Source organism: Haemaphysalis longicornis, unplaced genomic scaffold, assembly GCF_048455015.1.
Source record: "Haemaphysalis longicornis isolate Haplotype H1 unplaced genomic scaffold, Haemaphysalis longicornis Haplotype H1 scaffold_13, whole genome shotgun sequence".
NCBI lineage: Eukaryota > Metazoa > Arthropoda > Arachnida > Ixodida > Ixodidae > Haemaphysalis > Haemaphysalis longicornis.
Window position 1 is genome coordinate 59,754,930 of NW_027526233.1, and position 72,089 is coordinate 59,827,018.

The window sequence follows — 72,089 nt, forward strand, 5'->3', positions numbered from 1 at the left end:
CGGAACCGGAAACGATATCCTGCGCTGCTGTTGTCGGTAGTATTTGTTTGGGCAGGAGACGTGGGGGTAGCTGTGTGAGCAATGCTTGTAAACGTTGCGTGTTCGAAGTCTTTGCTCTTCTGTTCGTGGCCGGCGCATGGTATTCCCTTGCACTGGTGCCGAAAACTGCGCGATGTCGACGGGCTTGGCGGAGACGCGGCGGTGCGCGTCGCCCAGCTCGTCCTGGTTGTGGTATGGCAAGCTCGCGGTATGCGAAGTGCTGCTCGTGGAAGCCTATCCGAGCAAATGGACCACGACCCCAAGATGCATTACTTTCCACGCGACGACATGCAGGGCTAAACGTGGACTGAGTTCGTGCGCCGCGGCGGACGCTAGAACAGTCGCCCAAGCCAGCGGGCTCGCGGTTGCACGCGTCACCTTGGTTGTTGGGAACTTTAGGCTTGGTATCGTTGGTATCGTGGCGACTATTTGATCGCTGGTATCTGTACAACTGCAAATGACAATCATTTACACAACTTTTCACCACACTATCATCCCCTTTTTCGCATATGGAGCTTTATTTTGGCAATAATATCCGTTTCGGCGATCGGTGACCAAAACATCTGCCGCGGCCTGTTTTGATTCTAACGCGTAGGTGGCGCCATCTTTCGGCCGCTCGCCGCACCGCTGTGCCGGCAGTGCTGGGTCGGAGCGCCGAACCTCCGCTGCCGGTCAGCGTAGGCTTACCATCGGGGCAAATATCTGAACGCCACTTTTAAATTCAGCGCTGATAACAACCCCTAGCACAATTTTTTAACACACTAACATCTACTTTCTCGCATGTGGAACTTCTTTTTCGCGATCAGATTGATTAGAAGAGTGGCGACAAGCTGTTGCTATCACGGTCTGCGCCGGTTCGAGCCGCTGTGATATTAAAAATGGACGACGGCGAAGACATCGCCAGCCTAATCGCCTGGCTAAATAAAGTTGTTCTGTCTGTCGGGTGGCAGCGACTCATCTGAGTCTGACGATTCAGACGACATGTCGACTGCGCGGGCGAGGGCGGACCATGTGCAATTGTAGCAGACGATGCGGCGAACGCATGGAGGAAAGAAAAACGTCCCTGACGTCACGGATGAGACCGTGACGTAAGGCTGGCCCGTTTGCAGGCTCGCCTTCGAACGGCCATTTTCCCGCGTGGCGACTAAATTTGAAATTAGTTGCAATAAACGTGCTATAATTAATTCTGTGTTGGCGGCTGACGGCTTTCGGTTGGATTTTCGTAATTACTGTGCCAAAAGGTATTCTTTACAGCATAAATACTGAAAGCGAGAAATTTCTTGAAAGTACTCCTTTAACCATATTTCTAACTGGTGCACACAAATGGCTCATGAAATTGAATTTTGCAAAATGCGAGATAATGTCCTTCAGCCGTAAACACGTAAACTCTGAATTTTCCTACTACTTGAACAACACGATGCTTTCCCACACTTCTTCCTACAAATACCTTGGTGTTCTTCTCACAGAAAATCTTTTATGGGCCTCACACATCGCGTATTCCCGTGCCAAAGATTCACGTTCACTGGGCTACCTACGCCGCAACATGCGAAATTCCCCTACTAACATTCGAAAACTAGCCTTCCTCACCTTTACTCTGCCAATACTGGAATTAGCCTCAGCAATTTGGTCCCCCCATCAAAAATACTTAATCATAGTGCAGAAAAGATTCAAAATAGAGCTGCCCGCTTCATACCACGTAACTACGACATCGGGTCAAGCATACCACAAATTAAATTAAACCTTGAACCGCCGCCATTAGATAACCGCCGCAATATTGCTCTTCTCTGTCATTTCCAGAAATATATTACCTCTTATAAACGAACGCGGCTTCAGCTTCAAACACCTCACTCTTTTTCGCGCAGATTGCATAATCAGTTCAGCTTCATGCGCATATACGGTACAACTAATGCATTTAACTCATCACAACTTCCTCGAGCCGTTCGTCTTTGGAATAACCTCCCTGATTGCATAGCCTCCATATATTATCCCGATACATTTCGCCGTCAGCTACTTACTCTCTCCACCTTGTGACTACGTTCCTGAATTCCTCGTGCATTGCGTCTAACGGCGATTTATATTTCCCTTGTCTTTTATTTGTTGAAAATGTATCCCTCTTTCGCCATGTTCAAGTGAGCAAGTGGTGTATCTTCAAATTTACCTCACCCTGTACCGGGACATATGTGCTTTCATTTATATTTATTGTTGTTGCACTGACCCGGCCTGTAAACTGTACGTTATCTGTTCTGTACCTTCCCAATTTCCCCCTTACCCAATGCCCTGTCCTCGAGGTCTGTAAGGTTTTTTTAATAAAGAATAAAGGTGATCAACACCCCCATAACAGAAGCGAAAAACGAGCGCACCATCAAGAATCTCCCACGAAAAAAATTTCCGGAGCCGGATGGCATCATTTCAGAGTTTTCTGTGGCCTTTAGGAAGAAACTGAGTCTCATCCTCGCCAAGGTTTTTGAATAGATAAGAAAACAAGAACGCCTACCGCTCTCCATGCGCACGAGCCACTTAGCCTTAATCCCCCCAAAAAGTATCCACCAATTCCGTACCCGATTTCGCTGATTATAGGCCAGTCAGCCTCCTCACAACAGATTATACGATCCTCGCCCGAATTCTAGCCGGACGACTGTAGAGCGCAGTGGCAGGTCCACACTAGCTTATTTAGTGGTTATAGTCCGCACCAAACGTGCGGTTTCAAAGGGCGGTCCATCAACTCAAACCTACATCGCATGAGGGTAGCCTGTGAGGCGGCAGGATCAGGCTTTCTACCTCTGGCCATTGTTCAGGTTGACCTAAGGAATACGTTTGATTTTGGTGGACCACCGATTTTTACTTGATCTCCTCCAACACTGGGGCATAAGGGAAACAATGATTGAGTGGATCAAAATATGCTACGAGGACATTACTACCAGTAATAAATGAGACGGTGAGCACGCCCATAGACATCCTTAGGTCTATACGCCAACGCCGCCCCATGTAACCCATCTTATTTACACTTTACCTTGAGCCACTTTGCCGTATGACCCTCGAAGATGAGGTCATAGATGGCCTCATGCTGGGAGGTGAGAAGCTCCGTGTTCTCGCCTACACCGACGATGTGGCCTTCGTTTACATACACAGATCACAAGTGGGCGAAGTAATCAGGCTAGCGAATCAGTTTTGACGCTTTTCAGGAGCAGAGCTAAGCCTACTTAAGTCGAGGGAAGCCTGCTTGGGTGAATGGGCCTCCATACCAAGTTGCCTATTTGGAGTGGCCTGGGAAGAGGAGAGGACCAGTTACTTGGGCGTCGACCTCAACCAAAGCGCCGCAGTCACAAAACGATGAAAACCCAAGCTATCAGCGGCGGAAAGAAAGGTCCAACCATAGAGAAACAGACACATCACTCTATTTACGAGGGCCCATGTATGCAACCCAATAGCATACCCCACGGTGCTGTATATATGGAGCCCGCATAACAAACATTGACGCAGGCTCCCTGACCAAGCAACACCGGTCGTGGGCGGTGTTCCTCTGGTGTTCCACGTACGAACCCATGCGCCGCTAAAACCTCTTGTGGCGCCTGGAAAGGGGTGGGTTGGGTCTCATCAACGTGGAGCTCAAAGTGACAGTCCAGTGACTGCTCTACTTTCTGGAGCGAATGGACTGGTTCCTCGTGGCCGACGCGAACAGCCTGGGTGCCAGACGTTTGGCACCGTGGACCGCCATCACGGCACCTCCCTGCTTTGGCACAAGCGCCACCGGATTCTATAAAGAAGTTGCGCTAGCGCTGGCCCTGCTCGAGCAACATTTTTCTTGGGAGTACCTACTCAAAGCAAAGCCCAGGAAGCTATACTAGGGCTTCGTGGAGAAGGTCCTGCCGCCCCCTGTCTATCTACAACCCCCACCTACTGACGACGTATTGAAACGGGTAAGAAGACTCCCTGTGCCCACCGGTTCAAAGGACTTTTTCTTACGCCTCCACATGGGAGCGCTGCCGGTGAAGGCACGTTTGGAAGATGAAAGGTTTTTTTCCACCATAGCGGCGCGGGCTGCTTTCTCTGCGGGAAACGGGAAACGCCGGAGCACGTCCTCATTGTTTACTACACCGCGGCCGGCTTCTGAAACGAGCTGCTGACTGCGTTCACTGAGCGATGGGACCTGTCGTGGTCAGACCTTCGGCGCCTGAGCGCACCAAAAAGGAACAGGGCGCTTCGAGACTTCGCGCTGGTCATCGGGCTCCACTCTCTGCAGTGTGGATCAAAGGCCAGAGTAGACGCAATGGAGGGCGCTCGGAGCCCCAAGCCTGCCTGGTTGCACTTTACAGCACAGCCTGTATGGGCGGTGAGGCCGATGGGGGAACCAGATACCGACACAGACGTTTGCGACTCACTGCAAAAGGGATGCCAAGCTCTGGAGAAGTTCAAAGCGAAAGAAAGGCAACGCTGGCAACGGCTGTGACTCGCTCGTGGCCCTACCACTGCGGTCTCTCAACGCTGTGCTCCACTTATCATGCGTTCTGCACATCAACCAAGAGTATACATCCGCCTGTGCACTCGCTTCTGTTCCAGCGTTCTCTGTTCAGTCCGTTTGATTTTAACGGTGTTCAGCAACGTCATGGTTTCGTGCTTGTAATTATTTTGCAGTCGCAGTCATGTGTTTGGTATTTTGTGACTCAGCGAAGACTCACTTGAAGATGGCCGAAGGTTATGTCGCGACAGTATGTACAGTGCTCACGGATTGAAACGCATCACTGTTAGCGCGTGGCCGTCGGTACATGCAGCGCCGCCGGTGGACGCCCGTGGAAGCTGGGTGTTTCATTGTGGTACACCGCGAGGATGAGAGCGTGTTGACCGTCGACTTACTGCTTCCCGTTGCCAATGAGCGGGACTGTGGTTCCCCGCAGCGACAGCGGGGCGCTGCGAGCCTGGAGCGCTGGAGCGCGTTTGTGCGCCGGCGGTAGTCGCCCGGCTGTACGCGCATCCGATTTCGCGACATCGCGTGCGCGCGCTGTTGTTACGCGTGCCCTTTCAATGCGGCACAGTAATATCCATGTATTGCACCGTCACGCTCATCTGAATAAAACAAACTTCTGTATGAAGGAAGAGCAATCTTTATTCCAGGATCAAACTAAAATAAGAAAAGATGCCTTTGCAGGCATGTTCGCGTGTGGTGTAGTGCATTAGTATGTCGTCGGTTCTCCTATTTTTTAGTTTAAATCATTAAATAAAGTTGGCTGTTCCGTTGTGCAGACGCTCGTTTTATTCAGATAAGCGTGACCGTGTGTTACATGCACATTATCTGCGTCGCATCAGAAGGGCACGTGTAAGAGGAGCGCCCGAGCCGACTATGTCGCTAAATTGGCTGCGCGAACTGCCGTGCGGCTACCAGCGGCGCACAAACGCGCTCCAGGCTCGCAGCGCACCACTTTCGCTGCGGGGAACCACAGCCCCGCTTGTTGGCAACCGGAAGCAGCAAGCCTACGGTTAAAACACAATCGCCCTCGTGGTATACCACAATCCAACACCTAGCTTCCACGGCCGTCCACGGGCGGTGCTGCATGTACCGCAGGCCACGCGCTCGCAGTGTCGCGTTTCAATCCGTGAGCACTTACAGTCAGAATCAGTTTGAAGGTGATCGCTCGGTGGCGAGTAAACAAGCAGCAGCGCCATGTTACGACCTGCATCAGGGTTGCATCATGCAAGAACCAATGAGGGGAAGAGGGAACTGCTACCATTATAGCCAAAGTCCTGAAAACAGCCACTGTGTAAGTTGAAAGGCCCGCTAATCGATGCTGCCATGATCACCTTCAAATTGATCTCGACTACGCGCACACTCGTCATTGCCTTGTTCCTGTCTGTGTATCATGTATATATGTAAATCTGTGTAAATAAATGTTCTGCATCAAAAAAGCCCCTTTAGCGCTGTAGTACAGTACTTGGTTTTAAACGAGAAGTCTCAGGCTTGAGTCCCACATGGCTACTTTTTTTTTTAGCTTTTAGAATTTTTCGGTCATCGTGATTTTGTTAACATTTTTTTACTCTGGCATTTACTATATCAAGAGATCCACGCACAGGAATATTGAATTACGTTTAATATATGTTGTGTTCTGCGTCGTTGGGCTGGGTTAGATCAAGTTTGTTGCAGTTGTACTGAATTTGGGTAGGTTATGACGCGTTAGGTTAGGTTACGCTAGGATCTGTGAGGTTACGTTGGGGCGTACTATGATTCAGCAAATTTTAGGCAGGCCAGCTTTTATGGAAACTGCCGTGAGAATTTCTCGGAGGTGATTCTCACGGCTGAAGTGAGATTACACGCAGCCTTTCCGTCGTAACATCCCACGGCGAGAGTGCTCTTGCCTGTCGAAGGCAATGCGCGCCGAGCGGACCCAGATGAAGGCGTCGTCCCGCAGTTCCTTGGCCATCGGCAGGTTGGTGTTCTCGAGATGGCGGTACTACTCCTCGAAGCAGCGCACCGACTCGGCGTACGCGGCCGCCGTCTGGTCGGTCCACCAGAGCGCCTCGATCTTGTTCGCCCTGTGGGCCGCCCCTGCGGGTCCGATGGCCTCGCTAAGCGCTTTGGCCACCAGTGCGCCGAGGGTGCCGTAGTTGAAGGGCTCGCCCACGCCTTTCAGGTAGAAGACCGGCTCGTGCATCATGATCGCCGGCATGAACAGCTCGCCCCGCTCCTCCAGGTACATCACGTCGCCGGCCAGCTGCAGCCTGCACTCATTTCAACAGAGTGATGCTGCTACCAAACTCCATAGAGGTTCACACTAATACCGTATTTACTCGCGTAATGATCGCACCTTTTTTTCCAAAAATATGATGCAACTTTAGGGGTGGGATCATTACGCGAGGTAAATTTTTCGCGAAAAGACGTTTGAGCGCAAAAAAACGCAAGTTGCAGGTCAGAATGTTTACGATAAGTCTCATGAACATAATAATAATAAACTTAACAAATAAAACTATAATAAAAACTCCACCGACCTCCGAATGACCACCGAGTGGCGCAAAATGCCGTGTTTTCATTACGCAAAGTGCCGGAATTACTGAATTACGGAACGCGCCGGAACGAGTTTGCTGCGAGGTGAGAACGAGTCGACCAATAAGTGGCTGCTGCTGTCACAGTGTGGGACATCAACACACGGCGGCTACCGGAGCAGAGCCGAACGCGTTTTTTATATGTCTCGTGAGCACATCATGTGTATTTAGTGAGAGTTTCTTCCGCACCAATTATGAACTCGTGCTTGCCGATATCTGCAATATCATCAAGTCCGCGGCAATAACGTAGCCATGTCTGCTTTGATTGAGGATGACACTAAGGTAAACACGACCATTGTCATCAAACTTGGCACACATACGACATATGGCTGCGGCAAGTTTAGGGTGCGATCATTGCGCGGCCAATAAAAAAAGTCGTATTTTGACCACGAACTTCAGGGGTGCGATCATTACGCGAGTGCGATCATTAAGCGAGTAAATACGGTATATAATAAAGGGAAATCTGGCGCTGCAGTCGCGGGCTGTCGAGGGCGTCACCATTGCAGCTAGCGTCATTAAATAAGCCACTTTGTTCACCCGGAAGCGTCTGGGGGCCATTTTGTTTCTGGCTTGCAGTGTTGCAATCTCTCCCAAAGAAACCGCCACCGGTCGTGACGGGCTGAGTGTGACCCGTCGCTCTAGAGTCCGCGCGGCAGAGAGATAGACAGAGAGAGGAGATACACCCAGAAACAAACTGGCTGCACCCATATGTAAACCAATATTACCTGGTGCCGACCGACCAACGTCCCTCCCCTACTTGGATTTATTTATTTATTTATTTATTTATTCATACTGCAATCCCCATTACCGAGATTTTAGCAGGGCGGTTACAGACATAATTTTTACAATGTTGGCACTCTAGAATGCATAAAACAAAACAAAAAATAGAACATCAAGATGTGAATAATCAGGTCAAATGTGCTGCAAACAACAATAAGGACGGCTCCATGATTTGGTTATTAGTTAGTTCATTCCACTGAGTTACGGTACGCGGGAAAAAGGAATATTTGAAGCAGTTATTTCGGGACCGGAAAGGGGTTAGTGACAGTTGATGCCTTTGGCGGGTGATGTACCCAGATGAAAAAGAAAGGATATTGGAAACATCAAGCTTGTAATGCCCTTTAATTTATTGGTAAAGAAATCGTAGTCGTATTAAAAGATTTCTTTCGGTAGGTGAACGCTTATTGGCACGATGTAAGAGTTCAGTTATAGAGGGGCGTCCAAAGGTATTATAGATAAAGCGGACTGCCTTTTTCTGCACGTTTTCCAATTTAGTAATGTTAGCTTTAGTGAAGGGGTCCCAAACAATCACCCCATATTCTAAGATTGGGCGAATGGTGGTCTTGTACGCTAGAGTACGCACCGAGGAATTAGAATATTTTAAAGCTCTTCGAAGGAAAAATAGCTTTCGGTTAGCATTTGCAATTACGGAGTCAATATGTTTAGTCCAGGTAAGGTCATTGATAATCCAAAGGCCGAGATACTTAATGTTAGTTACCTCAGAAAGGGTGAAGCTTGCGGTGGAATAATTAAATAGTAAGGGTTTTTTCCTGTGGGTTATTCGCATAAATACTGTTTTTTTGAAGTTAATTCACATCTGCCATAAATCACACACTTAACAATTTTATGAAAGGCACTATTTAGAATGTTTGGATCAGTTACATTGGATATTTCAGAATATATGACACAGTCAGCAGCATACAACTTGATTTTTACAGGAACTTCATTCACAATATTATTGATAAAAATTATAAACAAAAGTGGTCCAAGAACAGTACCCTGTGGAACGCCAGAGTCAACGGTTGCCTCTTCTGAACAGAATTAGTTAAAAACAACAAATTGTTTACGGTTTAAAAGGTAGTCTGCTATCCATTTAATTAGGCGCGGATTTTTAAGCGTTTTCTCTAATTTAAAAAGTAATTTCTTGTGCGAGACTTTGTCAAACGCTTTCGCAAAGTCCACAAAGATGGCATCAGTTTGTGTCCCATTGTTAATTGAAGTTGCGAAATCGTGTATTGTCTCGACAAGTTGAGTAGAGGTTGAATAGCCTTTTCTGAATCCGTGCTGGTGTTTTGTTAGGATGTTATGCTTACTAAGGAACTCAGAGATATGCGGATGAATGATGTGTTCTAGAAGTTTATGGGTAGTTGACGTTAATGAAATAGGACGATAATTCGAGATGAGTTCTTTTTTACCCGACTTATAAAGAGGATTGACTCTGGCGGCCCTCCAATCATCTGGTACTCGCCCTTCGTGTAGCGATTTTGAAAATAAAACATACAGATATTTAGCGATCCACTCGGCATATCGCTTTAAAAATGCATTTGGAATGGTATCCGGTCCGGGTGTCTTTTTAACATTGATTTTAAGTAGCATGTTTAAAATGCCTTGCTCACTGATAACAACGTCAGGTATAGGTGGATAATCTGCATCAAACGTGGGAAGAACATTGTTGTCAATGGTGAAAACCGATTTGAATTGTTGATTAAAGGTATTCGAAATAATCTTGCCATCGTGCACATCAACTCCATCAACTACAAAAACATTACATTCAGTAGATGTAGGCTTAATGCTTCGCCAAAATCTCTCAGGACACGTTTTAATGAAGTTTGGTAATGATTCACTATAATACAGCTCTTTCTCACTATGGGTTTGGTGTTTTAGCTTAGTTGCAATCTCCAAAATCTCTTCCTTTACACCAGTGATATTCCCAAGCCTACGACGCTTTTTTAATCGTTTTAACTTCCTTTTAAAACGCAACGTGTCCCGAGAAATCCAGGGGTTCCTCTCTTTCTTCTTTTTAACAACACATGGAACGAAGCGATCAATGCATTCATTTACCAAATCTTTAAATGAGTCACAAAGGCTTTGTACATCATCAGTACTGTTTAAAAACGAGTCGAAGTTAAAGGAGAGGAAATCTATAATTGATGTATCGTCAGCTCGCAAAAAATTTCGAAAACATGACGTTTTTTGTTTCCGTTCCACAGAGCCATTTGCCAGGGTCAACAGTACAGCACTGTGGTCAGAAATACCAGGAACCACTTCACAGCTGGCCGAAGCCTTAATACACCCACTAACAAAAAAGACATCATGTACTGACTTCGACTTTCCCTGCACTCTAGTAAAATCGTCAACAACTTGCAACAAATCAAAAGTAAAGGAAACGTCGAGCATTGCTTCTCCTACGATATCGTTATGCTTAGTGGTTGAAAGAGAGGTCCAATCTATATCTGGTAGGTTGAAATCTCCTGATAAAATGATCCGAGCTCCTGACTTTGCATGAGTGCACAGATATTTTTTTAATTCATTGATGACTTCAATGGACGAGGTCGGGGGTCTGTATATGGAAGCTACAATATACTGAATATTATTGTGGTACATTTTGCAAAATAAGCCTTCCACTTGAGGGATATCTGGCATTCTAATTACCGTTAGGCCTTTCTTAAATACAACTGCAACGCCTCCTCCCTTACTTCCGCGATCTTTTCTTAACACATTATAACCAGGTGGAATTATTTCACTGTCGAATACTGTACTATTCAGCCATGTTTCTGTAAGTGTTTTTAAATCTGGATCATGAGTAAGAAGCAATGTTCTAATTCAGTTGCTTTGTTCACCACACTTCGGCAATTTACATTCAGGATTCTCAACGGTTCAGACGCAGGATCACGGCGTCAGTTTCCCTTCTTCTTCTGAAGTTTAAAACGCGATTTTTCGGTTTTATTCCAACCATACAGGGTGTCATCAATGCTCAATTTGTCGTATAATAGCTTAACCTTTGCGCCATTTTCTTTTTCTTCAGCCGCGCTCTTCCACAAATTTCTTCGTACCTCCCGTACCCTGCTTGAAAAGTCCTCAGAGATAGACATCGTAGTCCCCTTTAGCTTAAACGCGTTCTTTAATACGGAAGTCTTTTCCCGATAATCTAGAAATTTTATGATTACTGGACGCGACTTATTTACAACCTTACGGCCAAGCCTATGGCATCTTTCAATGCCGGATGTAGTTACCTCAAGCTTTTCCTGAAAAAATTCGGTTACTTCATTCATTAGTTCCTCGTTAGATTCCTTAGCAGGTTCGTCTACTCCAAATATAATTAGGTTATTTCTGCGGCCTCTGTTTTCGAGATCGTCAACTTTTGATACTAGCATAGAAATCTGTTCATCTCGTTTTGACATAGCAATCTCGATGCTTTGTACTTTGCTTGTCAGGGTAGCTAAAGCAGATAACTGTGCTTCAACCCCTTCTATGCGCTGAGTTAAAGCAGAAATTTTTTCCTCGATTCCATGTTGAGAGCTCTTTATGGATTCAAGTGAGGCAGTAATTTGTGCCTGACCGTCTAACAGTGTGACAACATCTGCTCTGTAGGACCTGGGTTTGCCTCTACGTCCCCGCATTTCAACAGATCTAGCGGCACAGAACAAACAGCAGAAAGTAGACCTCTTAAGCGTAGTGGGCAGGGCAGCAGCACCAGAAATCGGTCATCACTACGAAAACACTGAACGCATGAATAATTACCAACCTGCAGCACGAAGCGAAAAGGGTTGAGCATCATGCCAGGAATGCTGCTGCCAAGCCCACTGGTGAAATCCTGTTCCTCTGGCGCTCTTATAGCCGGCGATTCTCCCACGTGAGGTGACGTCCCCGACGATAGCAACCATGTTGAGTCATTGAAGTGAAGCAGACACGATCCATCCAGGGCGAAGTTATCACCTTGCGAAGATGACATGCAGCCGAAGCCCACGAGTCTGTGCGCATGCGTCGTCTGCGAAGCGTAGTAGTGCGGCCACGAAGAGGCTCCCAGCAGAACGGTGACAGCCTGCAGCACGAAGCGAAAAGGGTTGAGCATCATGCCAGGAATGCTGCTGCCAAGCCCACTGGTGAAATCCTGTTCCTCTGGCGCCCTTATAGCCGGCGATTCTCCCACGTGAGGTGACGTCACCGACGATAGCAACCATTTTGAGTCATTGAAGTGCAGCAGACACGATCCATCCAGGGCGAAGTTATCACCTTGCGAAGATGACATGCAGCCGAAGCCCACGAGTCTGTGCGCATGCGTCGTCTGCGAAGCGTAGTAGTGCGGCCACGAAGAGGCTCCCAGCAGAATGGTGACAGCCTGCAGCACGAAGCGAAAAGGGTTGAGCATCATGCCAGGAATGCTGCTGCCAAGCCCATTGGCTAGCCACACGGCTCCTTTTTTGTCTCGAAGCCAAACTCAACAAAAAAAGGGTAACATCGTCTTCCTATTCATCTTGCGTGAAGCTTCTAAATAAGCCCTCACAAATAAATCTTTCTGGAGCTTCCATTACCAGCGACTGAAATCCCTGGTTATGACCACAGGCGCGACAAGACAGACAACCGATCTTTGCTGGGTACATGTTCTCTGTCTGAAATGAAAGGGCGTCACTTCAAAGACCTTCAAGGAGCAATGCAGACAAAATACAAGTTTGTTTTATTCGAAAGATTTTGTGTGTCATAGTGCCCCCCCCGCTTTTCCAGAAGCAAACGATGTTCTATTCACTGAGAAATTCATTAATTTATATTAAAATTTGGATTTTCCCGCTAAATCATGTGTTTTCATGCTGTGCAATGACTTCACAGGAACCAACCGCTCTGCAGCCGGTTACGAAGCCTTGTTTAGCGTTAGTGAACCTAGATGCCGTCACCATAGCGCGGCAAGCCCTTTACTGCGTTTGGTTTGTTTTTGACCGTATTTAAATCTGGCTTGTTTTTGTTCAGGGAGAAAATAATTATTTCGTTAAACATAGTGCTCGCTCGACAAATATGGTGACGTAAGACAGCGTTGCTTGCGTCAATCGGCCAGTATCGTCTGAGACAACGCCAAAGCCCCGAAGTGCTGTGCAGCTAAACCAGGCATAGAGCGCCCAGGTACCAATAGCAGTAAAGCATCGGTACTTCTGTTTACGTGTGCTTTCGTAACTTCCACTGTTTGTCCCACCATTCTTACTGCTTTAAAAAGAGTGTGCCCTTAATTTAAGCGCAACTAGCTCGTTCGGCAAGCTTACAAGCTCTGCCTAATTTGCGTTTGTTTATGCCGGCCTCCACCAATCGTAAAGCTGGCTGGTATGACATCATAGTTTCTGTTGCGCGAAATGAGCTAGTGGGTCGCATGGCCATTTTTTTCCTAGTTATATAGCTTATTTGAGCGACGTTTACGTTAAAAAAACAGTCAGTATGATTGTAACGAGGTAATGTTTTGAATGAACGAAACTTGTGTTTTGTTTGCATTGCCCCTTCAAACCGAAGCGGTTTTGCTGATAGCGCCCTAGAACTTGTGACATTGGAATTTTAAGATCTACCAGCCGTACATGACCCGTCAAAAGAAATACTGGCACCCATGACAGTGATCCGTGCGGAAACATACTTTTAACTGCACGGGAGGTTATAAGAGGTGCTTAACAAAACCTGTTCCCGCCTAAAACAACAATAAGGTGCATCGTTTCTTATTCCTTTATGCGGTTGTTGAATCACGCATTGAAACCGACAGAGTTATTTGGACAGGTACGGTAGTGCCACGTTTAGACACTACATGGCACCACCTTCCCGAGTTCAGAAATTTTAGGGCAAAATTAAAATAATTTCCACCTGTGTAAGAAACTTCTTGTGGTTACCCAGTACATAGAACACTAGCTTTCATATGAGCTAGAGGGCGTGTACTCCACAAAAATTGGTTGTCTGCCCCTTTAAAGTCCCAAACCCATTGCTTGTATTCACTGACGAGGCGCGTGTGCAGGCAACCGTGTGAGTGCGCCGTCACTCGTTACGTCGGGCTCAGCGGGATGGAGGTACTTGTCTGGGCTAAGCACATGACTGCGTTGCACGTTACAAACTGTACCTCACCAAACGCAAAGTATTGCCTCGAGTCCACTGTGAGTGCGATTAATAACATCTCTGTTTACACCACCATTGAGAATGGGGTTGAAAATGAGCAGACGACGGACGCCGGTGCTTTTTTTTCTTCGGCGTGCGGTCGCAGTGGCCCAAGCCGCGCCATGTCCGACTCCGTGGCGAATCGGCCATGTCTGTGGCCGTTTCCATTGTTGCCAAGCGAAGAAACTCACTGCTAAACTTTTCATGGGCCCCACTCACTTGCCGTATTCGCCCTGGGGGTATTGATCGACCAAATCCCGGCAAAGCGTGGCGGCGACCTGGGCCGCCTCCATGTAGGTGGCCACGAAGTCGTGCTTAGTGTTCGCCACGTAAGTGTAGTTCACGCTGCTTTTCATGGTCACCGGGAGGACCGTCTTGGGTTGCACGAGCTTGATGCCTCTCACCTGCGACCGCGTGACTCCTTGTGACGCAACCCTGACCAGAAGGACACTCGTCGAAACGATCGCTTTTTCGCGCTTAATTGTCAGAATGGCTATCAGGCGAGCATAGTATACAGCCTCCAAATTTTTTAGTAATATAGCGGGAGCGACGACCGATCGGCACGTCAGCGCCTTATCACGGTGTTCAGCAGCGCAATAGGCGAGAGTACGCGCACGCGCATAGTGCTATCTCGTGTATGAGTGTCGTCTGCTACACTGTTTCCTTCAGAGTGATACATCCGCTGCCACTGCATTTGAATGACTGTTTCCCACTCTGCTTAGCTACCTTTGGCGGTAGCGAAACGGCCTTGCAAGTGTTGAAGATCATCATCAGCGGATCTCCCGAGCAAGGCACAACAGAAGGGAGGAAGAAGCCTTGCCTCGTGCAGCGTGCAAACATCATCATCTAGCCTTTCCTGCTGTTCCTTTATCATTAGACTTACGCTGTGGAAACGTCCTGTGGTCTCTCGTTACTAAATATCTTCGTAGCAACTCCTTGCCGCTTTATCGCCGAAGACAGCAAGATAAGAAAAACAGGGGGTGTGTTGCCCTGAGAAGAACAGCGGAGCAGACGACGCTCCCACAACAGATAGTTCTGTGCACGTGCGCGTACCCTCGCGTATTTTGCCCGTGAACACCGTGATAAGGCGCTGACATGCCCATCGGTCGCCGCTCCCGCTGTATTAATAAAAATTTGGGAGGCTGTACCTTTCGCGGTAATTTTTTTCACATAACGGGCGCTAACCCCGTTGTAACGGAAGCGCCTTGTTCAAGGTGTTTCGTGGTCGTAAATGCAGTACGCAGAGAGCAAGTTATCCTCTGGTTTAACAAAGCATGGCTTATAACGAAGTCTCTCTTCGGTCTCTAATACTTCTTCGTAATAATAAATCGATCGATCAACCAATCAATCAATCAATCAATGGATCCGTCAATCGATTCATCAATCGATCGATCGATCAATCGATTGATCAATCATTCAATAAATCGTTCAGTAGCGTGTCCAGGAACAGCATTTGTGCTGGTGCGCAAGAGCACGAAAAACAAGCAAAAGGTGCGATGACACGACTCACAAGTAATATATTTAAGCGATAGTGCTCGTAAAGCAGATAAAATATTACACACCTTGCCGTACACTCTAATATACAAGCACTCCCTCCACAGACACACGTACGCAAGTATAATTCCCAGCGGTGAAGCGTGTTACACCACACCTGTGATCGTCGTACACAGATACTCGTTACAAAAATATACGTAAATGGCAACAATGTAATGTTGTGCGAAAACGGAATGACCTAAGGTGCCTCCATTCTTAGCAGCCAAGTTACTTCGTAGTCTGGGGGAGCTTATGTTCTAAAGGTTGAAGCCCAAAGGTGGTTCGGCGGGTTCAAACATTCCACCAATCCTCGTTTTCAGTTGTGTATATTAGAGCGAAAGGTCTACAATGCTACAGCTTTTAAGGTCATTCATCGCGTCGCAAGTGGCCTTCAGCAGCCGGCGCGCAAAGTGCGCCATTCTGATCGTTGCGCACGCTCGGAGCCTCGCTTCTGCTGTATCACGTGACTAGGCGAGAGTGAAACCGCTGCTTTGCCTGCGCTTGGTGTTTCCGTCTGGCTATCGATGGCGCCCCACCTGGTTTCTCTGTGTGTACCCTCGGCGCAAGTGAAAGGATGAATCCAACAACCCAGTACAGATAACCAGACGGCAGGCTGCGAAACCCCAAGAAAAGGCTAACTTTCATGAAACACTCTGAGTACAGTCTTTGCTTTCGCTTTAGGGTGACGTTGGGTTACAGTAACGCAGTGTCTAGAGTGCCGTCCGATGGCTCTCCAGCTCATAGCCACAGCAACGGCTAAAGTGCCGTCCGGCCACAAATTTTTAAGACTGGGCTGATACAAGAAAGTCTGCCGTTGTGGTGCAGAGGTTCCGTCTCAGCTTCGTGTTACTGAGTACGGTGGTTTTAGTCTGGCTCTTAATTCCTTTATTTATTTTTTTATATTTTTACGTACAATCATAATTTTTATGGCTTGGGTTAGTTTTCAAAGTTTTAAAAGATTGGTTTTCTGTTCGTTATGTTAGTTTGTGCTACGTTACGATAATGAAGGGCGAAGTAGTGCCAGACGCGGCATTTTCTCATCGAAACGCCGGTGGACGCCGTTTTAGTTGAGTGCTAATAGTTTCATCGGACGGCACACTAGACCGGAGTTTCATACTAGCATATACAAGAGGGAAATCTGGCGCCACTGTCTAGGGAAGCTGTGCTTCAGCGAGCGTTCCGTCATGTACCGGGCAGGCACGTTCCACTTGTCCTTGGCATGGCTCATGAACAGGCTCAGAAGTTAGCTTTGGCTGAAAAAAACCAACAATACTACTGTGGAAAGTTCATCAAATTAATTTTGGTATTATAAAATTGAACCTCCAAAAAGATTAGTTAGTCAGTTATTATGTAGAAGCTTCATGCACAATGAACAAGAAAACGACATGTTCCTTTTTTCTTGATTTTGGCTTCGAAACAAACAAAGAAGCCATATGGCTAGCTAATTGTAGGCGAGGAACGCCGCTAGCGGCAATGGCGCCACCCACGGCGGCCCGCGACTGCAGCGACACATTTCGCTCTAGTGTATATTAGTGTGAAACTCTATGCTCCAGACACATCCCTGCAGTAACGGGAAGACAGAGCGATGGGCAACAGTGCGAGCACCTTCCTGACGGCTTCCAGGCGCGAGGGCACCTCCATCCACTCTGTTAGATTCATGTGCTCGGCGACGCCGTGGAGAATGTCGTCGTACAGTGTGAGGCTGTTGTCCAAGGCCGTCACGTTCACGGTCAGGTTCGCCACGAGGTAGGCCCACGAGTAGTAGAGGAAGCGGCGCGTGGTGTTCAGGCACAGCGCGACCACGTCCCGGGCGTGCTGCTGCTCGTAGCGGCGGAAGTAGTCGTACCGGAGGAGGTCGATGGCCACGTGCACCGCCAGGTAGGTCGCCATGTGCACGGCGGTCTCCTTGTCCCCGGTCAGCAGGTCGATCACCTTCCTGCACGGCGCGCGGGAAACACGCGGGCAGCGCTCGAAGACTCACCCAGAAGCGCGTGGAGGCTAAGGGGGGGCCGTGAAGACAAAACACAAGTTTGGTTCATTAGAAATACCGCTGTGTCCCGACTGCAACGATATCAGTATTACAGCTAACTTCGAAGACGAAAAATTGGTGCAGCTTGCACTGGTGGTGCAAGCCTGGAGAAACAGCAGAGCTGGTGTCCCCTCTCCCTTCGTCGGAGACACGGCTGTTACAGCTCGCATGGATTGCCGAACTTGCCGCTGGAAGTTTTCCATCACTGGCAGCTAGCCCGGAACGTTTTGTCCGCAGGCTTTCACATCTCTCCCGAAGTGGACCGCGTTAGCACGCGCTAGAACCGCCTTCGTGAACTCGGCGTCTGTAGCTCGAGGTGAATTCTGTGTTCCCCACCTCAGGCGCAAGCGCACGTGAACTGGCGATGAGAAGAGCACGCCACGAACGCTGCAGGGGCAGAGTGTTCTCGAAGGCCGCGGACGCTCCTCGCGAGGCGCTCACTTACGTGCGCTGGGTAATTTTTGTGGGTATTTTTGTGAGCTCCTGAAGTGGCGCAAACCCACGCACAACCCTGCACGACGCCGGGAGCTGCTCACGAGGCGCATGCTCACGTGCTCTCGGTCTTTTTTATTGGTACTTTTTTTTTCAGGTAACACGAACTGAAATCTTTAACAGCTCTGCCGTTAAAACGAGACATTGGAGAGGACATATGATGCAGTGGCGACTAACCAACCACTTTCCGACGATTTTTTTTTTGTGATGTCACAGCACCTTCTTTGTGTGGTTAGCGACGGTCGACCAAAGCCACCGCCAAGCAACGATGGTAGTGCGATGGTAGTGCTTCCTTTAGTTTCGTGTAATCGTATCACATGAATGCTAGTGTGCGGGTAACAGACTGATGACTGTGTTTTAGTGTTTCAGTGTAATGCGTCCCTACCCACAACGTGAAGCGCTACATTTGAAAGTTTTTCAATTTCTTGCGTTGTTAAAGCGAAGCTTTCTATAGCTCTACCAATCAACGGTTCTTTAGTGGCGTGCAAGAGAACGAACTCTCAACGCTGCAGAGGAGGCGGCGGCGGGGGGAGGGTTTACGTCACGAAGAACACTGTAGATGGCGCGGCGTTCCCGGAGTATCCAGCATTCCCCGCGCGCCGGAGCCTGCTCAGCCCGGAGGGCGCGACAGCGTAACGAATTCCGTCGGCTTTGTCGTCTGCTTCAGAGGCGGCAATTGTGGGCCTGTTTTGGAGCAGCTTCGCGTCCATTGCGCGCTTCCTTCGCACGGCTGGAATAACTTGTTCGACAGCTAGTCTTGCGTAACGCGGACCCGACGGATTTAGGATGAACGTACGGCAAAGATCTGTTAAGGATTGGTTTTCAGGGTGGGAAAACAAAATGTAGGCACCATATACAGACCTTTCACCGCTAGAGAAAGGCTACCATTTGAGCACTGCTTGCCACGAATGGGACTACGTTTTCTAAATCGGTGAATACCGATTCGGTTGTGTTTTAAGATGTATTACAAAAGGCGAAATGAGAACCGGTTCTGCTAAATAGCGATTATAAAAAGTTCCCTCAGCTTTCTCGCGAATCTCAAACTTACTAATCTAACTAGTTTAAATCGGCATAAATGGGAATCACTAAGCTGACATACAGAATAGTTTCGTTGTCTGCGCTTGTTTCGCGCGGTGGTGTAGCCCCAAGCTAGCACGTCAGGGCGGCTAGGTTCCTCTGTCTCACCCTTCGAAAGACGCTCCTCTCCGTTTTCTTTCACTTCCAACTCACCGCCGGGCTACAGCGGCGGCGGCGTCCGCCGCTCTAGCCCGGTCAATGCCGACGCTGCTGCAGCGTTCGGGACGCCGCAGTAGCAGGTAACGGCTGCAGAATCTCTAATTTCGCTCTTTGCAGAGCCACATGTATGAATTCAAGTGAGGTCGCATGGGCAATTGTTGTGAGTGTCGTTTAAAGCTCTACTTTCCAACCACCTTCACAGCGTGGACTGAAGCCAACCTTTTTTTTGGTTAAAAACCATCTTTCGTGGCCAGAATGAAGCTGAGTGAGTTGCCTTCAAATCAGGCAAAGTTGTGTTTGGCCTTCATTAGCCTTTTAAAAGAAACCTAAGAAGTTCGTATTTGTGCTGAATGCAAAAACATGAATGTGTAATTGAACGCCCCACACGAATGGCTTCGGTCTGTCTCCTACGCGTTGCGCCGCTGCTCCTTCCTGCCGCAGTGTAGTGGAGAGATTACGACGATGGTGAATTTATCTGCTTGTCTATTCGCTCGTTCGGCTGCGTTCTTCCGATCCTCCCATTACCGTTGCACTGATGTGGACGACCACCTCTCGCTACTGCCGAGTTCAAGCTCCCGGTGTCGAGCGCCTCACGCGAAGTGACACTTCGGAAGGACCCACCTGTCGCCACTGCCGAGTTTAAAGGAACCCTGCAATACTTCCGATAAGCCCTTTCACTCGTTCCTTCGCGTTTGAAAGCACTGGGAAAGCTATAGTTATCGCCAGCACGGAGCGGCACTAGGCGATCCGCGCTTTGCAGTAGATGCGCCTTGCGTTTCTGCACTGATTTTGTGACTGTCTTTTTAAACTGGCTATCGAACGCGTTCATTGCTGCAACTGAAAGGAGGCCAGCCAATAGCCGCTACACCACTCTAATGACGTAATTCCAGCGGTCAAAGAAAGCCAAGAACGAGCAAGAGAGAAAAATCTGTTGAGCAAGTTTCTAAGTTATCTGATAGGCATGGAGCACTAGTTTTTAGCTGAAGTAGTTTGCGGTTCTCTACTCTAAGTACTGAATGGGTTTATTGGTTACGGCTTGAAAGCACTTAATATTTGTAAAAAAAAATTTTTTTTAAATGTCGCAGGGTCCCTTTAAGCTCGCGCTACAAAACGGCTCGTGGTGTGGAGCGCCTCGTGAAATTGAGCGCTTCCGAATGCACGGTCTCTGTCGCGGACGTAAAATGGCTTAGCTATCCCCTCAACGGTGAAAAATGACAGTAGTCGTCGTCGGCCTTTCAACAAGAGCGGTACCAAAATGGTCTGAAAAACTGTGTTATTGCGTCCTTGTTCGTACATACTTAGTTTGATAACAGCGCTAGGACAGGACACAGAGAAGGCAACTAGGCAGCGCCCAGTCTCGTGTCGCCTTCTCTGTGTCCTGTCCTAGCGCTGTTATCAAACCAAATGGTCGCCGCTGTAAAAGAGAACAAAATTCACGCATCTGATGAGTGGGCGAAGCATGATGAGTGGGCGAAGCACTGGGGATCATTCTTACCGTAAATCACCCGTGACATTGCCCACTAGCGCATGTAAATGAGTGACAACACGTGTGTACAGTATATACTATTCCAATCCAATCAAATCCGATACAATTCAATTTAATCTAATCCAATCTAATGCATAACAGAGTGGATCCCTAGAGAAGGCAAGCGTTGCAGGGGGCGGCAGAAAGTTAGATGGGCAGATGAGATCAAGAAGTTTGCGGGGATAAATTGGTCACAGTTGGCACAGGACCGAGGTATTTGGAGAATAATGGGAGAGGCCTTTGCCCTGCAGTGGGAGTAGATAGGCTGGTGATGATGATGATGAATCTAATGCATTGCTCCTCACGCATGCGCAACACTCTATACGGACGCCAAGCACCGGACAAAGCGAGGACGTAAGGTGCTTCGCCCCTAATAAATGGGGTTCGTGTGGGATTTGAGCGCGAGTCGCCAGAGCAGCAGGCAGGTGCTCTAACCACAGCGTCAACCCGGCACCCTGGTAGAATGGAACAAGAATCAGCCTGATGCGTGCGCCATGACAGGTACACGTGGCTGCACATGCACGGCAGTTCGCGTCAAATTTTCGCAAAATATTTCGGGGGTAATTCGCGTCCAACTACGAAGAAACGAAAGCGACGAGAGGGACGCAAACGCGATGCAGCAGTGGAGAATCTCTGAGAGTCGCTAGCCTTCGAAAAAACGGGAGCAAGTGCTCGATGAATTCTCTAATTTCTTGTTTCCTATAACCCAATTTCCACATCTTCAAATACGGGTTCTCCTTTTCCAAAATTACTGTATCTCTTCTACTTTGGTTTCTCAGAGCAATTTTCCAAGGCGGCGAGCATCTCGTTCTAGCAGCTGAGCTCTTCTAAGTCGGGCCTTGTCGCCTGTCCGCTGGTTTAACATCACAGCCTCCGTGATGGGCTGGCGGCAGCGCACTGCGCCGCCGGCAGCCGATCGCTGGGCGTCGTTTGAAGTTCGAGAAGCGCAGAGTAAAACATGCTTTTAGAGAAGGCTGAGAGCAATGAATAAACATAGGTGGACAGCTAAGGTTTTTAGGTACCTATACTTGAAAAGCGTGGACAGGCAGTGGCTAAGGAAGACTAGAAGGCTAGTGATGAAATACAGAAAGAACACTGGAGAAGCCAAAACAGCCAAAGAAACCAAAAGAGAAGCAAGGTTGATAGAAACGAATAAATGTAGAGAAAAAAATGCAAGCTAAAACGCCGACAGAGATGTACAGTGCTGAGAAATTTGACATCAAAAAGGAAACTTTGTATGATAATTCACAGGCCAGTGCTTTGCTTTTTTTAGGCTAGAGCAGGTCGCTTGCGAACAGGGGGTGAGCGTGGTTTGCGGAGAAGAAACAAAATATGCGGCACATAGTATTGGAATGCGGGGGTATCCATCCAAATCTACATGAGGTAAATATTCGACTTTCAGATGCCCTGGGATTTAAGGGTAGTACGGAGGAACTTAAGTTCAAGGCTTTCGAGACGACGAAAATAAATTTCGAATGCTTGTGGACGAAAAGCAGGGAGGGGAATATTGCCTAAGACCGCTACCACCTGTAACAGAAAAAAAAGTATTTTGTGCCTAATAAGTCTTTTGTGCCTGCCCTATGCAGCGCCAGTATTAAACAATAAGTATAAAACATAGGTTGAACTTAAGGTTCAACTTAAATTGAGAACTACTCAGTGGGCAATGGAGCGGAAAATGATAGGTGTAACATTAAGGGACAAGAAGAGAGCGGAGTGGGTCAGGGAGCAAACTGGTGTTAAAGATATATTAGTAGAAATTAAGAAGAAGAAATGGACGTGGGCAGGGCATGTAATGCGAAGGCAAGATAACCGCTGGTCATTAAGGGTAACGGAGTGGACCCCTAGAGAAGGCAAGCCTTGCAGGGGGCGGCAGAAAGTTAGATGGGCAGATGAGATCAAGAAGTTTGCGGGGATAAATTGGTCACAGTTGGCACAGGACCGAGGTAAATGGAGAATTATGGGAGAGGCCTTTGCCCTGCAGTGGGCGTAGATAGGCTGGTGATGATGATGATGATGATCATGATGATGATAAAACATAGGTATATTAGTCCATTTAGATGCGAAGCATCTCATGCTCGGGGCTGCGTCCCTCCCTCCCTCATCGTTGTCCGCCGTCCGAACCCCCACTGCGCGTGCCTGGCCAGGCACCGGTGATGATGATTGTGGCAGGATGCGCCTAGTTATTGGCCAACCAAAGAATTCATCACGAGATAGCTTCGCGTTCAACCACCGTCGTCATCTTCCCGCATGGGGACCCTGAGTAGTATGCGAGGCATTCCTCTTTTCCTCTCCGACGCTCCTCTTCTCACCGGCATTCATCCTCTCCTCACCGAAGCTCCTCTCCTCTCCGGGATCGCGCAACGAATGGCAACACCTGCGGCTGTGTGTGCGATAATGCGAAGCAGCTTAGGGTTAGAGACGTGACGGTAGCTGCTGCATACTCCGCTGTGGGCGCCGCTGTAGCTCCGCGGTATAAATGACGCGCGCGCTCGCTCCGCTACCCTCATTCTCCTCCCGCAACGCCGCGATCGAACTGAAAACTAATGGGAACTTGAGTCGACCCCATGGCTGCTTCGCATACTAGTCAGGGCTCCCCTGCGGGAAGATGGTGAAATTTTTTATTAAGATAACACATCATCACCTCGCTACAAAGGGAAACTCAATAGCAATCGCCATCATCATCGATGGGAGTGGATAACCAGAAAAAGCTCTAAAGGAGGAGAGGGTAGATTGCCGGCGGGCGACCTTTCACCCAATGCCCTCCGAATGGCGCGAGCGGCAGCGGGAGCGCGCAACAGAACGGCAGAGCTGACGACGCAGAACACCCGAATTTCGAGAGCGGAAATCCGAAGCGAAGCGTCAAAATTGATACGCGTCAATAAAACTCAACCTCGCGGCAAAGCCAGCTTTCTGATAAACGTTGTGTACATCTCAATCTAATGTAGACATCTCGAAAACCACCCACTAGGACGACTCTATCATCACACCGAATTTCCTCTACGTGCTCGCTTCGTGCACTTCTTTGTATGCGCCGAGCTCCGCTGGTCATCTTTCTTCTAAGATTGCAAGGGACCTGAATTTCGTAGCGTAAGCTACACTGGCCGAGGTTGAGCAGTTTCGCGTGGACCTTGAAGGGCCGTGCTGGGCAAGCGCGAGGAGCATTGGATTGGGTTGGATTGGATTTGGATTGGATTAAAATGGATTGTATGTATTGGAAATCCAATCCAAGTGGAGTACGGGTGTGTGGAGAATGGGGTCTTCACATTCGCTGGTCTGCGCATTCCAGAGGAGTGACGTCATTGCCACGGCAGACGCACTGGCGCCGGCGCGTGCCTAGCTGTGCGCCTCGGTTGCGCAGTAAACAAGTCTGACGCTGCGCGGGAGCCGCATGGTAGCCGTTTCGCGTGGCTCCTGGAGAGCCGTGCTGCGCATGGGCGAGGAGCAGTGACTGTACTGGACTGTATTGGACTGAACTGGACTGGACCGGATTAAATTGGATTGGAAATCGTTTTAGCAGTAATACGCATGGCAATCAGCTAATCCTAGACAACCAGGAAACCTAAGAATGACCAGCTGAACCTTAGCTCACGCTACGTGTACCCTGGCACAGCCGAGCTAAGCCACTGCTAATTTTTTCCGTCTGGTTTTTCCAGCCGCATTGGTAGTAAAAAATAGAGAGTTTTTCTTTTTTTTTGCCTGCACAGATTGCAGGATCCCGTACTTCTAATCTAATCTAATCTAGATATCTTGAAAATTACCCGCTAGGACGACTCTATCATCACAGCGAATTTCCTCTACGTGCTCGCTTCGTGCACTTCTTTGTCGGCGGCGAGCTCCGCGTGTCATCTCTCTTCTTAGAGTGCAAGGGAACTCAATTTTTCGATTTGGTTTTTCCAGCCGCATTGGCAGTAATAGAATGGAGAGGTTTTTTTTGGCTGCATATATTGCAGGCTCCCGTACTTGATCTCTTCGAGGCCGGTAACGAATATCTCCTTGTCGACCGTCTGCTTGTAGGAGACCAGGTTCTTGTTGATGGAGTCCATCCACACGTTCTCGGGGGTCGAGTCGTGCAGGCTACCCAGAATGTAGAACGGCCCCGTCTCCGTGCGGGATTGGCGAGAGAAGATGCCCTCGATCTCCTTGTCCTTTTTGAGGATGTAGTCAAGGGCGTCTTTTCCCGCGGACCGAGATCCAACATTCAGGACCTGCGTCGCAGGTTGCCAGAAAGCAGCCTTCGTGAGCACTTACACGCAAAATACAGGTAGTGGGAATCCTGGAGAATCGCGGCGCGCGATCCCGAGCCGGCGCGCGGTTCGGGATAGACGCGTTGCGCTGAAACCGGTCCCGCGCTCCACTGGTTCGTCGCCTTCACCCCCACCCTACCCCCCGAAAGATGACACCACCGTTCTGTGCGGGGCATAGAGTTAATACTACGTGCACGGCATAGGTATGGTGGCTAGGTATGGTGGCATAGGTATGGTGGCATAGGAGGTGTCAGCATCGGCGCGCGACAGAGGCCACCAGTATTAATCCCAATAAGGCGGCGCTCCTGTCGGCTCCGAGATGCCCGCGGGAGCCCCCGAACGTAGCAGACGACTTTCGCCGCCGCTGTTTAACGGTAATGCGGTTTTGGCGCGTCTTATAATAAAGGCTAGTTGGCATACTTTCCTGACTGCTTGCTGCAAAACGTGTATTGGCGCTGAAAACTAACGTGGTGAACTTCTTCCTTGTATGTTAGCTGCCTGCGACACTCGCATCGCGAAGTGCTGGAGGATAGCGAATCAAGTGACTTGCCGTGAGCTTGTCACCAAAACAACATCCGTGCCGTTTTCGCTTTGGTGCCAAAGTGTTCAAGCAATGTCTTAGTTGAGAATAACACGCAGCACGAACCGTACAAAAACAAGTTTGTTTTTTAAAGAATTGTAGGTCAAAAAATTGCGATCACCTCCCCTCGCGGGAAGCATGTCTAGATTCGACGCATCATGGGTTTCCCTCGGCGTTTCCGTTGGGTTGATCCTGCCATCGCGTGAAACGTGCCGTGAACGCGTATGATGCATTTCCGTCTACTGCGGGGTACCCGCGAGGGGAGGTTGGCGTAATTTGTTGTCGTTAGACTCCATTCAAAGCAGCGTTGATCATCGGAGCACCGGCGCTGGAACGACGGAGCGGAGCGGCGCAGGTACCGCGTTTTATACCGCCGCATAACGGTGAGGGGAATGAGAGAGAGCAGCGCATGCGCGTGCGTTAACTGGGCGCAGCGCGCGGCGACGCACGCTGGCATTGCGAGGAGCGAGCGCTAACCCGCAGCTCGCATTGCGAATAGCAAGCGCTAACCCCCAGATGGCGCTGCGGTGAGAGCGACGGAGAGCACAGCTGGCGTGGCGAGGAGAATGGGGGAGGGCGCGGACATCAGCGCCGGATGGACGCATGCATGCATGGACAAGGCGGGTGAATGAGATGCGTCGCATCCAAAAAGGAAGTTCTCTTTCGTGCATATTTTCTCTTTCGTGCATTTCTTTTATGTATATTTGACACAGACTCCGAAGTCTGAATTGGCTAAAAACACCCTCAGGAGGAAAGGTAGGTATAAAATGTGCATCAACATTGCAAACTAGGCTATAGCAAGTGAAGACACAGTCAGTATTTGATTAGCAAACACAGATAAAGTCATAACATTTCGTGTCCCGAAACTATACCAATTTCGAACATCACCAGATTGGGATATCAAATACGCGATTGAAACTGTTATAATATATTGTTAAGGAGGGATCAGGACATAAGCCACAGAGCAGGAAACGTGTAGTCGGTAAAACGTTTTGTCTAATTTGATATTTCAACTGAAACTAGGTACATCTAAGAACTTCCGAGATACTCTCTTTACAAACAGATTGAAGACAAGAGGGGTGGGCTTAGACGCGAGAGAACACCGCAGTAGTTCCCGCTCAAATCCCAGTAGTAGTTGAAATCCCGCTCGGGCGAGGCAGGATAAGGCTGAAAGTACGAAAGCAGTGTTATAGGCAAGCGCTTTACCGACTGTATAAGGACACAAGAAATTGCGAGCAAATATTTTCCTCCGTGAAGGTGGATGCGTGACTAGAAAGCTGTATGCAATGCACATCTCAAACATGGTTGGAAAATGTGTACATATCAACAGGGGCTCCGGGGGGGGGGGGGGGGTGGAGTGCCGCGGAGGCTCAAGTCCCCGCACACGCTTTTTGAAATGAAGGGGCTTAGTTTCCCCCTCCTGATTCTCGCACGATTAGAAAAATGGTGAAAAACAAGACAAAACAAAAAACTGGCTGAAGTGGTACAATGTGCAAGGTTCTGTTGAGTCCGGGTGCCATTCCAGTAATTTAGCCAGAATCCGACTCACCTGCAAGGCTAATCGTTACTTAATTCCCGATTCGCCTTATTTGAGTTCTTTTTGGAACTTGTTACTGACGCATTCCTATCAGAGTATTGTAGTTAGTTTAGTAACGAAGAGAAAATTGTTTCCTTACAGTAATTTAATTAATATTCCCTATGTCAATGTCGACTGTATCACGCGTGATGGCATACAGTGCAGTTCATGTTACACGCAGAGGGTACGATTGGCAGCTTCCCTAAGCAAACATATACATAATAAATTTACTTGTTGCAATAGGACGCTTGAAGTAGATGCTGCTACTTAAAATAATTTTCTTCAACTAACAAATTAAGTAAAGAAAATAGAACTCGCCGTATTGATATGGTCCTCTCAGCGGCTAATTGTCTTATACATTTTTGCTAGATATTTTCACAAATCACCGGTTACAGCCGCTTTCTGTACCGCTCGTACGTTTACAGCTTCGGCTAAGTATTTATCGCCAGTAACTGAAATTCGGCATACTGTAATAGTCATCATAGCAGCCAGTTCTTATATAACTTTTCATGCGACTTTCTATTCAACAAGTGTTGAGGCTGTTTTTATAACCATACAGCCTCTGTGGCCATGTATCGAAAGCAGACGGGAAATATTCTGTAACGTTTAGAACTTCACTGTGAACTAATTTGTCGCAACTAAAACTCGAAGTAATTATGAAGTTGTCCTTGCGTCCAATCGTCATAATATTGCTTTTGGTAAAGTTTCGTTAAACAAGAGCTACAGGCGCTCAAAAGTTGACAGTACGCGATAAAGTTGACTTCGCCGCAATGCATTTTTTGGCTCCGCGGTGCCCCAATACACGGAACCCAAGACCTAAACAGCTTTTTGAAATTTGCGGACCATATCCACAAACAGCTTCGATGTAAAAAAATTACACCAGCACGCTGCAGACGTGAAAACACGAACAATCTTTGCCGTCGAGGCAGGGGTGGCAACGGCGGTCTGCTGCTCGAGGCATCTCGGTAACGACGCGCGCGCCGACGCGCGGCGGCCGAAATACCAGCACGCCGCCGAACACGGCGCGGCCCAGCCGATGCTGACACCTATGTTGACCGATGCTGGCACCGATGCAGCCGGTGCTGACACCTATATTCGCTGGACAGTGCGAATGTCGCACTTTCTAGCGAATATAGGTGGCGCGACGGGGTATCCAAAATGGAGGATGGGACGATGATCGGGACGTCGCGTAAGCACGCACGTCTGGGGGAAAAAGCCGATCCGGGCCCATTAGTGTCTCTTCAGGCCACGTTTTCCCTTTTTGATGAGACACGAAGGTGCTCTGTCGAAGGCGAAGCAGTTTAAAACGCCAGTCGCAAAGTGTTTTGCGGCATCAGGGAGGCCACCGATGACAGGCTGGGCATTGACGGATTGTGCCTGCAAACGAATGGCGTCTCCAGCCAACCGCACAGCGTGAACGTTTGTTGGCGCAGGTTCTATAGAGGATGCTACACTTCCATCCATGCTCGTAAAATTGTTCAAGCATACTTTACGAATATTTATTAGGCACCAAGCAGAGCTCGGTAGATGCAACCGAGCACAGCGTTTTTTTATCGCCACTTGGGCAATTTTGGCGGGTTAAGTGCGAATAATGAGAGTAAATTATAATTTTGTGAGCTGTTTTTACAAGCAAAGCTCAAACGGCGTTTATGCAGGTTAGAAGTAATAATAAAAATAGCGAAACTAAATATCAAACGCTGATGCCTCTACGGCAGGGCCTGTAGTCAGCTGTGCTGTGCTTTCAGCGCGCTGTCGGAAACGACGATGCCCCAGTAACACGTTTATTTATTTATTACAAATACCTACATCGCCCATTCTTGTGGGGGGTTCGAGAAAGAAAAAAAAGAAGCAAGTTCAAAACAGTAATCACACATAATGCTAAAAAGAGAACGAAGCACAAACAACCCAACAAAGCACAAAATGGAAAGCGGCAACATATTTTAAACGGAACCAGCGAGTTAATGAAAGAACAATGACGTTCTCTTGTTGATTCTTGGCTTCACTTTCTTCTCGTGCGTGCGCATAGGAATGTTAAGTGGTGGCACGGCGCCTTTCTTCAACCGCGGTTTCAGTCGCTGCAGACCATCTATTAATAAACGACACACTCAACTTGCACGAAAAACACAGCATCAATAACGAGAGAGCGAACTAAACTTACGGATTTTGCTCCAGAAGAAGTCAGCTCTCGTGAAGTGACTACTGCAAACCCCATTGTGTAGCTGACACCTTTTCCTATGCGGAGCATAGTTATCCAAACCTTTCGGGCTTTTTTATCTCAAGAAAGGTATGAACGCTGTCTTTTTCCGGCACTGAGCGATAACTATACTGCGGTACACAGCACATTCGATTGCTTTTTGTTTTTTTATTTATTTATTTATTTATTTATTCAAAAATACCCCTAAAGGCCCTCACTAGGAGGGTATTACATAGGGGGCAGGATACACTGAGAACGAAAAAAAAAAGAATACTAGAAGCACGTTAATAGGCAAACAAATAAATGCAAGTGGGTGTTAGGCAAAAAAGAAAAAAAAAGAAACCAAGAAAGAAGGAAAACAAACAAAAAATCTTGAAGGAGCTCTAGAACCTATAAAAGCACTTTTTAGTAAAGTTAACATACGAAGTAAGTGTGTAAAAGTTCTTGGAATTTGGTCGGATCTGTAAAATTTACAATGTGAGATGGTAGGGCATTCCAATCCGCAATTGTGCGAGGTATGAAGGATTGTGAATATTTGGAAGTGTGGCATTTCACACGCGTCACTTTTAAGGCATGGTCCCGTCGGGGAAAGATGGCCGGTGTCGATGAAAATAAATCAGGATGAAGAGAATAGTGATGGTACAGTTTATGAAACAATGATAAACGTGACAGTTTACGTCGATCTGATAGGATAGGTAAAGATGCGCGATTTTTTAGAGCCGTGACGCTGGTATGACGTGAATAATCAGAAAAGATGAAACGAACGGCACGATTTTGAAGTGATTCAATTTTGTCAACTAAGTATGCTTTGTCAGGGTCCCAAATGGCAGATGCGTACTCAATTTTAGGTCTGATGAGAGTTGTGTATGCAAGTTTGCGGAGGTTAGATGGAGCATGTTTAGTCTGTGCTTTAAAAAACCCAATGAGCGGTTGGCGGATGCAAGAATGATGTCGATATGATGATTCCATGTCAGGTCACAGTGCAGGTTAAGTCCCAGGTACTTGTAGGTGTCTGCTAGCTCAACAGTTGTGTTATTTAAGGAATAGGAAGTTTGAATGCGCGATGCGTGGTTTGTAAATGACATAAGTTTAGTTTTAGAATTATTCAACGACGTTAACCAAGTGGAACACCAAGTAGATTTAGAGTCAAGGTCAGTTTGGAGGGCCAGTTGGTCAGTAGAGCAGGTTATTGTACGGTAAATAACACAGTTATCAGCAAACAGCCTGATCCTTGAAGAAACGCAATTAGGTAAGTCATTGATATAAATTAGAAAAAGCAAAGGGCCCAGGACACTGCCTTGAGGAACACCAGAGTGTACTTGACCGAAAGAAGAATTAACGTTATTAGCAAATGTGATTGAACCCTTGATGACAGAAAATCTTTAACCCATGCAATTACAAGAGGGTGGATATTAAGTTGTGTAAGTTTGATTAGCAATCTGTGGTGAGGTACCCGGTCGAAAGCCTTGGAAAAATCTAGAAATATTGAGTCGATTTGAAGCCCAGCGTCAACGGAAGAGGGAATATCGTTAATAAAACCAGCGAGCTGAGTGTCACACGAATGCCCTTTCCTAAACCCGTGTTGGTATTTAATGATGATATTATGTTCTTCTAAGTAGCTAATCACCTGTGAGTGGATGATGTGTTCGAGAAGTTTACAAATAGGGCTTGTTATTGATATCGGTCTGTAGTTGAGTGCTCAATTCCCCCGTTTTCAATGCGTGCTCAATTCCCACGTTTCCGAACGCTCCGTCTGCCTTCGCCCGGTAGGCCGATCATCTACAAACAGCTTCGGCAAAAAGGCGCGCGGCGGCGCCACCGTTGCTGGAAAGTGCGAATATGCGCGTGCGGAAGGGAGAGTCGGTCCGGAGGTCCGGACTGGTGAACATCGGCGGAACAGCGCGTTGGTGGCGGATACCATGCATCTCAGGTGGGAACTGTTTGTCGCGCGCCGCGAATGGCTGCTTCCTGTTCGCGATCACGACCCTTGTGCTCGCATGCTTTGGAAGTTCCCAAATAAAGGGCTGTGCTTCGGCACTACTGTCTACTGTGTTCTCGTATCGGCGAACCGCGATGGGCTGGCGTAGGCTCGGGAGCCCGCGTGGTGGTCTACGCCGGAGTACTCACTAGGTCACCCTGAGGAACCACACTATTCCACAAGGTTTGGTTCATTAAGAGGACTACTTTGTACCGATAACGATGACCCCGATCTTATCGCACATTTCAAACAAATTACCCACATATTGAAGAGAACAGATGAGGCAATCGTGAGTCCGCAGCCACTCTCCCGCCACGTATAGAGGAAGCTTTTCTTTTCTCTTTGGGCCTCCTCAATTTGCCAGCCCTGGACGGTCCGCGGGCATGCAGTCCGAGGCCTGCCATCGTAACAGAAGTCCCATAGAAATATACGGGAAATTCAAGCGCTGGATGTACCGAGCAGTCCGCGGGTAATCGAGGAGGCCCAATGTGGCGACATTTCCTTGAAGTCACATAATTTTGTTTGTGCGACCGGCAGGCTCCGACCTACGAGGCACCACCAAGAAACAAATGAGTGCAGATGTACATAATCTATACGACACTCCGTACTGCCGCGGCGCCTTTGTAGATCCTTTTGATCGAGTAACTTGAATGCTAATGTGCAGTAATACGCTGTGCTTGTAGTACACTCGGCTCTTCTGTGTCGCTGCTGGCGCTATTGCGTCACCGCTGACGTCGTGTAGCGCGAAATTTGAAAGTTTTTTGATATTCTCGCGTTTTATTCGGTTTTAAGGAAACGTCTCTCGTAGCCGCAATAGAGGTGAGTGAGTTACCAAAGGCTAGTTGTTTCAAACTTAACGAGATTGTAGTATTTTGTCTTCATGACGCCTTTTTAGGTGAGCATTTCTGCGGAGGTTCTGCACCATAGGAGGCAAGGGCCTTCTCACCTGAATCACTTCTCCCAGGTAGTCGTCGTAGGTGCGGTGATTGGACACTGGACTTGCCTTCAACCTCAGCGATGTGCCTTTGAGGACGTGCAAGAATATGTCTTTGTCCTGTCAGAGAACCAGTAAGACTTGTAAGGCGTGTAGCTGGGGACTCAGAAATTTTAGTGTACGAAGTGAACAGACTCATGCTGAATGAATATCTCTTAAAGGAACACCAACGTGAAAAAGCCGGTTGCCCCTAATCAGTAGATTAGAGCAGTGTGGATACAAATAGAGCAAACATTCGTTACAACGAAATCACCTTATTCGAAATGTAGCTTTCTTCGAGGCGCGTCATAGTCCCCACTGCAGTGCAGGCAGGTAAAATCAATTCCGCTTTTATCAAAATTTCCTTTATAACGAAGCGAGTTTCCTGACTCGAGGACTTCGTTATAGCGAGTCTTTACTGCATATACGACTCGAAGTAGCAGTAAAGTTGTTTATTACCGTAAAAAACGCCAGAGGCATGAGAACAGGTATCGCCACCTCATACACCTATATATTTAGCGAGAATGGTTTACTCACGATTAAAAACACAAACACTGCTTTGCTCACGTTTCGACAGGAAGATCAGTCCTCATCGGAGTAACCAACGGAGTTACTCCGATGAAGACACCTATATAGTGTATTGTGCGGGGAACAGAAATATATGGGACGAGGTATTCCGTAAGAACACACATCAAACTTGCAGTCCTTATCCTTATTGCAGTGCGGTTCGACACCTTGAAGGTGCTTTATAGCACCGAATGAGGCAATTCTCATTTTTGTTCTCGACTTTGGTTTCCTTATTCCCGTATCTTACAAAAATGACATTCGCCGCTACAAAGCATCTTCAAGTTGCCAAACAGCACTGGCAATAAGGGCTGCATCTTGTATAAGAAGTTTCTAACTCCGAAACTGTTGGCAACCAAAAACGGGAAACGTGTCAGTGGACTTCTTTCACTATTTTTATACTGGCCCATCGAACCTCATGATCTCTCTCTCTCTTTATATATATATACATATATATATATATATACTTTACAGAAAAGGTTCCTGGCTATAAGGTTAACTGTACGATAGAGAAGTCACATTGAACAACATAACAATTATTCTAACGTTTCGACCGGGGTCCAGACTTTTTCAAAGATACCTTTGAAAGGTATCTTTGAAAAAGACCGGACCCCGGTCGAAACGTTAGAATAAGTATTGTTATGTTTTTCAATTTGACTTCTCTATCGTATATATGTATATATATATATATATATATATATATATATTTATATATATATATATATATATATATATATATATATATATATATATATATATATATATATATATATATATATATATATATATATATAGGGTCAGATACACTTCTAGTAAATATAAATAGCCCAGAAAGTGAAGGAGAACACAGTCGCCCAGATAGCCGAATTGGTAAGGCATTAGACATGTAATCGAAAGGCGTGGGTTCGGTCCCCACTCTGGGCGCGTGTTTTTCTTTCTTTCTTTCTTCTGTATAATTAAAAAAAATGTTTACTTAATTAACCGTAGTGATAAGGAAAAGAGCCTAACCACACCCCTATGCCTCCTTTGGCATTGTAGACTGCTGACCTATCTTTCTGTATTTCCTCAACGAGCCCCTCATTTCCTTACTATATATAGATATATATATATATATATATATATATATATATATATATATATATATATATATATATATATATATATATATATATATATATATAGGAAATGAGGGGCTCGTATAAATAACACAGAAATAAGGGTTGGCAGTTAAGAAAAACTCGGAAAGCAAAGGGGCGGTTGTTGTAGGTCATTGAAACAGATAAAGAATTTGAAAAGAAAGAAAGAAAGCGGAGAAAAAATGCCCGCCAGGTGGGATCCGAACCCACGACCTCCAGAATACCGGTCTGGTGCGATAACAACTACGCTACCGGCGGGGCGATTTTCTCCCCCGCTTTCTGGGGTATTTATATCAATGTAATTTTTTCCTGTGCTTGGGGGTGGTAGCCAGCGCCACTCTGACTTCTCGGGTGAAGGGGACCTTCTTTTTAATCCCCGCGCCGTGACTCCAGTGTCTAAGACATGTCGAGAATGGTGAACCAGCGTTGAACCCTCTTAAGCTCCCTATGGCACCAAGATTGCCAGTACAGAGGCCCTCGCTATACATGTAGCGAATCAGAATAGGAAATGAGGGGCTCGTAGAAATAACACAGAAATAAGGGTTGGCAGTCAAGAAAACCTTGGAAAGCAAAGGGGAGGTTGTGGTAGGTAATTGAAACAGATAAAGAATTTGGAAAGAAAGAAAGAAGAAAGAAAGGTCGTGGGTTCGGATACCACCTGGCGGGCATTTTTTCTCCGCTGTCTTTCTTTTCAAATTCTTTATCTGTTGCAATGACCTACCACAACCTCCTCTTTGCTTTCCGAGGTTTTCTTGACTGCCAACCCTTATCTCTGTGTTATTTCTACGAGGCCCTCATTTCCTATTCTGATTCGCTACATGTATAGCGAGGGCCTCTGCACTGGCAGTCTTGGTGCCATGGGGGACTTAAGAGGGTTCAACACTGGTTCACCACTCTCGACATGTCGTAGACACTCGAGTCACGGCGCGGGGATTAAAAAGAAGGTCCCCTTCTCCCCGAGGAGTCAGAGTGGCGCTGGCTATCACCCCGAAGCACAGGAAAAAAAATTACATTGATATAAATACCCCAGAAAGCGGGGGAGAAAATCGCCCCGCAGGTAGCGTAGTGGTTATCGCACCAGACCGGTATTCTGGAGGTGGTGGGTTCGGATCCCACCTGGCGGGCATTTTTTCTCCGCTTTCTTTCTTTTAGTCCAAATTCTTTATCTGTTTCAATGACCTACCACAACCTCCCCTTTGCTTTCCGATGTTTTCTTGACTGCCAACCCTTATTTCTGTGTTATATATCTATATACATATATATATATATATAAAATCCGGGGAGTAGTAGAACTTTGAAGATGGTAGAGTACACAAGAGAAGAAAAACTTCGAACAAGGTAAAAGCACGATTGTGGTCTACGTTTCAGCAAAGAGAACTTGCTTTCCTCAGGGCCCTGAGGAAAGCAAGTTCTCTTTGCTGAAACGTAGGCCACAATCGGGCTTGTACCTTGTTCGAAGTTTTTCTTCTCTGATATATATATATATATATATATATATATATATATATATATATATAGCAGAACAGAAAGTTACGGGACGAGGAACTCAGAAAGGACACATATCAAGGTTGCAGTCGTCATTGCCAGTGCTATTCGGCTGTTTCCGAAATATTAATTAGTGCCGATTGATGTTTCTTTGATACAGTGATAAATAGGCGAAAATAAGAAAAGAAAATAATAACAGAAAAGAAAATAAGAGAAAAAATCCGCCGTTGTTTCCGGGAGCGCGAGTCGAACCCACATCTCCGCATAACGCGTGCGGTTAATGCGCCGCACGCGTTATACGTGTGTGATGATATGATGCTGATACTGATGATGATGGTAATGTTTTCGGTGATAGACAACAGTCAATCCCACGGGATGGATATGTGCCGCGTGAAGACGCGGGACACGAGCTAGGTTAGAACATGGCGGACAGTGCTGGACTAGGCCTGCGCAGCGGGACCTGCTTCGGAACGGGCCCTGGGGAACGGGACTTCCAATATAGGTGTGGTTTTCCGGGGTCTCGGTGTCTTTCTCGGAGCCGCGGCAGGGTGCAGGGACCCCGGTACCATATGTTGAAGAAGGAGGCCATGATAATGTTTATGAGTTGTTTAACCTTCGCTTACTAGTTACGCAATGTCTAGAGTTTCGTCCGGCGGCATTCCATCTGATCGTGCAGGCATGGCTAGAGTGCCGCCAGCCGACATTCGAATATTTAAGCCTAGGTTAGTGCCGGCAAATGCGTCTGTCGTTGTAGTGTAGATGATCAATCTTGCCTCCTTGATCCCAGAGACGGTTATTCGAGACCGGCTTTTGCCTCGTTATTTTTCCTCTTTAAATTGAATTAGGATTTTAATGCCCTACGTGAGCATTGGTGTTTTAAATAATTTCTTTGTGTGCGCTAGATCATGATAGGTTATGTTTAGCTTATAAGTTTGTAGCGCCAGAGCGATGTAGTGGGAGACGCGGAAAATATCTCATAGAAAACGCCGGTGGACTTCGATATAGCGGAGTGCTTATAATACCGTCGGACGGTGCTCTCTCTATACAGGGCCTATTAGTAAACGGAAGTTCGGAACTTCAGTTCATCTACAACGGCCGTGGGAAGAGATAGCCCCGAGATCACCCGGGGCCGCTTAGTGAACCACCGCAGTGCTGAGACACTTGTTTGCAATTTGTTTTATTCACAGACTTCGAAATTTTGATTTTTCCCTATTTGATGGCACATATTTTGTAGCCATTTCCCCTACGCGCAGGTCGTGCGGGTTGGCATGCTTTGAAACCGCTGTTGACCAGTCGTCTCAAAGCTGACGTCAGCGAACAGATAAGGTAAGGATTATCGTCACTAAATAAAGGCTTTTAGAGTATCGGCACTCTTCGCACATTGTTATGTGCCGCCAGAATTTTCATTGGTCGGTTTGCACCACGTGATATTTGTTTACATATGGGCGCTGCCATTTTGTATCTGGGCGCCTTTCCTGTCTCTCTCTGCTGCGCGGACACTAGAGCGGCCGGTCGCGCTCTTCCCGTTACAACCGGCGGCGGTTTCGTTGGGAGAGATGGCAACACTGCAGGCCAGGAACAAAATGGCCCCCAAACACTTCCGGGTGCACAAAGTGGCGGTACTCTTCAGCGTATCCTATTTAGACTGACTGACTGACTAAAAAACATTTATTTACGGAATTTTTACAGGGAGGGTGGGGAGCGGTCCGAAAGGGGCCGCCTCGTACAAAGACTACGGGGCTCCCCCTTACGGGTGCCCAATGGCGTCGGCCGCGGAACCTGGCCCGCCCGACTAGGGCCCGTTGGGCCGTCAGGTCAGAGCAGCTGAGCAGGGTTGCCTCCAAGTCCATATGGGACAGTTTGCGTAGAGGGGGTAGGTGTGGGGTTTTTTGGCACTCCAACACCATGTGGAAAATGTCAGAGGAATCTTCCTCACCCCGCGGGCACTTCCCCGTAAAGCGGGGTCGAAGTGTTTTAAGACTACCGGGAACAAGAAAGTTTTGGTATAAAGGCGAAGGAGGATGCGCTCCTTCGCCTTCGTGAGGCCCCTACAGAGCTTGGGATAGACGGAATGGCCGGATTGATAAAACTGTCTGACCTCCTCAAAGGTGTAAGCGGGATTGGGTTCTTGGTCCGGATCGGTAAGGGATGAGGATGATGCCCGGAGAAGGAGCGCGCGGGCAGCGGCGTCAGCGCCTCATTACATTGAACGCCCGTGTGAGCTGGAGCACATATGATCGTTCGATTCGCGGGAACACCCAGTTAGTTACTGTTTTGCAGAATTTTGTAAGCAAAGTACGGAATGCACCCCTGCTCGATATTGCGGTAGGCACCCCTTGAGTCGGTGATAATGACCCGCGAGTCCTTATCTGCAGCGGCTAGCGCGATGGCAATCTCCTACGCGTGTGTAATGTTGTGTGCACGGAAAGCGAGTCCGTTCACTGCGGTGTTTTGGTGGACGACCACGGTCGTGTACCAACCCCTGTGGTGCGGGCCGGAGGCGTCTACGTAAAAGACTCCGTTTTTACGACAATAGTGGCAAGCCAATGCTTCTACCCGCGCCACGCGTCGGCCACTGTGGTCATCTCGTGTCATGTTGGCCGGCAGGGGACACACATGCAGGGTTTATCTCTAGACTTCAGGAATCTGTGCGCGCCTTTCCGTATGTATTGAGTGATGGATGTGTAGTCGGGCAAAGAAGTGGCAACCCGAAGGCGTGTTAGAGAGTCTAGTGTATTGATTCGTCAAGTGCGCCTCACGCAGCTCCTTGAACGTGTTCACCATTCCCAGGCCTAGAAGGCGCTGGTTGGAGGTGTGTAGCGGAAGGTCGAGAGCACGCTTGTAGATTTTACAGAGAATGACCTCGAGTAGATTCTCGTCAAACTTGCGTAGGTGAAGGTATGGAGCCGAGTACGGTTCTCGGCTGGTTACGAATGCATGCGCCAGCCACAAGGCATCTTTGCATCGTAACCCCCGGTGCTTATTGAAACCCTGCGGATCATCCGGCCCACCTGGTCCCCACTTACGCAATTTGGCCAATGTTGTGTCTGCTCTTCGATGCTTGTGAATGAAGAGCCCCACCACTCTGGTCCCATCGCGTTCGGGTATGGGTCCGCTGTGAAGGAATTGGTTGATTTTGGTGGTGCACTTCGGTGAGGGGCGTATGTGCACGAATTCTGATTTGGACGGGGATTACTGAAGGCCACAGCGACGGGCGTAGTCGTCTACGATGTCCGCCGCTTGCTGCAGGTTGGCCTCCATGTCTCCTGCCGAGCCGTGTTACGCCCAGATGGTGATGTCGTCGGCATACAGCGCATGCCGGATGCCTTTGACTTTCGCCAACTGAGCAGGTAGCCTTATCATTGCCAGATTGAATAGGAGGGGTGAGAGGACCGCTCCCTGCGGGGTCCCTCGCGTGCCTAATTGGTAAGGGCAGTGTTCCATGTCCTGAATCGGAATATATGATTTTCGGTCAGTGAGGAATTGCTTAATATAGTTGAAGGCATTTTGGCCACAGTACACTTGTGAGAGATGTGTTGGGATAATTTCGTGAGTCACGTTATCAAAGGCCCCCTTCAAATCCAAAGCGAGCACAACTTTGTCATTGAGAGGGTACTCGACGGGATCGAGGATCTCACGATCGAGCTGGAGCAAGATATCCTGCGCGGACCGGTGTGGGCGGAACCCGAACATTGTGTCTGAAAATACATTTTTGTTCTCTAAAAACTCGGACAGCCTGTGGCGCACCATCGTCTCCATTATTTTCCCGAACAAGAAGTAAGGGAAATGGGGCGGAGGTTGTCCCTGTCAATGGCTTTGCCCGCTTTGGGTATGAAGGTGACCAGGGCGGTCTTCCAATCAATCGGGAAGGGTGCTTCCCCTAGCCAAATGGAGTTGATGTAAGCAAGGAGCATGGCGTAGGCAGAGTCGGGAAGATTAGCAAGTAGTTTCACTATCGTGTGATCCTGTCCTGTTGCCGTTGCTCGCTTCATTTTTGCTAGGGCCGCCTTCAGGTCGTATAGCTGGAACGGTGGATCCAGCTCCGCGGTCTCGCTACCTGCATACGAGTACGCGGACCCTCGGGGGTCCTGCTGTGTGCTTAGGTATTGGTCTCGCAGTTTGCATGCCAATTTTGTCGTATCCCCATCGAAGCTGTGAATCGCCCGTTGGAGGTGCTTTTGTGTGTCTGTTCGAGTTTGGGTAGAATCGATCAATTCGCGGAAGAGGCGCCAGGTATTCCTGCTGGACATTTGTCGCGTGGCCGTGTTGCATCGGTCCACCCAGTTAGAGTCGGCGAGCCTGGCCGCGTGCTCCGACGATCGCTGGGTGAGCTCGGCGATGAGAATTTTCAGTTTTCGATTGTGTTTTTTGCGGCGCCACCAGCGAACGAGGCTGTGCCGAGCAGCCCAGGGGTGAATGAGGTAGTTATCCACCTCCGAAGTAATCTCCGAGAGTTTAATGTTGGTTTCTGCGGAGCGAAGGGTCGAAACCAATTGCTGGCACCAAGAGTGGTACCCTTGCTACTTAATGGGGGTGCAGTTTCTGTATGTTTGTCGAAATGTATTACAATCGGGCAACTTTGCCTCTGCGTAAGATCTTGCCAAGGGACGCGGGTGCGATTAGTGGTGTTGAGTATGAAGTGGTCGCTGCCGAGGGTCTCCTCGGTGTTGACCCAATCTGCATATTGGATGTTTTTCGTGAGGCTTAGGTGCGGACATGTGTCCTGGGTCACGGAGTTACCCAGGCGAGTTGGGTAGGCAGGGTCGGTGTGAAGAGTTAGGCCCAGCGTGGACACAAGTTCCGCCACTTACGTCCACGTCGCTCTTCACGCACATATCCCTAAAGTGTACTGGGGGCGCCAAAATCGCCCCCAATCACCAGGGTTCCTTGCCCGCAGCCTTTAGTCGCGGCTAAAAAGGCCTGCGAATGTAATGTTGGCAAGTCTCGTCGAGCAATAGATGTTCAGCACGTGTAGTGGCGGGTCCTGTTTGCGTAGCGGAAGGAGTGTTACCATCACGTACGAGAATTTGAGCTTAAGGTAAGGGTCAACTAGGTTGGCCGTGTAATTTTTATGCACGCAGATGCAGGATAGTGGTCTTGCTGAAACGTAGTATAGTTTGTGAGCGTGGCAGCGCTGCCTGGCTCTTGAAGGGTTACCACAGCAGGAAGGTTTTCAAACGTCGTGAGGAAAAGTCGGAGGTTGGCCCGCTTTGTGCGGGACTTAAGCCCGGACAGTGCCAGTGGGTGATTTGAATGGGGTTGGCAGAGTTGGATCGCGCGTATTTCCAAATTTTAGAGGTGCCCGCCATGGTCGGTCAGGTTAACAAGTGATTGTGATGGCGGCGCTCCCGAGCCAGTCCTGGGGGTTCTCCTCCAATCCCGCGAGGGAGCCGCTGTCATCATCATCAAGATCAATCTGTCGTCGATAAGTTTTGGGGTACAGGCATGTCCTTAATTAAGCCAGTTCGTTTGTTGGAACGCGCGACTTGTTGTATGAGGGTGGGGATGGCCTCTGTCATTTTCTCGATAGCGGCTTCTACGAGAGTCGAGAGTTGATTTTCGAGGGCAGTTATGTTTGTTTGCGTGGCGATGGTTAACCTTGATGTAACAAATTCGCTACGCTGATGAGCAATTGTTTTTTGCACTTTTTCTGAAAAAATCGGCTGGAGATATGCATTATTTAGGAAACTCTGGCCGCACCGCGAACTACCGTGCGTTTCCAGTGTGAGTGGGGTGTCGGCTAGGCCTTCCTCTCGGTGTGTAGTTGCGCGTCTCCACTGTGTCGGTTCGTCGGTGATGAGTTCTGCTGCCACAGAACGAGGCGTTTTGTCTTTTCAAAACAAGCTCGCAATTTCAGGTGCCGTCTCCGCCTGCGAGAAAGATTAACGTTGTCGCAATTATCCCAGCTCGCACCCTCGCAAACCGTTTAAGTGCGGCAAAGAGCATCACGTTAGGGCACCCTTCCAGCATACGTTTGGTCCTTGATACTGGTTAAGGCACCTTAGAGTGTCAAAACGCAAAATTGATACTAATGTTACGTTTGCAAAGACAGGGGTAAATTACCTTGATTCTTTGGAGTGCCATGTACTACCTTCGTTGGAAGGCAGAAGGCACAAAGCACGCATTTTTTCACTGTCAAATACATTCTTAAAAGTTTATAGTTCATTATCTCTGATGTCTGGCATTTTAATTCACTTTTTGCTTCATTTACGGAAGCCTTACCTCGGAACCTGTAACAATGAGAATCTGCATGTAAAGACAAAATGCGAATTTTTATCAACCTTGTTACATCCCGGTTTAACTGTATTAGTAAATAATAAAACATTACGACTAATTCACTACCTATCTAATTCTTAATCGCTTGTGGCTGTCAACTTCCCCTATAGCTAACATGTAAAACATATGCCATAATAGCATTGACAGCGTTCTATTTAGGTCCCCTAACAAAGTTTCGCTGTTTTCTTCAAGTTATGCTCAGTCATTACCGCGGGGGACTCCTCGTCTTTCGTAGGGAGGATTATGACGCACGCATGCGCACAACCTTCAATATCCAGCAGTCGTCCGCCTCCTTCAACAAGCCAGCTCCGCAGTCTCCCACGTCCGAAGCATTTGCAACTGGCGAACGATTTTTTGTAACACTTATATATGAACGATAACTAGTTGGCATTTCTCCATCGGTTTGTCCACAGCAATGATATGGCACAATGTCAGCAAATTTTTTACGGTACAACGGTGCCCAGTATGAAACGTACCTTTTTCTAGACCACTTATAATACACCGCTATATACGTCGATAATAGTGTCTAAATCACAAAACCTTTCTTGCGAATTCGCGTTCATCCATCGCACAGCTATTCCTTCTACTGCCTAGAAGCACTGGGTTTTATTTTACAAAAATTTCTACTACAATATTTTATCCCAGTCTTGAACATATTACAATTTATCTCATTCGCTGCCGCATCTGTTCATTCCTTCCATTTGCAATTTTAAACTGTTGGTGAGGTCGGCTCAGAGACATAGAATGACTCTTCATAATCAAATTACCGTACGTCCTCCTGCTAAAACAAGACCTATAAGAAAGGTTCAATAATTCTATAAGGGTGGTCTATACGGAAACAAGGACTATGAAGATGGCGTTAGAATCACCTTCAGGAAGACAGGTATAGCAATGCCACCCCATCAAAGCCTCAGTAATGCGTATCACTCGCACAACCAACCATCGTTTATCCCCAACTAATCAGCTACAACAAGGTCTATAAGTAAGGCCCTTAGTTCTTTAAGGATAATCTGTAAGGATCCAAGGCATATGAAGATGACCTGCAGGAAGAGCGTAGTAATGTCACCCAACTAAAAGCCACACTCACGCTTGTGACTCACACAGCCCTCGATCGTTTATTCCCAACTGCTCAGCTTAAACAAGGCTTATAAGTAATCTCTATTAGTTCTTTAGGGATAATCTATAAGGATGGTCTTTAAGGATCCAACGCCTATGAAGATGACCTGTAGGAAGAGAGGTGTGTAATACCACCCCATTGAAAGGTCACGCTTGTCACTCGCACAGCCTTCGATCGTTTATTCCCAATTCCTCAGCTAAAACCAGGCTTAAAAGTAAGGTTTATTAGATCTGTATGGATAATCTATAAGGATGGTCTTTAGGGATCCAATGCCTATGAAGATGACCTGCTGGAAGAGAGGTGTATAATGCCACCCAAATTGAAAGCCACAGTCACGCTTGTCACTCCCACAACTATCGGTCTTGCACTACCAACTGCTCAGCTAAAACAAGGCTTATAAGTAAGGTTTATTAGTTCTTTTGAGATAATCCATAAGGGTGGTCTTTAAGGATACAACGCCTATGAAGATGACCTGCCGGAAGAGACGTGTGTAATACTACCCCATTGAAAGGCACAGTCACGCTTGTCACTCGCACAGCCCTCGATCGTTTTTTCCCAACTGCTCAGCTAATACCAAGCTTATGAGTAAGGGCTATTAGTTGGGTAGGGATAACCTATAAGGATGGTCTTTAAGAATTCTAGCTCTGTGATGATGGCCTGCAGGAAGAGCTGCATAGTAATATCACCCAACTAAAAGCTACAGTCATGCTTGTCACTCGCACAGCTCTCGATCGTTTATTCACAACTTCTCAGTTAAACCTGGCTTATATATAAGGACTATTAGTTCTTTAGGGATAATCTATAAGGGTGGTCTTTAATGATCCAACGCCTATGAAGATGAACGGCACGAAGAGAGGTGTGGATTGAAAGCCACAGTCCCGCTTGTCACTCGCACAACCCTCGATCGTTTATCACCAACTTCTCAGCTAAAGCAACGCTTATAAATAAGGTCTATTAATTCTTTAGGGATAATCTATAAGTATGGTCTTTAAGAATCCTAGGTCTGTGAAGATGACCTGCAGGAAGAGAGGTGTGGTAATGCCAACCAATTGAAAGCCACAGTCTTGCTTTTCACTCAAACAACCCTCGACCATTTATTCCCAACTTCTCAGCTAAAGCAGGCTTATAAGTAAGGTCTGTTAATTCTTTAGGGATAATCTTTAAGGATGGTCTTGAAGGATCCAAGATCTGTGAAGATGACCTGCAGGAAGAGCTGCACAATAATGTCACCCAATTGAAATCCACAGTCACGCTAGTCACTCGCACAACCATCGATCTTACACTACAAGTGCTCAGTTAAAACAAGGCTTATGAGTAAGGTCTATAATTTCTTTAGGGACAATCTATACGGATGGTCTTTAAGGATCCAATGCCTATGAAGATGACCTGCATGAAGAGCTTTTAGTAATGTCACCCAACTATGCGCCAGAGTCACGCTTGTAACTCGCACAAACATCGATCGTTTATTCCCAACTGCTCGGCAAAACTAAATTGCACCATTCGCTCTATGAACGCTACTGATTTCCCCCACTATGCTGCAGGTTGGCAGCCATTGGAGTACTCGCTCACCCGTCTGAACGCCAGCTCGAAGAGAGTGGTGACGCCCCTGACGAGGGACAGGTGAATCATCTGCACGAATAGGTCGCGAAAAGTGTTCCGTTGCATCAAGCGGCGAACTTCGGTGACCGCGATGACGTGTTCCACGGATTCGTGAACCGATTTGGTTGTCGTCATGAACGCGAAACACTTGGAGTAAAGGGGGAACATAAGATGGCGTCCGCCGCCGTCCACAGGCTGTGGATTGGTCACGCTGAGCAGGGTGCGGTTCAGATGGCTCCAGAAGGCATCTGCGCAAACAAGTCCTGGAATGCTGCAGGCTGTGTTCCAATTCGCGGTCAGCAAGGTAGACTGCTCATTAGACGTCTAAAGCAACAAGAAACGGCACTGTGGCCATCGTCGTCATCATTATAAACTTTCCATGTCCCTGCGGCCTTTTGTTTAAGTACCCCGGGGATACACAAGAGGATATAAACGACCTCACCTCCTTTACTGCCTTCTCCATCCCCGACATACCTTGAGTCACCCCTCTTAAATAATTATAATTATGATAAAGGGAAGAGGGATATAAGGGTGGAACTATGGGCACAGCCTTATGCCCATAACCCCGGTGGCAGTAGCTCCGGCCTTGGCTCTGTGGACCCGTTGTAACTGGTCTTGTAGAGCGTGACTTGGCAGGGCCGCCTCCAAAGTTTCAAGGGAGGAGTGCATGTCACTCTGTGTCTGCCTAAGGATGGGGCAGTTCCATGTAGCATGAAAAAGGTTGGCTTCGTCTTTGGATTTGGAGCATTGCATTTGCTAGGAAACATTGGTGCAAATCAGGGGCGGAATCTCCAGCTTCGTCCATTTTATGTTCGTTTTACGCTGTCCGTTTTGAGCGAGCCCAGATTGGCTGAAAGCAGACGACCGGATGTGACGCTGGACATACATCGGTCAGTGTTTTCGCAAGAGCATCTACGTCACGACTGAAAAGGAAGATAATTTAACGTTTTCGAAACGGACACAACTCAATTTGCACCCATGGACTTGCGCGGAATACGTTGGTCTGAAGTTTTCTCGGCGTTTGTGTATCTTGTATACATAAGTCCTCGTTTTGGGTAGGTAGGGTTCGTCGTTACAATCGTTTTCGGAGTATATAGACCTTCACTGTAGGTTACCCAAAAGCTCCAAACAGTGCCGCGGCTACTGCCACAAACAAAAACATTGTAGCAGACGTGTTAACTGAGCCAAACCACAGCTTTGTAACAGACAAATACAAGATCATAATAAACATTACGCAACTAAAAATTAGCAAGAGCAGGCGCACAAGAAAATCGTACCAAACGTTTATATTAAGAAACAAGCTTGTTTGACGCAGCATTAGCATGCATGAAGGTGAAGCTGGCGTTGTTTTTGCTTAGGTTTAGACTGCAAAGTAGCCTCATCATGCATCGTTGTTGACTTCAACGCTGCCTTCGGGAAGCAGTCTGCGTTGCCGTCGCGGTTGCGAGGATTGCAACAAGACTTAACATGCCGGAAGATCCACTAAGATGGCAAAGAAGCCGTCGAAATGGGAAACAAACAACACGCATGGAAGAAGACATAGGAAGAGCAGAGTAGTGTCACTTCACACTACTCATCCGCCACGTGTCTGGACCCTTCTGGAACAGACCGCTTCGAGCAACGCCGAAACACAAGAGGCGTGTGTAGCGTGGCTCCACTCATACAGTTCGTCGGTGCAGTCGCCTGCCGTCGTGGGCGCCGCCTTAGCAACTACAAGCATTCCTCTTCTACTTAGCTCGGCTTGGCTTTCGACATGGCTTCTTTTCGCTCCTGAATCCAAAATCAATAAGAATGGGCAACATTTTTTGTGTTCGTTATGTCTGAAGCTTCTAAATAATCTCTGACAAACAAAAAATTTAAACAACCATTTACAATACTGATTTTTTTTTGCATTCACAGGGTAAACTTTTGAGCTTGTTGGTGAGCGATGCCAAGAAGGGACGGGATGTTTCTCCGAGGTGAATAACAGCACCCGCACTGAAGTGCGGCTCGCCTAGGCACTAGCGCCAGATCTCCCTATCGCGTGAAACCCTACGGCCACCCTCATTTCCCCAAACGCGCGTTCTGTCAGTTGTCTTTTGAGAAAAAAATGTGCGATACGCAACACGTCTGCCGCGCTGAGGATAAATGAAGCGCGCGGTCATGCAACGCCTCGTGCGAAATTGTTTTGCGAGCAGACGGTATAATTAAGCGCACAGTGCGGGTGCAGACAGGTAGACTGGAGGTGTATACCCTGCGGAGGTCATGCTCGAACAGCCGGGCTCAGGATATCAAATAAGTAGTGGAGTTATCTAGTTTATGCTAGGAAATGACAATTGCAGATTGATTGATTGTAGGGTGCAACGCGCCGACGCAACGGAGGCGATGAGGCGCGCCGTAGTCGAGGGCTCCGGATTAATTTTGACCACCTGGGGATCTTTAACGTGCGCCGAAATCTCGTACACACGGGCGTTTTTGCTTTTCGCCTCCATCAGAAAAGCGGCCGCCGCGGCCGAGAAACGAACCCGCGACCTCGTGCTCAGCAGCACTATTGCAGATTAATTTCAGGTGGCGCTCCATGCGGATCATATCACAAGCACTTTATCAGCGTAAACGGCCGCAACCCAACGCGCCGAATATGCCGGGCGTGCTGCGCGTGATTGCGCCGGTTCCGCTAGAGGTGTATCGGACGACGAGAGCTTCGCCGCTGCGACATTCCACAATAAAACACAATGAAAACAACACAGTCTACTCGCTCTACCAGACCACTGCTCGGTCGTGAGCTCTGCGCTCTCAAGCGTACTTTTTTTTCTTCTTTTTTTTTGTCTCTCGCGTGATGGCGGCTTTGTTGTAGCGTGCGGTGGTCGTTTTTCAGCAGCGGCCGGTTGACCAACGGATCGCCAGCGATGCGACATGGTGAGTGTGGTGAATACATAATACATACGACCAGTCTGTTACGGTTCAATGCTTTTAATACCTCTACGCTTCCTTCTTTGCTGTCCCGCCCCGAGACTGTTGTCGCAAGGTTTCACACTCGATCCGCGAGGACAAATTGAACGAACGATCCTTGGACTAATACGAGGAAGCGTCTACAGACTATGCACAATCGAAGAGCCCCAATAATATTCCATGTCCTGCTTTTACCGCACAGTGCATCACATTCGTTGTGGTGTTGCAATGCATTCAGAGGCTGTTAAATATTACTGTTTATGCCTCTGCCAAATATAAACACGTGACAAATTTGTTGTCAAGGTGCGTGCGTATGACAAGCGTACCAAGCAGGTCCAATAATCACACCAGCAAACGAAGAAAACCAATTATTTATTTGTGCATCAAAACATAGAAGCTGCGAATTGTTCAGGAATTTTTGCAGTATTAAATAGCGGCAACCCTGTTGCATGTTCTCCATATGAACATCTCATCATGATACAAGCACGTGATATTTTTCGAAAGTAATGGTTGAAGCGAGCGCCTGAATGAAAAACGTGCCGGCAATTTTTTCCTCCCTAAATCCTCCAGAGAAAAAAAAAAACATCAGTAAAATAATGGCTGTGCCGTCCTAAAATATCGTTTTTCTGTTCACTATTTATCTACCTGACAATTAATATGTTCTTACACATATAATTCAGTTCCTCCTTCTTCGGTTATCTTTGGGAAAATGCAGCAAATATAAAGCGAGCGACACGTTGAACAAGATCCCCAGCGCGCCCCAGAACTATCGCCCCGTCCGGCCTAAGATGTGAGCGAAACGGCTCTTGAAACCCAACAGGCAAGCCGACAGACACACGTCATAGAAGTGGGTGCAGCGTTCGCGACTCCAGAGCAGTGACGTAAGGCGAAATGTCCGCCGGCGCGCACCACATAGCGGATGAGTGGCTGAACTAAGCGTCCCTACCCTTCCTATTGAAAAGCACGCGACGTGTCAGGCAATGTTTATACAGGCGGCGTTGGGTGGTACTTACTGCAAATTGATAAATCTGGCCGAGCTGAAGTGTGAGTACCGTTGGCCTTTAATGAGTAACCCTGACCATTCCTTGATTTTTACAGGTGCCATTCTGTCACGGGGCATGGTGGACGAAAATTCCCATGGCTGACCATTGATGACAATGACGAGGAAGAAGCTGTGTGGGGGCGAAGCCAGCACTGACTCTCTCATGGCCATTTTGTAAATGTTGTGAATAGATCGCTCATAACCCTCAACCATGGTTCGTCTTATCTGCTGTGCCACAACATTACAGTTCTTTGCTAAGTTTCACAGTTGCTACAAATCCTGTTGTAGAGAAAACCTTTTATTCACCCTAAAGGGGCCATTAGGACAAAATACCAGTTTCACTCACAACATTGGGTGTCTTATAGTGCCCCTACTGCTTGCCAAGCAGCAAATGATGCTTTATTCATTGAGAGATTACACAATTTAAGCCAAAGTTTCAATCCTCTCGCTAAATAGTGTCTTGTGATGTCAGCGATGATATATCCAGGGCAGGTATTTGAAATGAATGTTGAGCACGTTAACTAGGGCTGCAGCGGATAGGGAAACCTTGCCTTGCATCCAACAAGGATGCAACATCTTGCGGTGACAGGCCTCCGCGTAGGCGACGCAACTGCATACACTACATGGATACATGGGCCTCATCATCATTCCCTCTTGGACTTCATCTGCGAAGTGAACATTTTCATGTTCAATTAACTTTGGTGATCAATTCCTACTCCCTCATCTATGCCCTGTGGCAAAATAAATGCCTTATAATTTCATTGCTTCGTTTACCGCCCATCCTCTAGATGGCGCATGAATAGCACTCAGGCCCACTGTCCATACTCACTTTGTTTTTGAGCGTATTTGCACCTCGCTTGTATTTCTGGCTTGTCTTTGTTACAGCATGTAGTAATCGTTTCGTGAAATATAGGGTATGCTCAAGAAATAGGGTCATCTAAGACGATGTCGTTTACGCCAATCGGCCAGTGTTGTGAGAAAACTCCAAAGCGCCATACTGCTGAGCAGCTCTAACAAGCATAGTGTGCACAGTACAACAGTGCACACTGGTACTTTTGTTTAGTTTACATAAGTTTTTCAAGTTCCACTGTTCACCCGATTCTTACTATTATAAAATGAAAAAAAAACCTTGTTTTTCAAGCTCATAAGCCCTGCCTAACAACTTGCGTTTGCTTTTGCTGGCCTCAGCCAGTAGCACTGCGTCCTATAATGCGTGCCAGTGTCATACTAATGAGGCAGTCATTCCAATGAACCAAACATTCATTTTTTCTTCATGAAAAAATGAAGAGTAAGCCCCTTTGAGTAACAGGGATTTACTTTTTCGTGGCATTTACAGTGAAACCTCTTAATAACTGAAAAGGTAGCTTTGTTATAGGTAGTCTACTAATAGTAACATGATCAAAACAAAACTTGCAACTCCTGTTGTATCCCTTACTCCATTATGGCTCATTTTGTCACCTCGCATGACCTTGTCACACTTGCTGAAGAAGTGACACGGCAACACCAAAATGGTCAGAAATGGAAAGACATTTATTCTGCACTTCAGCCAGACAAATGATGACTAGCCGGGGATCACGGCATGTGTAACTTTGCCTATGTAATTTGCTTGTGTACAACTGCTCATCCGTTATACTGCTACTTGCGCGTCGTTTTAAATTGTAACCGGACAATGGTGGCGGTGGTCAATCCCACGGGATATGTCCCAGGGGAAGACGAAGATGTGGCACGACATGGCCTGGATTAGAACATGGCCAACAGTGCTGGACTAGGTGTGCACAGCGTGACCTGCTGATGATCGGACCTTGGGGGAACGGGACTTCCAGTAAAGGTGTGGTTTTCCAGGGACTCCGTGTCTTTCTTGGGAACCACGGTCTTGTGAAAGGACCCTGGTACTAGAAAATAATGCCCTGCAATTACCTCTATGTGATGAATTTTGATCGGCCCATAAATCTCAAAGAAACGTTTTCTGGTAGCACAGGTAACCATTCAACAGAAGTATTTCGTTAATAAAGTGTACAAATTTATTGCTCCATTTTTCTGCACATCCAAAGATGGCCCAGTGTGTCGCAGTCACCGTGGCCATGGTCAGCTGCAAAAGAAGCAAAGTTTCACTTCAGATGATGGTCAGCTGAACTCTGAATTACATGCAGTAGCTACAGGGCCGTACCCAGAGGGGGGGGGGTTGGGGGTTTGAACCCTTCCTGAAACCTTTTCCAGGCAGCATGTAAGCAATACTTACTGTTGCCTTCGGGAAAACTACCCCCTTCCCAAAATCCATACCCCCCCCCAAAAAAAAAAAAATCTGGCTATGGTCCTGAGTAGCTATAATGGGAAGCACAAATTGGGTGCCACATGAAGACAGCACCAAGGAATGGTTGATGAACCGGAAGGATAAGCAGTCTAATTTCGGGTTTAACACACCAAATAACACTTTCACCTGCCTGCCTAACTGATTTGCATGACTTGCACACACGCACACACACACGCACTACTTCTCAAGCAGCTCTTAGGTAGACAACAGGGGCCTTAGCAGTTGGCCAACAATAACTGAGCAGAAGGCTGTACAAGATGTTCTCCAAGCTGCGGGTGGGTCTGGTGGCCAGCACACAGCATTTGATCACACGTACTAAAGGGAGCACTAGTACCAGAGGCCTTCATACCAAAAAACTGAACCCTGAAATTTCTGTTATGACCAGCAGCATGTTTAATTTATTTGCATGAACGGAAAACAATGCACACTTATTTACCTTTTTACATTATTTTTTCTTCACCTGGTACAATGCTTGAATAATTGTTTGTGGGGTTTGTGCCAAAGCTACACCTTCGCTAAAGGCACACTGTAGTGGAGGGCTCGGGATTAATTTTGACCTCCTGGGCATCTTTAGCGTGCACCGAATCTCGACCACACGGGCGTTTTTGCTTTCCGCCTCCATCAGAAAAGCAGCCGCCATGGCCGGGAATCGAACCTGCGTCCTTGGTCTCAGCAGCACAACACTATAGCCACTGCAGTGGGTCCCAGGTACATTGCAATGATGCCTGAATGGTTTACCCAATCTCAGCTCCACCCGCTGCAGTCGATCGAGCGATCTGCACAGTAGGGAGGTAGTTTTTATGCAGATTAGCAAACTTCAACAATGAAAAAATAAAAAGTAGAAGCAGCAAATACTCAAGACTGCATAAGACAGGTGTATTGGCGTGCATCACTTGCACCATCAGGCAGAGAAATTGAACGAAAATTCAATTTTGCAATGGCGCATGGGTTGATGGGTGTCTGAGCGTGCAGAATTAATCACACGTGATTACCCCTTTATTTGTTCTTTTTCTTTCTGCACAGTTTTATTTGTCCTTAGCTTGTTTTAAAAAAAGAGTGTCTGTATAATAAACTGCAGTTGTAGTAGCGCACTTGTGTTGTGCTTTCACAGTCCCTGTCCATTTTATTGCCCTACACTGTTCGAGCAATGGAATATCAACTAGGCCAACCGGTCACGTTACTAAATCATGCAGGGTTCTCAGTTTTGGTGAGACTGCCCTTGTACTTTCAAAAATGTTGCGGGTACCTTAAAGTCACTTGTCAAAAATGATAGCTAACTTACAGTTTTCCTTTCCCTCTTTGTCACTCCTTTATCCCTAGCTCCTTAACCACCGGTGATATAGTATGTACAGAGAGCAACACACTTATATATAACACAACTGTCATACTTCTAGCCTCATCCTTCCTCGCCCGAAAAGGATATAAAGAAAACTACTATGGCATGGCGTTCTAAATCTTACCCACCACTTTTGGCCTTACAGTTTTTGTAAAAGCTTGTTTCCGCCGTTTTCAGAGGTAGTTCAATGAAGATGAACTCGCTGTTATAGACAAGTGTGTGGCACGTGCACTGTACTCTGTTTTATTGTGTGCTGGTGGGTGTGCCCCAACATGGTGGTGTGTGCCCCAACATTATTTCCGAGTAAGAGCCAAAGGGGTTGCGAAGTCTTTCATCGCGTGAAAATCCGTAGGCTTGACTTTAGCCGTACGAGTGCATACTAAACTAATGCCGCGACAATATGCCCTGCGAGAGACTGAAAAAAGCTGCGAAAGGGAGACGAAACAGCGTCGCGAACAATGTGCAAAGCAACGTTTGTACCTTTCAGTTAAGGAACACAGATTGCGAGAATGTGGTTTTAATAGCTCATCAATTTTCTTGGTGCCAACATTTTGCTGTAATTAAATGCCAAGGCAGCCAGTTGTCTCATCCGCGTCGCTGGCTTCCTACCTCCCTAATGTGTGCTGCGTTTTCATTCGTTTGCATTCAGGTTGAGCAACCAGCTTGTCTGCGAAACACCAAAGACTGACACTATTAACAGCTAATGCCAACGGATTCCAACAGTCATTAGATGCTACGGTAAATTTACAATGATCGTCCGTTTAATTTGCCCTCGCGGATCGAGTGTGAAACCTCGCGACAACAGTTTAGGGCGGGACAGCAAAGAAGGAAGCGTAGAGGTATTAAAAGCATTGAATCGTAACAAACTGGTCGTATGTACTCACCACACTCACCATGTCGCATCGCTGGCGATCCGTTGTTTAACCCGCCGCTGCTGAAAAGCGACGACCGCACATACGCTACAACAAATCCGCCATCGCGGGAAAGACAAAAAATAAAAAGAAAGAAAAAAAAATACGCTTGATGGCGCAGAGATCCCCACTGAGCAATGGTCTGGTAGCGAGAGTAGAGTACGTTGTTTTTATTGTGTTTTATTCTGGAATGTCGCAGCGGCGAAGCTCTCGTTATCGGACGCTCCACTATCGCTACTTTCACAACCCAAGCAGCTGGAAACTCGGGAGTAGGCAGAACTCGAGCCTTGTGGAATAGCGCCTGTCGGCCTTTATTGAGAACGATTGCGCAAAATATGGGCCTGGGAAAACGTGGGGGAGGTCGCGTTGCCGAACACTCTTAATAAAAAAAAAACGTCGTAAAAAGGTAGTTGCGGCCGTTTTTACTAACTCCTTCAGAACCGTATTATCCCGGGGTTTTGCACGTTGGCTCTACCGCTAACAACTGCACGGTTAGGAAATTAATGGAGTGTAGGGAGTAGTATGCACTAGATTAAGGTCGTGCTTGTGACTAGGTTATGCGCGGCCAGTTAGTAGACGCATGTAGCTCAGAAGAGTGTTATCACTAAGACATCACTAGGAGAGGTAGTGGTACTTAGTGCCTGCTTCAGTTGGTAACCCTAACTAGTTATAAATTTACTACTTCCAGTTACTAAGTACCTAGTCTATACTGGGACAAGTAACTTGTCATTGTTCCATTAGTGAATGCCCCGACCTTTTTTTAAGACTGTGAGAAAGAAAGAGTAATAAAGTTTATTGAAGGCGCAATATAAGGTTTTGCCGCTGTCTTGGTGTGCTCCCTAGTCTTGGACTCAACATACCCTAGCCCTCTCTTCAGCCAGTTTGATAAGGCGGAACTAGTAACCGGTCTGGGCTGCCTCCTGGCGCTCGCGTGAAGACAACGTTGTTTTGGCAAGTTGGCTCAACAGCAGCGTGGAGTATGGGCGAAGACAAGGAATACACACGGGAAGAACGCTATCCCGTGTTTTGCGCTGTAGAGGACGCGTCGTTTTGCACTGTCACACTGAAATAATGGATAAGCAACATGCCCAAGATGTTGCATTACCAACGTGCTACCCACGTTACATTCTGGTCCTGTTCACCTGTCAGTTACTCCAGAATGAGTCCGATATGGGAAAGACGACGCCAATATAATTTCCTTTCGTACCCTTTACGTCCTCGAGGAAAGAGAGCGTCGATGCACGTCGGTGAGCCCAAGTGTTGCAGACGTAGCCGTAGAAGTCTTGGCACGGGTCAATATCCTCTGTGATGTGTTCTTTGACGTAGTCTGATGCCAGGCGACACTCCAGCGTTTAGCACTCGTACCTGAAAACCGCCGTCATCATCACGATCATCAACAGCAGCAACCTGCGTATGTCAACGGCACGAAGGGCTCGCCCAGAGATTTCAAATCGCTTGCATCTTCCGTCGCCCCGAGTTTACTCTTTGCCTCAATTTTATTACCTCGATTACCCCTGCACAGATACTAGAGCAAACGCTGTTCCTCCAGGTACATAGAGAACGCCCCATTTCGTCAATTCCTCGTATCGTGCATATGACAGTCAAGCTCAGCCAAAATCAAGCCAGAACCTCGTGCGGTTGCCCAGTGAACGCGTGTAATCGCTCCTTCGTTCGAGACCATAGAGTTTTATACAAATATACACTAGACGGAAATCTGGCGCCACTATCTAGGGGAGCCGCGCTTCAGCGAGCGTTCCGTCATGTACCGGGCAGGCACGTTCCACTTGTCCTTGGCATGGCTCATAAAAAGGCTGAAAAGTTGGCTCTGGCTGCAAAAAAGCAACAATATTACTGTAGAAGGTTCATGAAATTTGTTTTGTTATAAAATTGAGCCTCCAAAAACAATAATTTGTCAGTAATTATTTAGAAGCATCATGTACGATGAACGAGAAAAAAATATTACCCTCTTTTGTTGGTTTTAGCTTCGAGACAAAAATGAAACCGTATGGCTAGCTAAGCCATAGAGTTTTATAGTAATATGCACTTGAGAAAAATCTGGCGCTGCAGTCGCGGGCCGCCTTGGGCGGCGCCATTGCAGCCAGCCACGTTCCTCGCCTCCTTAGCTTGGTTAGCCATATGGCTTCTTTTTCGTCTTGAAGCCAAAGGGGTAACATTGTTTTTTTGTTTATCTTCCATGAAGCTCTTAAATATTCCCTGTCAAAGAAATATTTATGGAGCTTTAATTTTATCATAACAGAACAAATTCCATTAATCTTCTGCAGTAATATTGTTCCATTTTCGAGGCCAAAGCCAAATTTTCTGCCTGTTCGTTAGCCATGCCAAGGACAAGTGGAACGTGCCCGCCCGATACATGACGGCACGCTCGCTGAAGCGCGGCTCCCCTAGACAGTGGCGCCAGATTTTCCTCTAGTATATATTAGTATGAAACTCTATGAGCTACGCGAAGTAGCCGAGGAACGTCGCCAGCGGCAATTGCGCGGCGCCGCCCACAGCGGCCCGCGGCAGCAGCGACAGACTTCCCTCTAGTATATATTAGTATGAAATACTATGTTTCATACGGAGGGGTGCGGAGAGGGGGATGGGGGAAAGAATTAGAGCTCGTGTCATCAGAAAATCCTACAAGATGGCGCTGGCTGTATCCAAGTTCAATGCGCGTTTGCCCTTACAACGCCACTGGAGCGAGCCGTGTCTTGCCATGCAATTTGTTTCACGTTCACTGCGTATCCCGACAAACTTCTCAAGCTTCACAGTGTTCAACTGCAGCAAAATTTATGAATATTGTTGCATGTAATGTATCGTGCTCGAAGTGCTAAACTATTTCTTGGGAGCGACCACAGTTCACGCTCAGAAAAAATAAAATTTACCCATTTTTTCGCCTGAATTGTGCGTCACGTCTACGTCGTGGGCAAAAAACTTCGCTGGCCATCCACCGAGTGGAATTTTAGCGGAACTGCATGGTAGTTCGAGAAAGCATTATTGCTGTAGCAACAAAGATAATTGCTACAGCAGAGATACGGTTGCTATAGCAACACGTGTGTTGCGCTGGTGACGGCCTATATAACAATGGATAGGGTGCAAACTTGGGAAAATTCTTTAGGGAAGTCACACACAAAACAGAGATATCAATACCCCACCTGTGAAATACCTATACGGTAAGAGCGAAACAAATACATTAGGACAAAAATATAGAATAGCCTCGCCATGAATGCTATACAGAGGACTATTTCTGTCGAGAGTCAAGAAGTGTGGGAGAGGGTAGAACTCTTACTACATTCTTAACATCGTTCCTTGCCTGCAAATATCGCGCCGCGTTTTTTTGTTCGCATAATGTTTCACTACGTATTCTGCAAAGCGTGCAGTTTTTGTCCTTTTTTTAGTGCGCGCGTATTTTTCATGAACAATGTAGATATTTTGTTTACGTCCTAACGACAAAGTCGGTGCTTGTCTTTAAACATTTTGCACGGGCATACTACTGCACCATTGCTGAGGGCCGAGATCACACAAATGTCTACTTGGTAACAATGGGGAAAAACAAATTGAGAAAATCTAAATTGAAAATTTGGAGAGGAAATAACGCTTGCAGTAGCAGCTGGATTGCTGTAGTAGCTGACCGCATAGGCACCCTGAACCGGACAGAGGCCACTGGGAACGCACAGCTTTTAGGTGCGAAGCACCTTAGGACTCCGCTTTGTCCGTACCTTGGCGTCCGTCTACACAGTGCAACGCATGCACGAGGAGCATTGGATTGAATTGGATTGGATTGAAATAGATTGAATTGGATTTGGATTGCACTGGTTTAAATTCGATTGTATCGGATTGGATTAGATTGGAATTGTACATACTGTACACACGCGTTGCCCCTCATTTACATGCGCGAGTGGGCAATTCCACGTGTGATTTTCGGTAAGAACAATCCCCAGTGCTTCGCCCACTCGTCATGAATAACTTCGTGGAGATGCGTGAATTTTTTTCTAATAAAGAGCTCTGCCAGCAGTGCCGATTTCTCAGCCAGTTATCGCCCACTTGCTGCAGCCCGTCATGCGAACGGTCTACGGGGCTAGCAGAGAGAAGGGGTAAATAAAGAACAGTGATGAATGCGTGACTTCCTCGTTGCCTGATTGGCCGGCAGCAATATCCGCGACTTACGTCTTTGTTATCTGTGCTACTTAAACTTTTCGGCCGTCTCCGTTGGTATCGTCATGATGTTACCAAAGTGCCTTCTTTGCGTGGCTGCCCGTGGCCCGGCTCGTGATGTGGCTGTTGGCAACATTTTTAAGCGGTGGCTCTTGGTACCCAGGGTTGGTATCTCGCCGATACTTACGTAAATTAAGTGCTACAACAGAGGCGATGAGCATAGAAACTCTCACAATACATAGCTTCCACGCGACGTCACCGTACCATTTTTTGTGCACAGCTCGCAGCTTCCCTGCTGGTGCTCGAGATAAGAGCAACAGATAAGTGCACTGCCTTTCACCGTCCACGCGGTTCGTGAACATGGCGGCTATCGCGACGTCAGTGGAAGACATGTAAGAAATGACATCCCGAACCACCATGGTATATAACGAATAGCTCTGCTGCTTGAACGGAAAACATCAGTGCTATATAGACCATTCCAACGAGGGCGCCGCCATCTTGCGTGCGCAGCGTCCTCTCGTAGCTGGCAGGTCTGCTGGCTTGGGCGTTTGCTCCGCGGCGCATGGGTGCCTACGCCGGATCGGTAAATTTTCCGTTGTAGCGCGTTGTACGTTCTTTTCCGTAATATACTTTAAAAGGGAAAGTTGTTGCATACAACCGGTCTAAGTGATCTGGCTTACATTGGCGGCTTTTAAGGCCACGGTGGAGCTGAAATTCGCTTCGAGGTATACAGCGTGGTCCACGATGGATAAACGATGCCATATTGAACACGTTTGCAGTACTTCATCACAATTTTTTTGTTTGAGTGTGTGTGCCCGGGATCACGTAAAGCGGGTATTTTGATCGTTTTACTGCAAAGACTAATGTTCATTAAAACGATCTAAACGTGATGCGCTCGGCGCCCATGGGCAACAAATAAAAGCGCGTGTCGAGGTCAGTAAAACAGACTTCTGGTTTCACATCCTTTCAGGGTTTAATACAGGTAGTTTTGGGTGGACTTAGTAAATATTTGGCACACTACATAGTTTGTATTAAACATTATCGATATATCAACACTGCCGCCAACTATAAACAACACTTCCTCTTTTCAGAATTTCAAGCTGATCTGCAGCACAATTTAGCCGCGCAACTAATGTACAACATAAATAAAATGAACAGCACAGCTCCTGGAGAGCGTCCACCGTTATACAACTAATTATTAGGCGTCCGCCGTTGGGCAACCAGACAAGCGTTCGCTTTTGCGTTGCTTTTATCTAGGTTTGTTGGTGCCGACAACGAGGCATCACATTGGGTAATACACTGAACTTTTTGCTGGAGTGAGTGAGTGAACAGTTTTATTTTGCCCGAGTCGGGGATGGGGGAAGAAGGGAGGTGGAATCCTTTTCAGTGGTCTCCTCCCCCTTCCGCTCAGATTGGCTGTGGAAAGGTACAACCTATTGAGGAAGTAATCACTGTGAAAATCGCCAACTCCAGCCCACGTAATACTTGGAGCCGGGTATGCCGCAATGTGACCGGAGCAACGGTGGATGGAACTAATACCATCTGCGGCACAGGCAAATTTCAGTGACCCATTTTAGTTTGGAAAGACGGTAGAAGAATTTTGGGCCACTACTTCAAGGTAGGACAGTAAGAGCTGAGAAGAACAAAATTGCCAAACCTTTTGTGTGCTTTAAAGTGTGCAACTAACAAGCTGCTAGTCTCGCTCATTTATTAGCAACATTTAATTAAATGAATGCGTAAATTAGTGGCAAACCCGCACGCGCGATGCCTACGAAGCGTAGTCAAGGTAAAGGAGCAGCCGCGCCGGGCCCGCCGTGATCGCGCGCCCACTCCAGAGAGGAGGAAAGGCGGCCGCGCGCCGCGACCACTGAGTACGAGAGTACGTTTCCCCCTCGCCCGATGGAACGGTCTATACAACGTTCCTATACAAACTGTGCAGTCTAATCATTCGGGCGTGGCACCGCGATATGGGCGCAGTACGTGCCGTCATGATGCTTTCTATGGTAACGGCATGCTAGAGTTACTGTATATGCTATATACAGTCTACAACATGCCTCGCGGCAGCGCTTATGGCGACAAGAAAGAGCGACACGCAAATGAAGAGATCACGAAGACAAAATAGAAGTTTGGTTCGCTAAAAAGACTGCTTTATCTCGGACGATGATACGTTTGTTATCGCAAACTTCCGACAAATAACGGAGATATTGATAAAAACAGATAAAGCAGCGGTGACTCCCCAATCACTTAGTTTTGCGCCTGGCGGCAGCAGACTAGCTAAGTTACTGCCAAGAAACACAACAAGGCGATTATAGCAGGGTACCTCTATAGTCAAGTTTGGTCGTATCAATGAATGCTAACTCGTTCTCGAAAAGCTGCCATAGAAACATCGCGGACTGTCTTGTGTATGCCGCAAGCACGCAAAATTTTCATCCAGTTGACAACATTGGAAATGTTTTATTCGCAGCTTGGCAGCGAGCCTTCGCGGCTGTTCCCGTGCTACTGTCACTGGAAACGTTACAGAGTAGCGGCACTCTTTTCTACTATTGTTCCGTGCCGCCACCGTGATCATTGGTCAGTTGGCATCACGTGACATTTGTTTACACTGCGACGGTTCACGGGCCCCGCCATTTTGTTGCTTAAGCTTTTTCTGTCGGTCAACTGTGGTATTCTCAGCTTACCCTCCCTGCTCTGCGGCTGCGCATGCTTTGCGTCGTTCCGAACGCGAATGAAAGATAACGCGCTACGCACCATTTCAGCTGCAGATGTGCTTCCGAAGATGCCGTGTTGCTGCGTCATCGGCAGTGCTGTTTACAAATGACCTCGTCAAATTTATCAGTGAGGCTGACAGAGGCAGCAATGTGGCAACACTGACAAAAACCAAAATGGCCGCCGTTGCTCACTTGAGTGCCTCAGTGACAGTACTCTGTGGCTTATCTAGTGACACTAACTGACAGTACTCTGTCGCTTATCTAGTGACGCTATACGTGCCCATACAAGCGCGGCTGCGGTTCCTCGTGACAGGCAGCGTAGTTCTTAAGTTCGGCCGTAAAGACCGCTCTTGTTTAAATGACGAGAGCTGGTGTCATTTTACTTTTTGCGCCACCTTACGACACCGCCTTTGGCAAGGCGGTATGTGTAAACCACGGCCTCCGCGATCGGCTGCCGGCGGCACGCCGTTGCTCCGGCCGTCCCAATCGCCCGGAGAGAGCGTAATTCCGAAGAGGCCGTTTCGCCGTTTTGCGCCGCACCGCCGCGCGCGGAGCCGATGGTTGAAACGGAAGCGGGGTATGCTGCAACGCTTCTCGAAATGGCGTTTCGTCAACTATCGCGCTTCGTATCGCAATAAAAAAAAGCATATCTGATGTTATGGATGCAAAGGGACTCATAGAACCTGATTATAATGAATTTAGTTTACCTACGATTGCAGCTATGCGACTTCTTTAACATGTGCCGCATGACGCCTTCGAAACACGGGCAATATTCCCTACTACCAATGGAAAATGTCTGGTGCCTAAATAACGTTCGGTTCGCTAAAAGGTGATTATTTTTCAGGTATTTCTTATCCACGCTTACGTACTTTATATAATCTGCATGGTCAATGCAGTTCAGTAGAGCGCGGGGTGCGATCGCGTCATAGGCACGGCGGATGGCTGCGCTATTATCAGGCCTTCGAATTAATGCCTGTTGGGTGGAAGCACCCATCATATTTTTAGGATTAACACGTTTAAAGAGTATTACGTTGAGCGATAGCCTCAAACAAATGGCAATCTGTTCTACACATGTGCGTTAAGCGATTGGTTACAGTTTCAATTTCAGTCGCAAGAAATAATACAACTTGAAGTCAGATGCACCTCGATTTCATTGTATTCCTAAACGTATTTCGGTGACCACAGGCAAGCCCAATTTTCCCTATTTTGGACCCAAGACTAAAGACAATTAAATTTTCAATTACTGATATCGAAGCCCATCCATGTGTAAAGCAATGATGACCGGTTTCATGTTTGCTTTGGTCATGTACACAATGCAGCTGTTTTCAGAGGCCCGTTCTTCCACACGAAAATATGCGAGACTTGTCCGTATGAAAAAAAAAGGTGGCGACAACAGTGTTTGCAAAATCATTTTAGTGTGACAGCGCACAACCTGCATAAAACTTCTCGTAAGATTTTCTGTGTTTTAGGCGGCAACCGAATGCTTGTAATGCTGCTTTCTTTAGATAGTGACAGTGTGTCTTTCGGTAGAGAAAACAGCATAAAGAAGGAATAATACCATCGTAAACGGCGGCTAATTGTTTGCTCAGTTGCACGCCGCAAAAAGCGAATATACATTGAAATCTTGTAAATTAAAAAAAGGCATGTGTGTAAGAATATAATCAATAGGCTGTATAACAGGTGTTCCTTGGACGAGGTATCAAGCAAAAATATACAAATGTTCAACTTCTAACAATAACTGGCAAAATCAAACACGGCGCCAATATAAAAATGCAACCACTGCGCTCGATTGTTGTCCATAACCCACCCTATGCGGAAATAAAAATATAACTGCTGTTCCAACAAGCAAGCACAAGATAATTCTGTAGCCGAGAAGTTTTCGCAACGAAATATCCGCGCACCTGAATGTCCGCACGGAAATGTCCTGCACCGATCAAGCGCAGCAATCACTGCGCGATTAACTTTTCAGTGCTGTTCCTCGAAGTTTCTGAGACAAGCTGACTTCATGACCCGGTAGTTCGGTTTGTCAGCTCAACAAAAATAAAGCTGCAACACAGTTACGCGAATTCCGGCCGTGAAAACACGCAGCAACTCAGGCCCCACAAAGCCGGCCAGGGGAGTCGGTGCAAGCTGCCGAACCATCGGCTAACACCGCCACCTCGCGGCGCGTTGCGGAGTTAGCCAAATTACATGTTTTTGCTGGGGGACGCGCCGAATGGGACGGCCGGAGCAACGGCGCGCCGCCGGCAGCCGATCGCGGAGGCCGTGTGTAAACCATAGACTTTCATACTAATCTATACTAGAGGGAAATCTGTCGCTGCAGTCGTGGGCCGCCGAGGGCGGAGCCATTGCCGCTAGCTACGTTTCTCGCCTACTTGGCTTGAAAGCCATACGGCTTCTTTTTTGTCTCGAAACCAAAATCAACCAAAAATCGTAACATTTTTTTTCTTGTTCATCGTGCATGAAGCTTCTACATAATCACTGACAAATTATTTATTCTGGAAGTTAAGATTTATAAGATGAACCTTTTATAGTAATATTGTTTCTTTGTTTTCAGCCAGAGCCAACTTTTCAGGCTGTTCATGAACCGTTCCAAGGACAAGTGGAACGTGCCTGCCCGGTACATGACGGAATGGTCGCCGAAGCGCGGCTCCCCTAGACAGTGGCGCCAGATTTCCCTCAAGTGTATATTAGTATGAAACTCTATGGTGTAAACCAACGCCGTCTTTGTGAACAACTGGGACGGCATTTCCGACCCGAATAACACCTGCTCCTTGCATCCAGTGCTATTTTGACGGCGGACGCTACACGCGCCACCTGCAGAAGGCGTACGATGATGATGAAGATTGCTGATTGATATTGGTATCCCTTTGTAGTGGGGTGATGACGTGTCATCTTACCAAAAAAAAAGCGAACATACCTATGTTTTACACTCTTTGTTTAAAACTAGCGCTGCTCTTAGGGCAAGCACAAAAAGAAAACTTATTACCCACAAAATACTTTTTCCTGGTACAGGTGGTAGCTGTCCTAGGCAATATTCCCTCTCTGATTTTCGTCCACCAGCATTTTAAGCTTCTTTTCGTCGTCTCGACAGCCTTGAAGTTAACTCCCTCTGTGCTACCCTTAAATCCTAGGGCTTCTGGAAGCCGAATATTTCCCTTGGATGGATACTCTCGCATTCTAACACTACGCGCTATATAGTTTGTTTCTTTTGCGCAGACCACGCATACCCCATAATTTTGTGTATACTTCCCCACAAAGCTCTTATTACGCAAGCAACCTGCTCTAGCCTGAAAAAGCAAAGCACTGACTTTGGACTTATGTTAGAATATTTCCTTTCTGATGTGTAATTTCTCAGCCCTGTACATCTCTAACGAAGTCATAGCTCCCATTTTTTTCTCTCCATTTATTCGTTTCTATCTGCTTGCCTCTTTTTTGGTTAGCTTGGCTGTCTTGGATTCTTCACTGCTCTTTTCGTATTTCATCGTTAGCCTCCTAGTCTTCCTTAGTCACTGCGTATCCACGGTTTTAATGTATAGGTGCCTAAAAACTTTAGCTGTCCCCCTACGTTGATCCATTGCTCTCAGCCTCCTCTCAAAACATATTTTACTCTGCGCTTCTCGAACTTGAAACGAAGCCCAGCCCGTATCTCCCTGCACTGCTTCGTTAGTCGTTTTTCCAAGCTATCCTAAGGCCAAAGGGCCTACCGTTCTCTGATTCCCTTCAACACCTGCTAGAACGTCTCATTTTAAGAAGAGGACTGCATTCGCAAATGTGAGACCCATCACCCTTACTCCTTTCCACATTCCTCTCACTACTTCATATTTGTTGTACCCCCTCCGCAGAGCTTTATGCTTCATTATAGCTGCGTTTCGCTTTCACTTCCCTGAAGTTACTCCACGCGAGTTTTTAAGTAGTTATTCCCTTCGTTTATCCACACTCCCAAATATCTATATTCCTTCACTCTCGGTAATTCGCCATGTTGGGTTGACACTGCGTCAGTTCTAATGCCCTTGAAAAATATTAATCCCGATTTTTCTGCGCTACCCGAGGTCAGTGTCGTCCTGACCGCTAATATTTATGAGTCGTTGTATATCGGTCTGGTTATCAGCTAAAATAACGATGTCGTCTGCGTATAACATTCCCGGAATACTCTGTTGTACCACTTCGCCTTGCAGCATATGGGTTAGGCTGAACCCTAATTCACTTTCTTCCAGTTTCTTTTCTAACCCTGCCATGTAAAGCATCAACAGTATTGGGCTCAAAGGGCATCAGTGTTTCAGTCCCCGATGGGTGTTGACCAGCTCGGCGCATTTGTCCTTGCCATGTAAGGTTCACTCTATTAAATTGCTATAAGGAACTTTAATAACTCGTCATATAATCCCTGGAGTTTCAGATTATTTCACCCGAATCTTTGAACTCGTTTATAGTATCTCTTCTCAAACAGTTTACCATTTCCTCATTTCACTCCCTAGCATTACTTCCGGCCCAATTTTACGCCACTCCTTACATTGTACTTTTCCGCTCTATGATGCCTCTCACCCATAGATGCTCTTTGCAGCTTTCACGCATTATCTGCCAGTCGGTCCCTTGTTTAATGAGCCCGCCAACGCATCCCCCTCTCTTCATTCCTGCGGTCACGTTGCATCCTTCACAGACACAATTGTCTATGACAGGTGGGGCTCCTCCTTCTCGGAGGTTAGTCTCGGCTAAAGCGTATACGTTTATTTCTTGCTGTTCAAGATGGTTTTGAATGTCTACCCACTTATCAAGCTTCTCTGCCTCAATGCATGTTTACGTAGCTGATTAAATATTTATTGCATTTGTTTTTCCATTTGGCTTTCCGCTCACGGGGTCTATTTTACACTCTCGCAGCCACCGCCATTCTGACGATGGACGATATACGGTGGCCCGCGGCACCTCCGCGGAGTTCTTACCATTCTCGGGAGGCCCTGGTACGGTAGATGCCGTACACGGAAAGGACGATGAAGGATAGGAAGAGGATGGCTGCTATGCCTGTGATGACGATCGCCTGCGTCGAGATGCCGCGGGATTTTCGTACCGCCCGCAGGTTTCCCACGTTGCCAAAGAGCTGGAGGATGTCTGCAGCGGCACACGACAGAGTTTCCAGTTGGAGAAGGGTAAAAAAAGAGAGGGCGTGCTTTTCTACTGAGCGATTTTGAGGGAACTTGGGGATAGAGCGCGTATACGTGCGTAAGCAGCACAACTCACTGCGCAATCGGCAAAGACGAGAGAACAATACTGCCGTGCTGACTTTACCTGAAAGCTTGTTGCACGTAACAGCAGCATACACGTACCACCATGAGCAGGAAGATATGATGAACAACGACAGGGGTCGGCCAAAGGTTCGATTGAGGGATGAACTACGAAAATTTGGGGTTAAGGGTGGACTTAGCTAGCACTCGATAGACGTTGCTGGAGATCTTCGGGAGAGGCCTTCGTCTTTCCGTGGGCACAACCAGGATGATTATGACGATTACGATGACAAAAAACATCCGTACGCGGCCATTTCGTTCTCACGGCCATTTTTTACTTGCCTCCCTGCCATGCAAACGCCTCCCTTCCCTCCTTCCTCGAACCCCTTACTCTCCCCTTCCTGTCTCGCTCCTACGCGATAGATACGGCGGAGGTTTGTTCAGTTTCGGCGCACATTAAAAATGGCCAGGTTATCAAAATTTATCCGGAGCCCTCCACTACGGCGCGCCTCATCGCCTACGTTGCAACGGCGCTTTAAACCCTACAATCAATCAATCAATCCCTCACTCACTCAATCAATCAATCAATCAATCAATCAATCAATCAATCAATCAATCAATCAATCAATCAATCAATCAATAAATAAATAAATAAATAAATAAATAAATAAATAAATAAATAAATAAATAAATAAATAAATAAATTAATCAATCAATCAAGTTTGCTCAAATCAATTCAATTTTTTCGAGATCCACTGCTCGCGCCGCGTCTACTGGAACCTTTCGTTACGGTTGGACTTGGAATGCCGCCACGAGATCTAGGCTTTTGCGCGAGCCCTGTCTGTATCTTTTGTGTTAAAACATTGCTCTCAGCGCGAATTCTTTATTTGCTATCACAGAAACCAAGCACGCATATTATTTCAATGAAAAAACAGTGCTAATAGCCGTAATGTATTGTTGTTCTGCCTCAAATATGGCTGCTCGCTTTTTCTCAACGGTGTTGACAAGTAGTAAATATTGTACCAGATGTAGCAGTTTAGAAAGGTGTTTCCTCTAAAACTTCTCGTTTAAAAATTCTTTTAACTTTATTCCGGGCGGCGGTATCGACGGACGTGCAGGCAGGAAGGCAGACAGACAGACAGACAGACAGACAGACAGACAGACAGACAGACAGACAGACAGACAGACAGACAGACTCTTTGTGAGGCAAAGAAAAGGAAATTAGCATAAAGTGCGTACAGGCTAGTATAAAAAAGACTATCGTCATTGAAATACAAGCATTATGTGACCCCTTTGCGCATTAATAAAGGCAACCTGTTTCGCCATCAAAAGTATTAACGCTGCGCTAACACAGCAGGGATGTGTGATGAAGCGCCGAGATTACGTGTCCTTCAATAAACTCCCTCGTTAGCAGCTGTTCCTACCTGAAACGTTTAGGGCGACAGCTCTATCATTGCAGGCACAAACCCAGAAAACGCCCCGTAGTGTCCTTCTGACCTTCAAGTTCAGCCAAGGTCAAGCCAGCGCCGCGTGAGGTTGCGCAGTAAAAGTGTTTAATCGCTCGTTCGTTTCAAGAGAAAGGGTGCGAAGAGGGGCATAAGGGGAAAGAGTAAGACCGCTGGACATCAGAAAATGATACTATATAGGAGGTGCTGGTTGTATCCAAGTTCACTGCGTGTTTGTGCCTACACCGGTCATTGGGACGGCCAGCGCCTGTATTGCCTTTTGAAGCAATTGTGGGCGTAGTCACTGCGCGACTTCGGCGCGAAAACAACTCTCGCTCGACAAACTTGGTTTAACTGCTTTCAACAACAGCAAAAGTTCTTTCATAATGTGTGTCCTAGCATCGTGTTCTCGACGTTATATGTATGATGCAGTTGCATACAATAACCTTTCAGTTGGTGTCACCGCTGCTGTCACGGTTGTTCCTAAGTCTCTCGTCCTTGTATTTTGCGCTTTTATTTTCCATCACGCTCCAACTCACCCAAGCTTCCACGTTATGTAACACAGAGACAACACACTGCATTGTATACACAGTGTCACAATTAACGGGTGCACGGATATTTAAAACGACCGAAAAAATACAAAATGAAAAATACGTCAAAGGGACTTGACGTTGTGAGTTCGTTTATGTTCTTCAGGCGCAATGGTTTGTTTCGCTTTTTTTTTCCTATTGTGCGTGTTGAAGTCAGCGAAACCGCCCTTCTGGGGTCTAATAACAGATCAGAGGAGAAAGTTCTGAAATATTCGAGTGTCGTGGGAAACGGCTGCCTCTGCTAATGTTCATTTGCCTACGGTTAGAGCAGCCGTTTTTTTTTCATCAGTATAGTTAGAAAAAACTTGGTCGAATGCATATTACGCGAACATTAGGCGCCAAAAATTCCGCCGATGCGTCTGTGCCATCTCAGCGACAATCATGTGAACAGTCTCACGTAGACTCACTAAATAAAGGCTTTCCGAGTATCGGCCCTCTTTTCTCTCATTGTTATGCGCCGCCAGGATTTTCATTGGTCTGTCGGCACCACGTGATATTTGTTTACATATGGGCGCAGCCATTTTGTTTCTGGGCACCTCTCTCTCTCTCTCTCTCTCTGTCTCTCTCTCTCTCTGCTGCGCCACGCTAGAGCGGCCGGTCGCGTTCTTCCCGTCACAACCGGTGGCGGGTTTCGTTGGGATAGATGGCAACACTGCAAGCCAGAAACAAAATGGCTCCCAGACGCTTCCGGGTGCACGAAGTGGCGGTACTCTTAAGCGTAACTTATTTAGTGACGCTAGCATCAACGGAAGAAGAGAACGAGATTGAGCTCCGGCTTGGGACTATCATCCACACACGGCTCTACCATCTGCGCGCCGTTCGTCATACACCTTGTAACCTCAATACATATAAATATAACTCGTAATACATACAATTTCGTGCCAGATGATGAATGTATACATACCGACGCGCACGCGCACTCACACACACGCACATCTGACTCTCCCTCCTGGGGAGAGGGATCACAAAATTTCACTCCTCGTACCATTATGCTGCTCCTAATTTCCCCTCACGAGAGGGAAATTACGCTCCGCAAGGTATGGATACGGTGTCTCTTGTTTCTCTTCCTAAGTTGCATATAGTAATTGTTCTATAAAGGGGCAATTTCTATAAAGGGGGCAATTTCACAATGGGTCCCTTTGTACTTACTGATTATTACATCTTAATAAGGGGGCTCTTCCGGTTCATCCAAAACTAGTTAGCGTCGGCGTTTGTCAATCCTCGGCCATCCATAACTTCCTTGGGGCCTGAGCCCCGGGCACAAAAGTGACCGCACGTGACAGCGCACCACTATTACAGGGGACGATGTTATAAAGGCGGTGTCTATTCTGGCACCGCTCCATGGCATACTAATATTTCCAGAATTCTACCGACAGTCACCGTTCATCAACGCCCATTGGCTACCAGAAGTCACATGACACCTGCCGGTAAAATAACGGAATTGTTTTTCTACCGTAGCCGACAAAAAAACCTAACTTAATCAAACCTACTGAAAGCAACGACAAAAGAAAGGCACAGAGGACAAGGCAGCCAATGGGTGGCCACTACCGTTAAAAGTTTGTAAATTCTTCCGCCGGAGCTGGCAGAATAGACAATGACATGCTGTAAAGAACAGTGGTTCGACTTTTCAGTATTGGGCCTCCTGATACTCCGCTCCTTTGCTTCCATTCCCATCCCTAGTAACGTTACTTCGCGTGTCGCTATTTCGCGAAGCCGGGCCATTTTCAAGGCTATGGACTTCGAAGCTTTACCCGGCGTGTTCGCCAGGCCAGGCCACCATACAGAGGGAAATCTGGCGCTTCCATCGCGGGCAGTCGTGTCCGCCGCTATTGCAGCTAGCGACGTTCCTCGCCTAATGGGCTTGGCCAGCCACAAGGCTTGTTTTGTCTCGAAGCCGAAATAAACAAAAAGGGGATAACATTTCTGTTGTTCATCTTGCATGAAGCTGCTGAATAATTACTGACGGAAAAATCTTTTGGGGCCTCAATTTCATAATAACAAAACAAATTTCGTTAATCTTCCACAGTAGTACTGTTAAGGTGGCTAGCCACCTTAGTACTGTTGCTTTTCGGCAGCCAGAGGCAACTTTCTAGCCTCTTCATGAGCCATGCCAAGGACAAGGACAAGTGGAACGTGCCTGCCCGGTGCATGACGGAACACTCGCTGAAGCGCGGCACGCCTAGACAGTGCGCCAAATTTTCCTCAAGTATATATTAGTATGAAACTGTAGGCCGGCCACGACAGACAGGGCCCTTGGAGGTGAACAATGCACTTGCCTTCTTTTCCGAGGAAGACCTGTCCCTCGATGATGTGAGGGGCGAGGCGGAACATCCTGTGGGTTGCCTTGGGCGCGGTGGCTCCGACGTTTTCGCCCGGGTGGAACATGGGCCGGCGACCCTTCTTGCTGCTCTTCTTGTCCTTGGCCATCGCTGCTCACTCGCTGGAGGTGCAGAGCCGGGAGGGCTGCGTGCGATGCTCAGCGCGTTCCTTCTTCTCGCCCTAGCTGCACGCGACGGCAGAGTTGTTGTTTTTGTTGTTCCTGGCGATGTGGCTCATACCCACGTGGGGAATTGGCCAGGAATCGGGCGTGAGAAGGGCTGATGCGCCCGCTTAAAACACCGGAAACTAATACACCTCTTTATTTATACGCAGAGAGAAAAAAGGAATTTGTTGAAAGTTATAGCTGGATTTTTGATTAGAACAACTGAGCTTTTTGGAGCGGAAAAACTACATGCCAGAATCAACGCTAACAGGGCAGGCACCTGGACTCGGAAACGTATGCATGAATGGCTGCAGCCACCCCTCGGTGACAATATCCCAGTTATGTGGCCCCAAAAGATAGTAGAACGGGCATGAAAATAGGCAGGCCAATTCGTCGTAATGGCTTGGCAAGATGACGTTGCCTCATCATAGAAAAACCGCGGATATGCAATAGAAAGTGCTCTAAAGTCTCCTGACCACCGCAGACAGCACATCGGGAGGAGGAGGCTAGACGAGCCCGGTGCATATAAAAGTTGAGTTGGGGGACTCGGCATCTGAAGGTAGTCAATGTGACCTCGCATTGTCGAGATTCACTAAAACGGGTATTCCAATTATGTTTTAAATGGACATAATCTTCAAAATTAGTGATGATTTCTTCCTGCATTCCTGCTAGGCGTTGGTAGGTGCGAAACCTTTCTCCTGCTACAATGAAGGGAATAGGGCATAGGTCAACTGCAGGGCCATCTAACGACGATCGCGCCAAGAAATCCGCCTGTTCATTAAGCTGTAAGCCTTTGTGACCTGGAACCCAAATGAGGCAGATGTCCCGCAAATCGGAAGGCACAAGAAAGTTGAATGTACGAATAAGAGCGGAATTTGCGGATGAAGACAGAGCAGAACAAACCGATAAGTAGTCAGTAATTAGTGCTACGTTAAAGTGCTGCGGAGGTACGTCTTTTAAGGCCAGAACTATCGCAAGGAATTCGGCTTTTAATATTGATGTGAAGTCAGGCAAACGCAGCGAGAGTGACCAGTTAAGGTGTGGACTAAAAATTCCCACACCTGCTCGCTCCTCACGCTGGGATGCATCTGTTGCAACTATTGCATAATTCTTAAAGCTTGCCAAATGGTCGTGGAGTATTCCTGTTAAAAATCGCGAAGTAAGCATTTTAGCTTTGGTGGGGAAAATATTATGGAAAGTTAAAGGCGCAGGAGGAACGTCACAGGGCATTGTCAGTACTGTGGGAATATTGATACTCAATGGTGAGAGTAACGTCTGGGCATAAACACACTGTGGTCGAATGTACCGAGGCCACCAAGAGCTGAAAAGGAGTGCTGGCTGAGCAACCATCAATGAAAAATATCTGATCTGTGGAGATTCAAAAATCCTCATAACCGTCAGTAGTGTTAGTAGCCGAAACCGAGACTCCAGGCGCGGAATGCGGGCCTCCCAATACAAGATATTATTGGCGACGCATCTTGGGAGGCCGAGGCACAATCTCAGTACACGATGTTCCAACATAATAAGCTTTCTGAATTTGTAATCTGGTGAACCGGAAAAGAGGGCGCAGCCAAACTCTAAAATGGGACGCATGTACCCCCTGTAAAAAAAAAAGTAAAGTGTCCCTTCTCATTCCAAAAGACCTATTGCTGAGTCTCCTCAACAGTCCAAGTGCCCGCTCTCCTTTGGTCGCAATATGGTTTATGTGAAGGCGCCAGTCCATTGTCTGATCATATATTACACCCAAATACTTCAAAGACACCACCTGAGGAATAGTCGCCTCCCGATACGTCACGCAGAGGGTAACCGGAGCAGATACTGGAAAAACAATGAAAGCGCACTTCTTGACGTTAAGTTTCAAATTTATGTATGTTAACCTCCTTTCGATGGAAAACAAATATGCCTGTATCATTTCATAAAGAACATGAATGTCCTGTGCAGCAGAGAAAAAGGCTATGTCGTCAGCGTAAACATAAGTACAGACTTCCTGATTTGTTGGGATTGAGCGCATTAGTACAGTAAATAGGATGGGGGAAAGCACCGAGCCTTGGGGGACGCCCCTTGTCTGATATAAAGTCGATGATTTAAAGCCATTTTTCGAACAAAAGAACTTGCGTCCAATTAAAAATTGTTGGATCCATGAAAGAATGTACTTGGGCACCCCACATTCTTTAAGATTGGCTAGCAGTACGCTATATTCCACGCTGTCATACGCTTTAGCAACATCCAGTGTGACGAGTGCGCATACCTGTGTGTTTCGGCGCGCAAACTGAATACGGCTCTCCAGGTCAACATGGGCGGACCAAATGAAGCATTCCGGACGGAAGCCAATTTGATGCGGACTCAGAATATTTTTACTGGACAAAAACGGGGCTAATCGCCCACACAAAATTCTCTCTATCAATTTGCCTAGGTTGCTATTAGTGCAATTGGTCGAATATTGTCCGGAATAACACATAGACTGGG